Source organism: Ochotona princeps, chromosome 4 (assembly GCF_030435755.1).
Source record: "Ochotona princeps isolate mOchPri1 chromosome 4, mOchPri1.hap1, whole genome shotgun sequence".
Classification (NCBI taxonomy): domain Eukaryota; kingdom Metazoa; phylum Chordata; class Mammalia; order Lagomorpha; family Ochotonidae; genus Ochotona; species Ochotona princeps.
Window position 1 is genome coordinate 75,893,525 of NC_080835.1, and position 70,853 is coordinate 75,964,377.

The 70,853-nt window shown below is 49.8% G+C and overlaps 1 protein-coding gene across 2 annotated transcripts; it reads left to right on the plus strand.

The window, feature by feature from the left end:
* The first annotated feature begins 2,832 nt into the window (after nt 1-2,832).
* DRD2 (dopamine receptor D2) lies at nt 2,833-57,147 on the plus strand. 2 transcript variants are annotated; one of them, XM_058662521.1, is made up of 8 exons: nt 2,833-3,137; nt 46,092-46,407; nt 48,529-48,638; nt 49,618-49,754; nt 50,787-50,977; nt 51,910-51,996; nt 53,646-53,973; nt 56,021-57,147. In XM_058662521.1, exons 2-8 carry the CDS (start codon nt 46,123-46,125, stop codon nt 56,212-56,214), a joined length of 1,332 nt encoding a protein of 443 aa, XP_058518504.1. In that variant the 5' UTR covers nt 2,833-3,137; nt 46,092-46,122; the 3' UTR covers nt 56,215-57,147. The 2 variants fall into 2 exon arrangements, with proteins under 2 accessions (XP_058518504.1, XP_058518505.1); XM_058662522.1 differs by lacking the exon at nt 51,910-51,996.
* The last annotated feature ends 13,706 nt before the right edge of the window (nt 57,148-70,853 follow it).

Sequence of the window (70,853 nt, forward strand, 5' to 3'; positions counted from 1 at the left end):
CAAATATCTATCTCACATCAAGGTGGATAAGCCCATTTGAGTTCACTGGTAAGCAAATTACATACATAGATACAAAAACTTTTGGATAACTTTCTGCTGCCCCGCATTGGTAATGGATGGTCCCTTCCTCTCCACTTCCATGCTTCCCTGCGGATTCCTAGCCTAACCCTCCCTCTGTCTCCTCACTAGCTTTTCCCAGTGGATCTCTCAGCATCAGTAGGCAGACATTCTGCACATTCCTAATGCTCTATGGCGTGTGAGACAGAATGAAGCACAAACTAGTTCACTTTTCTTTTTGCTCCCCACTGCCTCTGACCCAAATGGACTGCCTGTCACCTTGGTATTCCCAGAACATGCCAATAATCAGGAATCTGTTTGCAAACAGACCAAAAACAACAACACAGGACGGAGAAAAATGACAAAAGAAGAGTTCCCAGAGGTCGAAAACAGGATCTCAGGTTTTTGAAGACTAAGCAATGTGGAGTGGGGACGTGTGCATGTCCTCCGGTTCTTCTCTGGTTGGAGCTCTGTATGTGTTAGGTGGGGGTAACACACTGAGCACCAGAACACATCACTTGCATTCCCATTTCTATTTTTGCAGTATCACTGTCTGTGGATCTCCCAGTCTCTTCACTTTCTGTGGGTCTCTCTTCCCAGTGTTTCTGGACCTCAGAGACAGCACTGCCCCGGAAGTGGAGTCTGGAACATGGTCAAAGTTCCAACTGAGGTTAATATTGCTGTGGAGTGTTCTCTGCCTCCTGATCCCACCGATGAGCACATTTGCTTTAGTTTCTCTGGAATGATTTTCAGAAGGGCTGGGACAACCGTGTGCCACGGTAGGTTCCTGCTGTCCCAGCCCCAGCCAGCTCTCCTTCTTTACCTTGAGAGGCAGTGCTTGGAGCACAGGAGAAAGTTCAGATTCCCTAGTTCTCTATTGTCCCAGTCCTTTGTTCCCCATTACCATGATCCAGCAAACCTCCCACTTGGCTTTACCCCATCATTCACTACACCTGCTATGGTTTGGTGGTTTGTGTACATCCCAAATCCATATGCGGAAGTCCTTACCTCCTCAGTGGATGATATGAGGAAGAGGAGTTCATTCTAAGTCCCCATGAATGAGATTGGTGTCCCTAAGAAAGAGGCCATATGGGAGTTCATTTGTCCTGACAACCACTTGAAGACACACAGAGAGTGCCATCCACAAGCCAGGAAGCAGGCCCTTTCCAGATATTGAATCTGCCCGTGCCCTGCCCTTGAACTTTCCTGTTTGCAACTGTGAGATAAACATCTCTGTCCTTTATAAGCTGCCTAGTTAATGGTACTTTGTTACAGCGATCCAAATGGCCCAGAACGGCCCCTCATCTCCACTGCTATCCGCTCCTCTTGCCCTTTACAACAAGGAAAATGGCAGACATAAAGATGTAGGTAGCACATCAGGAAATTACTTCCTGACTCTCAGATTCCTGAACATGCAAAGAAGCAATCCAAGGAGGCTGCTGTGACCCACTTCCCAGAGCAGCCACTAGGAGAAAGGATGACCTGGCCCCATCCAGCTTCCTTGGATACAGCACAGTTCTGCCTGGAGGCAGGGGAGGCACCCAATGACCTCCAGAGGCCCGGACAGCCGGGAGCCAGGGAGCCTCTGGTGCAGCCACGGAACGGCGGCAGATGTTGCCTGTCATCTATCACGCAGTGCATCTGTTGGCTTGTTTAAAGAGCGAGGCGTTTTGCTAATTGAAAACTAAAAGATCCATCCGTCTCACTCACTGCCAGCATTAAATTCACTCAGTCATGCAAGATCGAGGTTAAAAAAAAGGACAGCGCAGAACTACCGTGTCCCTAGGCTGGGTTTTCCCGTGGAAGGTGTCCTGCTTTGTGTCCATCTCCTAACAGTGAAGCTGGCCTTCTTAGTTCCTGGAGAGTGGGGGCTGGGCTGTGGTGGAGTCTGTCCTTATTCCAGTTTGTCTAAGACATCCTCAATTAATTCTGAGACACGGGTATGATTAGCCCCAAAGACATGGAAACTGAGGTTCGGGGAGATTCAAGGATCGAAGCAGGTGACACAAACGTAAGATGTTGCACAGTAGATGAGGCCAATAGCAGTTGACAGAGGCAGGACACCAACCTTGGTGCCAGCTCAGGTTGTACCAGGCTGACCTTGGCTTGAACTTCAGTAAAGGGGCTGAGTTGGAAGTCACTGAGACCCTGCGACAGGTACTTGATGTGTTATTGGATATTTCCCGGCGTCTCCACTCTGAACTGACAGCATGTGGAAACAGGATCCTGGCTTTATTCTTGCCTGTGGCCCCCGCATCTGATAGACTGTGTGGTCAAGGCAGAACAGACTGGAACTAACTGCTGAAGAAGGAATGAGGGAGAGGAGAGAGGATGTCAGGAGAGCAGGAGGCTCCCACGGACAGGGACAGCCGCGGAGCAGTGTTCACTACCACCTGCTTCTCCTCCCTACACTCCCCACCAGGCTCTCCTCAGTTTGGAGTCAAAGGTGAGCTGGAATCCCCAAAGCAGCCTTTCGCATTCCCGTCTCGGTCCATTCCAAACAGGCTTTCCCTCTGGCAGTGTCTAGCAACCGAATTGACCACACAGATCGTAAGACCCCAGACAGACTGCTGACTCTCCTGGTGATATTTACGTGACCCAGCACGAACGCAACCGGCGAGCCGAGACGTGGAGGGCGGAAACCTCCAGGCTTCCCGCGGGCTCTGGGGCGCAGAGCCGGCTCTCCCGCGCGGCGGGGCGGGGCCCCAGGCGCCTCGTGCCCGGCCGGCCCCGCCTCCTCCCTCGGCGCTCGCGGCGCTCCGGCGGTCCAGCCTCAGTGTCGGAACCGGCCGCCCCCTGCGCGCCGAGCGGCCTCCGCGCCCGGTCCCCGCGCCGCCCCGCCGCCCCGCCGGCCGCCCGCGCCCCACCCCGCCCCGCCCCGCCGCGGCCCGTCCACTGCTCCTCGCGGGCCCGAGCCGCGAGGCTCTGCACGGCGCGGCGGGGCCGGGACCAGCCATCCGCCAAGGAGAGCGGCGGCCCGGGACGGCTATCGGAGGGGCGGCCGCACGTGGATGCAGTGGGCGCCGGAAGGTTTGCGCAGCCGGTGCTGTCTTTGCCCCCGGGCGCCCTATGGCTTGAAGGTAAGCACCGATCGGATACGACGCCGGGTCCCACAGGTCCGGAATGAAGGAGTAGGGGTTGACGACAGCCGCGTGGATGGGACAGAAGTTTGCCGGCCGCTGGGCTTGGGCTCCCCTTGCGCCCTCAGTCGGGCCTCTGGCTTGGGAAGTTCCCTCCCTCCCACCCTCCCTCCTATGTACCTCTCCCACCGCCCAAACAGGAATCTCGGTCGCGAAAACCTCCCGGCCAGCCCCGAGAGGGAGCCCTGGGGACTACAGCTTCAGAAGGCGGCCAGTTCCGACCTTCCATGAGAGCGCGCACCGGAGTTTCCTAGCGCTGAGGAACGGGAAGGGTTGATGCGGGCGGCTCTGTCCAGGGGCAATCAGTGACTTTTTGATTTGAAAGGGCAGAAGCCCCTGATCGGTGGAGCTAGGGTCTTGGCTGGGCGCACCCACACCTTGTCTTGCGCTGTCCTTGGTGCTGAACGCGCGAGTGCGGGAGTCGCCCTCACCTCTGTGGACCTGGGTGTCCGGGTGACGGTGGGCGCAGAGGCAGGGGTAATTGCCCATTTCTGATTTTGACCTGAAGCCCCGCCAGGGTGCCGTGAGGAGACGAGAGGCATCCTTAAGCAGCAGACAGCACGTATCTGCATCGCTGTCTGTGGCAGGCAGTCTGCGAGGCCAGAGGTAAGAGGGTGCGTGTGCGTCTACACAACAGGCTTTGCCATGGACACAGCGCGGCAGCTCCGTGGGGACAGGCCCTGCTCTCAGCCGCAGGGAAGCTGCCCGAGCTAGGCACGCTTGCCCGTGAGGCACTGCACTTGAGGTGCTTGAGGGCTTGGATGAGGCGTCACACACTTGTGGACGCTTTTTGCAAATCCAGTAATTTCTAGGTGTCCGCCAGACTGGGAAACTTTTACCATAGTCTTTGCTTTTCCTCAGGCAACCGTGTATTCAGTGCCCCTCCTCTGCCTACTCTGTACAAATCCTTATACTTACCCCTGATTCATCCTACGTCATTAAGACCACATGAAAAAAAGAATGTGTTGTTTTCTTATTCCCCTCTGGGCTGCTGTTGAACGAGAGAGTGGGTGGAGAGCATGTGGTGAATGTGGGCAATTTCCAGAGAGTCAGAGCTGGTTTCCTGGGCCCCAAAGTCCTGCCTGAGACTTCGCTGCTTAGTACTTATAATCCCTGACATTTCTAGGGGTTTTAAGGCTTGCTTTGAACTCAAGGCATGGGGCAGAGAAGAGGTTGGAGGAGTTAAACCTGTATGCAACTGCAAGTCATGATGGTCCCAGCTGTGGCCTCTTAAAAAGGGGTTCTGAGTTCCTTCTGCCTTCCTCTGGCAGCCTGAACATGAATGGTGCTGGACATAGGGCAGATTCAGATCCACTGTACGGGTCTCTTCCATTTGTTTGTTTAGTTTTGTTTTAATGAACTCCCTGTGTCAGAATCAGTTCAGGAGATGGTTAAAAATGTGTGCTTTTGCTTCTTTCCTAAAACTGAATGAGAATTTCTAATGCAGACTCAGGAATCTATATTTTAAAAACATTTCTGGATGATTCACAGGTACCGTGGATAAGGAAATCAGCTCTTATGGCAATGTATACTCCTCAGAGAGTGTTTGAATTTTCGGTTTATAAAAAGCAAGGTCTTGAGTTTATTCCCCACCTTCTGGGTTGTCCATGAGACTCCTCAAGTGTGTGATTCACGGTGGAAGGATCGTCCCTGATCTAATCCCACTGCTGCCATGATTGGTGGAAAGCAACTGTGTGTCCCTCAGACTTCTCCTGGGATTTTCTTTCTAAAATAGGGTGTCACCCTCTGTGGATTCAGGTTGACTTATGTGAAGTGTTAACTGTCCCTCTCCGAGGGCCAACCTGCTATGTTCCTTCTACCCTCCCCATCTGCCTGAGTTTTTCGTTATGTATGTGCTGTGATCTGCTAACCCAACTGCTCCTGAAATGCCAGGGAGTGAATAGGTCAAGCCAGTAGCTCATCATGCTCCCCAAGGCTGGTTGCCATTTGTGCCCTGACATATTGATTGCATTGAGCTGGTTCCTATGCTCCATCAGTCCCAGGGATGAGTTGCCCAGTAATATTGCTTCTATGATAGTAAGTCTTCTACCTGTGTCTATGAGGTTGGGTTACTTCTATTCCAAACACATGACCTTGAAAATGATGCAGGAAAACCTAAAATGGGGAGAAACCCTCCTGCTTCTGATTCCATGGGAAGTAGAGGGGAGCTCAGAGTCAAGGCAGCAGTGTAGCCTCACATGCTTGTGGGATTGACCTGCAGAAGCCAGACTGCCAGAGGTCACCCTTCTCTAAGTAAAGAAGCGGAAGGAGTAAGCCATGTGGAATCTGCAAGGTATCTCTGTTGCCCTGAAAGTGAAAGTCATAATTGATGTTGAGAGGTATAGTACATTGTGTTTGTATGTGTGGGTGTGTATCATGCCAAGGATGCCAAGCTTCAGTCTCCCTGAGAATCAGGTTGTGTATTGGCAAATCAAGGTTTGCGTCTTGAAGTTAGAACTGTCTAGTTGTTTACATTTCGACACTGTAAGCAGAATCTCAGAACCTGGCAGAGGTCATCCTGGATGCCCTTGGTCTCACCTAACAGGACAGCTATTCCATCAGTCCCGCATGCTATTGTTATTAAAATTATGCCCAAAATGAGTGGTGGGAGCCTTGTAGTTCCTGGACCCTGATATCAGACCCAGCAAGCAAAGCTGTAGTGCAGCAGGAGTTCTGCCCAGCAGGGCAGCATCCTGCCTATGAAAGATGTGTGGAAACCACAGGCAGCAGTAGCAGAAAGAGTATAGTTCAGCTCAGCCCAACTTTTTCGCTGGTACCCTTTGTTTATAGCCGCTTCCTGAGCTGAACCCTAGCATCATTTTCCCTTCCCACATGCCCAAAAGAAGGCATTGTGTGGACGTAGGAGGACTCAAAACTTGGTCTTGGGATTATGTATAAGCTCACTAGCTCTCCAGGTTATGAAATGATGCCTCTAGGAGTATGCAAGTTGCTTATTTACTAGTTCTGGGTGGTAGACTCATATTATCTCCAGTGTTTTTAATTTCTTTAATAGTGCTGGAATTCAATGTTAATATGCCCCTGCCTCTCACCTGTCCCATCACTTGTGTAATTGAGTATTTATTTTCTTTAACAACAGAATGATATTATTTAAATGCATAGGCTTGGGAAACAGCTTGATGATAGTGTTAGTGCGTGGTGAAGTGTGACAAAGCTGTGAGACTTAGCCTCTCAATTTGCTTTTGTTTGGGTCCAGAGAAAGGGGCAAAACTTTTCCTTTGGACTGGACATTTTCCTTCCTGTGCTTTTCGCTCCCATCTGACACATGGGTTGAATCACACTCTCAGTAGCTGGGATGTCCCTGGGAGTGCTCACTCTCTGCTTAGGAGACCTGGAGATGTTTCTCAATGGAGGAGCCAAGGATGTGAACAGGGAGGAGCCAGGGATGATACACAGGGGCCTGGCGACTCTCCTCCCCTGGATGGGAGAGGCTGGATTGTTGCAGTATCCCAGGATCAGACACCTAGAAGCTGTCAGGGGCATTTGAAAAGGATGGGGCAGCATATGCACAAATACGTGGATTCTCATGGGACTCAGAAGAGGTTGGTGTGAAATATGCATTGAGTACAGGCATGAACTCTGTGTGCAGTTTAGGCAATTTTGTTTTTATTAGCTGGTACCTGTGAGGGTTTTCACCTTTTCCAGGAGGAGAGGAGGGCATTCTTTTATGCTTTCAGTGATGGCGAGCAGAAGAAGAGGGGACCCCAACGCACTCTTACCTCCACATGTTCCCAAACAGATCATGGCAAGCAAAGTCAGGCATCTCAGCCCCCAAGGACCACTCAGCATAGAACTGCAGCTGCAGCTCCAAGACACTCCCCTGCATATGTCTGGGGGCCCAAGTGTGCCCTGTGAGCTGTTCCTTCATTACTAGGCTCCTTCACAACATGACTGTTCTTCTGGATTCTACCCCCACCTTGTTGTTATTGTTTGGGTTCTAAGTATCCCAGCAGGGGAGGGGCATTAGAAAAAAAGATTATTTTTGCTGCATACTGCATAATTGTCTCCTTCCTGGGGTAGCAGGTAGCAGCATTTCTAGCAGCTCTGTGGTCACCCTTGGTCTGGGTAACTGGCTTACTCACTGGCTTCCTTCGAAGGAAGGCTTTGGACAAGTGGTCTTGCTTACCAGCGTCTATCATTGGCCTCATTGTCTAAGCAGGCATCGTGCTCAATACTTGACAGGTGTTTTTCATCTCAACTCCTGATGTTGCAACAAATGTACAAAACGAGCACTCTTGTTTTCTCCATTTTGCAGAGGAAAATGCATGGGCTTAGGGAAATAATTGGCTTGCACAAGGTCACACGGCTAACATGTGGGGAGGAGATTCAGAGCTAGACTATCTGCTGTCAAAACAATAGCTCTGTCTGTCTGACTTATGTAAGTGGCATACCAGCTAGGAAAAGGAGGGAGAATGGGGCAAGAAGGTACTTCCTTACAAAACTGAAATGACAATGAGCCTTGCTTATGGTACCAGGAAAGTGAGGAGGGAGACAGCAGAGGGAGAGGGTGGCTGGAGTAACGTCTCAGGACTTATAAATTTACAAATTTGATGACCAACTAGGGAGTGTTCTGTTTTTGGATGGCATGCACTAGGGAGCCAGTGTCAACTCTGCCTTCGACTGAGGAAGAAGAGGAGAAGGGGAGATGAAGTACGGATGATTCCTTGGTCAAGCCAGTCTGGAGGTCTGATAAAGTCACTTGTTTCTCATGTCTCTTCAGGTACACTGACTTGTCCAAAGGCTGAAAACCAGATTTCTGCCAATCTTCTGGCCTTTGCTGTAGGTTTCTACAGATGAAAACTTGTCACAGCTCAAGCTCACACATCTTGACTTGATCGAGATATGAGAGTGGAGTGGCCCAGGATCCCAAACAGGTGCAGAATGACTCATGAGCTCTGGGCTTAAAGGCTAGCTACTCAGTGCTTTTCTGGCAGGAATAGGCTTAGGTATCCTAGGGAAGAGAACGTACCTGTGCATCCATTTCTTCAGGTACAAAACAAGGAAGCTGCCTATCTTCTGCCATAAGTGGGAATCCCTGGGATTCAACAGCACTGAAGGCTAAAACCACTGCACAGTGATGTTCACCTGGCAGTAAAGCAGAAAAGCTTCTAAGCTATTGTTGAAACTCATTGTGAGTTTAATGAGTGAATGACATGAACTAGTAATTGGTTCTGAATTTAAGCCCTTGAAAGCAGTTTGTCAACGCAGTTCAGCCTGTGAACTCTGGAACGGTACTCCCAGAATTTGCAACTATGACTCTAAGCTAGCTATGTGGCCAGGAGCAGTTTGATTAACCTTTATCACCTTGGATCTCCAATCTGTGAGTTGATGTTAATTCCAACCTCATTTGGCTATGATGATTAACTCATGTAATAGATATAGGACATTTGAAAGAGTCCTTGGCAAAGTAAGCAAACCGTAATTGATAGCTCTAGTGATTGTTCTTAGGGAGAAACTTAAGGGAAGCATTTTTAGCTGTTGTCTTTTTGTACTGACCCACAATATGACTTTGCATTTCTAGAATTATGTCTCCAGAACCTACATTAAATCCAAGCTTGCCACTCTTCCTTATGCCTTCTGCTTACTGCACCAAAGTTCTTGGCTGTCACTTGGAGTAAGCTCCTACTTGTTCCAAGTGTAAGTGGCTCTGGTGGCTGTCATCCTTTTGAATTAGGAGCCGCAGAGTTTCTGTCCCAGCCCACACCAGCCAGGAAGAGGCATTGGTCTGTCTGCTGATGGCATCTCATGGGTTCATTTTTCTTCCTGGGCGCTTCATCTGCTAACACATGGTTGGAGCCTTTCTGATCGCTAGTGTCGTAGGGCATGGTACACTCTGGCATAGGCCATCTTTTGTTTCAAATAAAAAAATAAGGGGAATGGATCTGTGTACAAGGACAGGGAGGCTTTTCTTCTGTTTCTCTGACTGAGTCAAAAAACTAACTATACCGAGCAGATCCCCTAGGCTGGCAGGTGCATGCTCTCTGTCCTGTGGAACAAAGGCACCAACATTTCCAGAGAAAGTGAGTTCTTGCCTAAGGAAGGCAGATGTAGTACATTAGCTATTGCCATGTTCCTTTCCATTCCAAAAAACTACTGCCTCTCCATGACTTCTTCCTTTATCTGAATCCTTCCTTGGGGAGCACTTGGTTTGCAATTGATGGCATCTTCTTCTGACTCATTGTAAATATTTGCTGCGTAGCAATAGCAGCTTTCAGAGGGCATGGCAGAGATTCTGTTCTTAGGTCATTGTCCTCAAGTCACCCCTGTTTTGGACTCTAACTTCTCTCAGCCCTTTCATTCATGTGTGACAGGGTCAACAAGAGAAGCATATTGACAAGCAGAAACCAGCATCCAGGGTTCTGAGCAGTGGATGCTAGGGCTCCCAGAGTGGATCCATATTTCCATACACACTTTTCTTTGAGTAGTTGAAGGTCTGTGGTTGCTCTGGATGACCAATGCCATGGAGACTGGCCAATCTTCTTGGAGGAGTAGGAAGGGAGCATTGGCAGGTGGTGAGAGGTGCTGATTTTCTCAGTACATCCATGCGACCATCCAGATATTCCGGATGCTTCCTTAGCTGTGTTCTGTATTTACTGGCCTCATATCCCAAGCCTTCTGGCATTTGTGTTACATGGAAACTTGTCCTATATTAAACAGAACACACCTGTACACCGGTGGGAAAAATGCCCAAATAACAGAGAGTGGCTTCTGAGGCTATGTTCTAAAAGATATGCTTTCTACTTTTTCTCTCTTGGATCACTCGTTCTGGGGAGAGCCAGATGCCACATCATGAGGACACTCGTGCAGCTCTTTGAAAAGGTCTGCTGGTGATGAAGGGAGGCCTCCCACTGGTAGCTGTGTGAGCAAACTGCCTTGGAAGCATATCTTCCCTCTCCAAAGACGCACAACCAACGTCTCAGCTAGAACCTCCCAAATCATCTGTCCGAATTCCTGACCCACAAAAATGATGGGATAATGCTTTTTCTTGTGTTAAGATACTGAGGTTTGAGGTAGTTTATTTATATGACAGTAGGAAAGTAATGCACACTATGAAACAGATTATGAAACCAATACACACTATTTTGCATGAAGCTATCCCAACTTGTGTTCTGAAATGACATTACGATGGAGTCCTACCATTGAGCCAAAATCACCTCTTGAGAGCTTCATGGATATGCAGCAGGTGATGAATTCAGCTCGTGGGTTTCCCAAGCGATGGCCATGGGCCCCCTCAGCTGCCACCTCTGCAAGCAGCTGCTCTGTTCTGTGTTCTACCTTCCTAAGCTCACCTTTCTCTGAGTGCCTCTTGGTGTGGCAGCTTTTCAACAGAGCATTTCATTCTTCATTCCTTCATCAAACTCTTACTGAGCATCTGCTATGTCCCAGGCTCCTGTCTTGGTTATAAATATGCCTACGAGCAAAACCAAACATCTCTACCCTCTTGGAAATAGTATGTTAGTGGATAGCAAAAGAAGGATAAATATTAAATATAAAAATGTGAGTAACTGAGGATGGTAGAAGGCAACATCTACTTAGGAAAGGAAAAATAAAGGGTTTTACAATGCTGAGGGGCTGGAAACAGAGAGTTGGCACTCTTAAATAGAAGGCCAGGGTGGGCCTCATGGAGACAGTTACATCTTAGAAGACTTATGGGGTAGCAGGAATGAGCTATGCAGACAGAGAGGGAAGGAAAGCCAGGCTGGGGAATTGTCCAGTCTGAATAATGATCTTACTTCCTGTAGAACAGCAGTAAGAGTATTCTGCATTTGGCACTCCTTGCTGATTTTCAGAATTCATCAAAGCTCTTTGATTTGCAACTTTCACACACACAGATGCTATCACACTGATCCTCACAACAGCCCAATTAAGTGCCTGTGAGAATCCCATTGTGCAGGAGGGGGCATTGAGGCTCAGAGAGGCTGAGTGGAACTTACATGTTGTCACAAAGCTAGGGAGAACCGAAGCTGCTCCCGCCTTCTCACATGTCTTGTACTCCTTCCTCATCCTACCAGCTTGGTGCTTACTGCCTACGTTGCAACTGTATGTGTTCCTGTCTGAGATCCTTGAAACAGAGACTGTAGCTAACACTTCTGTCAAACTGGTACAACTCAAGTGACGCCAAGTACTTGGTAGTCACTGCTGGGTGAGTGATGGCTTCCTTCCCCTCTTTACTTGAAGTACAGTAAGTGTGCCTGGCTATGTGTTAGGTTTCCCTCACATCTTTTTCCAAACGTGTGCTTATTTGAAAGCCAAAAGTAGAGAGATCCACTGGTTCACTCCCCAAGAGGCTGCAACAGCTGGGGATTTTCCAAGCTGAAGCAAAGAGCTTCATCTGGGTGACAGGGGCCCAAGCACTTGGATGAGCTTCTGCTTTTCCCAGATGGATTAACAAGGGGTTGGATTGAAAGTGCAGCAGCTGTCTGGGATATATCCAAATGAAGTGACATCTACATTCAAGAAATGAAACTTGCATTCAAAAGAGTAACCTGCAACCCTATGTTCATAGCAGCAAAATTTGCAATAGTGAAAATGTGGAAACAACTCGAATAACCATCAACAGATGATTGAATAAAGAAACTGTGGAACATCTACTCTATGGAATACTACTCAACTGTTAAAAAGAATGAAATCTTACTATTTGTAACAAAATCTTTCCATCTGGAAACGATAATGCTTAGTGAAGTAAGCTAATCCCAAAAGGACAAAAATCATACATTCTTTCTGATAGAAGACAGCCAATATGCGAAGAACACATATGAGATATGCAAGGGAGACTAGCAGACCAGGAAGTAAAAGTGCTATGCAGCATGAGCCTCTATTCCCAAATAAGAGTAAGACTCCCAATGAAATTTATCAATATATGTGTACATTATGCTACTAGGTTTTCTACCTTTGCCTGTAGTTACCACGTCCTGGTACATTTAAATATCAGAAAGCTAAATTTGTAACTTGTATTATGGGGCTAAACTATTGTGATAACATGAGAATAAATGGGGGAAGGGGAAAATGGGTGGGGATGAAAGGGAGAGGGAAGGAGGAACCCCCCGTAACTACAAGAATGTGTCATGGAAAACAATTAAAATTTTCTTAATGGAGCGCCAGGACTGGCACCCATATGGAAATTCCTTGGTTGAAGGTGGTGGTTTTATTCACTGGGCAGTGCCCACAGTTGAGTCTGGTCAGGAGTGGCTGCTGCTGCCATTCAGTACACACCTCATTTCTAGATCTTACCACACTGCTTCTTCCTTCTGCTCCATCACTAGCCACACTCTTCCCCTCTGTATAGACAGAGGATGGAGAAAGCATAGAAGAAGGCAGAAAAGAGAAGACCTGTGGGTATGAAGGTGTGGGTGACAGATGATAAGGAGGAAAGAGACAGGAAAGAGGAGAGAAAAATGAACTGTTGACATTTGCTCAGTCTCTCCACTCAGTGAGAGTACCTAACCTTTATCATGATGTTTTCTCAGCCCGAATGCTCTAGCCTTTAATCTTCAAGTCTCTCTCCTACTCATCATTTTAGATTGAGCTCACCTGCTCCAAGGAACCTTCTCTGATTTTCTTCTGAAATGGACAGTTTTGCTAGTGTAGTATAGGATTTTGTATGCTGCTGCTGTATTGGGTTTGGCTATGGACTGGTCTTTTTTCCCACAACATGGCTCTGGAGGTTGGAGCTCAGGTGCCACCTCCCCCCCACCACCTTCCCAGGTGGGAATCACAGCCAGTGCAGCCTGGGGCAGAGACCAGGGTCTCTGTGAACCAAGGATGCTCTCCTTCTCAGTCCTCCAATGTCCAGACTCCCCCAGGCTATGGCAGTTCACATGCTTGGCTGTACACTGGTGAGGACAGTGCGGCTGGTGGGCTGGGCCTCGGTGCTAATGGGAAGAGTGAAGGGGCAGGGGGAGGGGAGTCTGACAGGCTGCTTCAGCCTTGGGAGTGGCTGGACCCTGGGAGCTTCTATAGCGGCCCAAGCAAACACTGTGTCTGAAGACAGGATTTCATAGTGTCTCTAGTCATAGCCCCAAGGTGCAGAGATTCAAGCGGACCTAACAGAATGACAGGAAAGCAGAGAAGTAGAGCTAGAACATGCACAGCTCTGTAGTTGGGGGCTCACTGTCCAGTGTCCTATGGATTTGGCGATCTGCTTGTTAGGTGGGCCCTACTCAGCTGGGCTCTTATCTGGGCTCCTGCAGGCAGGAGTCTTGGGGGCAATAGTTGCACTTCGGCCCCCCAAGCAGCTGCCTTGCTGTGCTTCCCTCTTCCTGTCCTCTGATGACTTGGTTGCTAAAATGTTGAGATTGCCTTGGGTGGGGTCTCCTCCAATGTTATCAAACCATGGCCACCAGCCGTCACTCCTTCTCTGCATCCCTCCACCCAGAGCTGCCCCTGAGGGTTATGGGCTCTGCTTTAAAGCACATCCTTGTAGCATATTAATATTATAATCACATGCTTTCTTGCTTACTATTTAATCTCCCATGTGAAAGGTATCTACCATATAAAAATACTGACTGTGCTGTCTGCCTTCTGCACCCCATCTTTAATTCTTAACAGAAAGGATTATTGTTCCCATTTTACAGAGAAACCAAGACCTGGAGATATTAAGTGAATGTACTCAGGGCCCCCAGGTGCTAAGAGCTAAAGCTGATATCTGACTCCAGATTAATGTCTTTGTACTTCTCCCAGGTTGTCTGAGTCACATTAAGTTCCATCACCTGCTAGGTTGGTCTCTGTCATCAGAGTATGCCACCATGTACTGCAATGACCTACTCTTCTTCCCCTAGCCTTATCACTGTCTCTGGCATGTGAAGTCAGAAAGGGCACTTCCTAGTCCTTGGTACTGAGTGTATGCTCATGCTGACCATCCATAGAATGAGTATGTAGAGAAATGATGAAGAATGCATGCACTCCTCCATTTGGGGCAGAGGACGGAGATGGAGCCTGCCTTTAGATGTGAGAAGAGTCAAGTGCTGTGCACAATGGTGACCATTTAATTCTGCTAATTCATATGCATGCACACACACACACACACACATGGTCAGCACTGTTGGAAGTAATAACTCATTGCCTAACTTGTGGTAGACCAGCAAGTTTTGTTTTTCTTTTTTTTTTTTTCCTGGAACACAGATGACATGTATCCTTTCAAATAAATGAGCGCTTTAATCTCGGCTGATGCATCAGCTGATGCATTTGGAGGAAGCATTAAATCCACGGGCCTGTGCAAAGGTGATTCCCGTGGCTTCTTTGTCAAAACCCATTGAGGGCTGTGTCTGCCCAGCAGCAAACAGCAAAAGGCAGTAAACACAACCTTTCTCCTGGTTTGTCTCTGGTGATATTTGTAGACCCACACTGGGCAGTCCCCATCACCCACGTGGGCCAGAAATTGTACCCCCAGTCAGAGGAATCATCTGAAGACAGGAGGGAGTTGAAGATAGCAGTTGTTGAGAGGTGAAGCCCACACCATCACTTGGTAATTAACTCCCACCTCCCCCCAAACTCTGTGTGTGTTACAAGGATATGTGTGTGTCTGTGGATAAAGATTTCTAACTGCCTGAGGTGGACACCAATGGACGAGCTGTGCTGTGGAGGTTGTTTTCCTAATTGCAGGTCTTGGTGGTGTCACTAGCCAGCTGGGAGCCCGAGGGAAGCTGAATCTTCTGCCCTTTTAATCCGTTTGTGGCAGTCTGGCCTCTCTGCTGCCCAAGAGGGTGCAAGTTCTTGGTAATCCTCCTTCCACCTCCCCCCAGACAGGCTGGTCTGGCTGCCCTGCTTCCTTGACCCCTCCCAGACCAGCCTTGGAAACCCGAGGCTGTTGGGAGGGTCTTCTCCAAAGTGGGGAGTCGTTGGCTCCTGACTCTGATGAGCCTGTCATGGACTGGAACTGTGGCCTTAGCAGGGGCTAGGATGGGCACACTGCCATCAGAATGGCCCATAATTTCCAGATTAAACACTTTGGAGGCTGGTCTGTGCCATGTGCAAGCACAGCTCAGAGGTGGCTCTGGCAGAAGCTGGGAAAGCAAACAGAAACCTTCCCCCTCAGTGATTGTGCTTGGGTTCTATAGCCCTTCCACCTGTCTTTCCCTGCTTTCTCATTTAGATGCCAATAGAGCTCTGCAGGAGAATGTATGTGTTTCCTGGCCCTGGAGGTGGTGGTCCATGGGTGATGATGGGTCTTAGGGATCCAGTGACTGTGTCTGGAGGAGCAGCAGGAGATGCTGGAGCCACTAAGACTAGGGCTAATTGAGGGCTAGGTCTACTCCCCTCATACCACTTGGTGAAAGCAGTTCTATAAGTTATATATCCATCCTCAGTTTTCCTGCCTGGAAACAGGACTGAATAGGCCATGAAGAAGCAGTGTGTAAGAGAATAACATCACTGCTTCTTGCTGCCAAGAGTTGCCCTTCTCTCTGTTTACTTGTAGTTTTCTGTAATCAAATGAATGAATATTCACTGGAGAAAGTGACACTTTATAAGCATGTATCCTGATTGTCCAGAGCCATGGAGGGAAGGGCTGCACCTCATGCAAGTTTATTAACTTGTCCTAGCAAGTGCTACACCAGGATTCAAATGCAGCTGAGTCTTGCCAGCAGCCACCAAGTACTCATCTGCTTTCCCACTGACGTGCTAACTTTGAGGAAGGAAGACTGTATTATCTTTCTTTCATCCCAGGGCCTAGCAAATAGGTGTAGATGCCTAACTGTTAAATAAAATGAATGCGTGCATTTTCAGAACTCCCCTCCTGAGCCGGTTGGGCCATCTGAAGTCAGTATCCCCCACCCACGGCTGCTGTGCTGGCTGGCAGCTGCCTCCCACTGGATGCACAGGAGATCCAGTGCTGCACTCACCATGCTGGCAGGAGATCAGGTGGGCTGGGAATGCCATTTGGGACCATAATTTCTTTTCCTTTCTGTTTTTAAGCAACATAAAATTTACTGTTTTAACTGTTTTTAGTGTGCAGTTCAATATATACATTCAAGTTGTTATATAACTGATTTCTAAAACTTGGCATCTTGTGCCACTGAAACTCTCCATTAAACTTTAGTTATCCACTTTCTCCACCCTCCAGCCCTTGGTAAGCACCCTTCTCCCGTCTGTCTCAATGTTATTCAAATATCTTCCTGAGATATGTTCAGATACCTCATAGAAGTAGAATCAGTTTTTGTCTTTTTGTGCTCAGCTTATTTCACTTAGCATAATGTCCTCAAGATTTATTCCTATTGAAGCATGAATGAGATTTCATACTTTGCTAGGGCTAACTTTTATTTCCCTGTATATGTGTGAGCGTACTATAATTTCTTTAGCCACTCATTTGTAATGGACACTAGGATGGCCACCTCCTCTAGCTATCCTGAATGACACTGCTGGAACAATGCTGTGTAAATCTCTCTTTGAGATCCTGCTTTCAATTCTTTGGAGGGTTTATCCAGAGGTTGAATTGCTAAATTTGCTGAATCAGGTGGTGATTCTATGGAATTGCTGGATCCCATGGTGATCCTGTAGAATTACTGAATCCTATGGCAATTCTATGGATTTGATGAATCGGGTGGTGATTTTATAGAATTATGAATCCTATGGTGCTTCTACTTGTGACTTTTTGAGGAATGCCCATAGTGTTTTCCTCAGTGGCTGTACCTTTGGACATCTCCACTGACAGGGTACAAGGGTGAACATTTCACCACCTCCTTACCAACACTTGCTTCCCATCTTGCTTTTTGTTGAAATAATGACAATCCTAGCAGCACGAGCTGCTGTCTTCCTGTGATCTTGGTTGACATTTCTGTGATATTTAGTCATGTGGAGCATGTTTTCACAGGGCATCCATTTTTGGCAGGGTTGAACAAGGAGCTCCAAAGCGAATAACACATTAGGCAGGTATCACGGCCTGCGTCTGAGCAGGCCTGGTTTTTACACAAAGACTAAGTGGAAGGCAAAACCTTTCCATTCTCCGCTTCAGCCAGGACGAGGCACAGAGGAGGTGCTACTCTGCTCACGATCAAGTACATGGGAAGCTAAGCGGTGGGAGAGCACACATTAGAGGCAAACCCAGGGCTTGGGGGCAGGAAGCACTCAGATCCTAAGTCGGCCTTCTCTGGCCGTGTGTCATGGAGCAAATGATTTAATTTCCCTGAACCCTCGTTTCTCACCTATGAAATGGCCGATTGTGAGTGATCTACATCATTGCACATTGGCAAATGTCTTAACAGACAGCTCTAAAAAAATAATTACACTCTTACTTGCAGAATTTGCTGATTTCATTGTGTGAATGCTCGAACTGTGACCAAGTGCAAGCTTCCAAGCTTCCAAGCTTCCAAGCTTCCAGCCAGGTCCTGGGTACCACGGGCTGTCAGATGCATTTTTCAGCCTCTGGGGTGGGTTAGGTCCTCTCTTCAAAAGCATTCCTTTCCTCTCCTCCCCCCACCAAAGGGACTCTGGGTAACTTAAATAATAGGATCTCTTCAGTTGTCCATGTTTATCCAGCAAATGCACACTGACCTTGTGGTACATACGCAACCCTCTCCTAGGAGCAGAGTATCAAGGTGGGGTGGAACTGGGAAGGGACTTTGGCAAAGTCATGTGACGTAGCCCTGGTCTGGAGATGGCAGCATGTTCACACCCTCCCGTGTGCTGGCACCTCTGCCACGTACCATGTCAGTCACCTGTGAACTTGGCTCTATCATGTGCTGTGCTAATTGTTTGTGGACTTGGTTCTCCCACTAAGCTGTGATCTTCCTGAAGACAATGACCTGTCTTCTTTATTTTGGTGTTCACGTTGCTTAGTGTTTTAAAAGGATTCAATCAATAGTTCCTAAATAATTTTGTAAGCTTGAAAACTACCTAAGGAGGCAAATGAGCACATCTGAGACAGCTGTAGAATAATGCAAGAAAAATGGGCAATCATTTTATCATCTTTGATAAAAATCCCACCCCTTTAGAATATCTTCACTTATAGTAGTTAACACTGTGTGCTTGTGGTATGTCAGTATCAATATAATGAAACTACATTGCACTGTGTCCCATGTAATCATTGTAGCAATCCGATCTTTACAGCTATTCCTATGGGAGAGCTATAATTTTCATCACCATCCTCATTTCATGTATGAGTAAAGTAGAAAACAGCAATTGGAAGATGTTTTCAAATATTCTCCACTGATGGTGAATTGTCAGGATGTGAACCTAAAGCTGAATGCTTCTTGTCTAAGGTGTGGAGAAAGCAGCTGTTCTCATTAAAAATTTACTATTATTTTGAAGTCAATTCCTAATTTGAGAGACAGAATTCCCACCCACTGGGGGCTGGGCTGAAACTGAAGGCTGGAGCTAGGAACTCAGTGGTGGCAGGCACCTGCTGCTTGGGCCATCATCTGCTGTCCCCAGGTTCTGCATCAGCAGGAAGGAAGAGGCAGGAGCCAGAGCTGGGTTGTGGAACCCAGGTAGTCCAGTGTGGGACATGGGTGTTCCAGCCAGCATCTTAACTACCAGGCCAGACACCGCTCCAGGTGTTATGCTCATTTAAGACCTAGAGGGTGGTGGGAGTACAGGCAGAGGTATTAAGTGGCTTATCCAAAATCACACAAGCTGTAGAGCCAGAATGAAGACCAAGCCTTTGAATACCCAACAAAATTACTAAGATCAGCTAAAGGCTGGTGTGGGTACTGCAAACAACCAGGTTTAGTTCTGTGATGGCATGTGATCAGAAAGCCTTCCAGAAGAAGTATGACTTGAGTTGGACTCTGGGTCAACAGCTGTCACCCCCTGTCCCCTAACAGGTATTCACACACACACACACACACCAATGACCCCGCTCCCTGTCCCTCAACTTGTAAGCAAGGAATACACTTTGTATGAATTCACCCCATCTTATGGAAATCACAGAATACTTGACAGCTGCTGCCCTTGCTGGGTGTTTTTTTCTACAGTTATTTACACAAAGGATATGCTGGCTCTGTCCAGGCAACAACAGGTTTCCTGTGATCTAAATCTCTCCCTCTTGCAGAGTTTGTCATTAATTCCAGCAGCCTGGTGAGTATCTGCATGTCCTATGTAGTTGTGAGTCCACCTCCTCTTGCTTTGCTGGCAATCCTGCAACCACTGCAGGCTGGCTTGAAGCCATGCATCACACCATCAGAGGATGAAGTATGTAGTTAATTCCATAGCTTTTCAGGTGGCTAACTGACAACCTTGCAGAGAGGGAGTCCAGTGCATTAGACTGGAGTGGGCCAGATGAGGGGAGAAGAAGAAAAGGGATAGAAGAAGAAAAAGTTCACTTTGTCAATGCATTTATCCCTAGCTGTGGGTGTTTATTTTTTGAGCTATATAAGCTGTTGAAGTAATACCTTCCAAAAAGGTTGAAGTCTGTTTCTCAAGCAACTCTGTCAGATTTATTAAAGGTCTTAGTGAGGGAATCAGTGCAGTGACAAAAGTAGGTTCAGAAGAGGACATGAGAAATATATATATATGTCAGTGGGAGAAAGCTAGAATCAAATTCCCAAATAAGGCGCATGACTTCTTAATATTTTATAGGGTAATAGTATCGTAAAGTTTGGATCTGTTTTCTCTACTGGATGGAAACCCTCTACATATTATCAAGTCCTCTATCTGTGAACCCAGGCACCTCCAGGGTGGTGAACGGTAAGCAAAGTGTTCTCCCCAGAATGTCAGGTGATCTATAGGTGGGCCTGCAACCTGAGTTCCAAGTACTGGCTGCATCTGCTTAACTGTTCCGAGGGATCTGGCTGGTCCTGTGCCACAGGAGATACTGCAAGCTGCTGAATGGGTCAATCCAGTGATGCATCTGGAACTGTGGAAGGGAGCACAGGAGGGGTTCTGAGACCCACCAGACCCACTGTGAGTTAGACCTGAGCTGGAACTCCATGGATCCCAACCTCTGCAAGCCCCTTGTGATAGGAGACCACAGTGACATTTTGGCTCTCCTGTGATTAGTGTCTCTTAAGACCTGTTCAGGGCCCATGCCCAATAATCCCATAGAAATTCAGTTTTTCTCCCTTTTCTCCGTGCAAGTCACTGTAATCAAAGGCCAGCAGTGTGTTTGGGGCAGCCTGGGAGAAAGATCAAAGGTGGACATTTGGGGTGATATAATGAGGCTCTTGCTGCAGAGGACTCAGGCTTCTCTTTGTTCATGGGGTTCTGCATGTGTGTAAACTGGGGATTGGTGGAAGGCATTTGTTACCATTTTGGTGATTTCAGTTAGGCTTCTGTTTACTTGCTCCAGATCTCTTCCACTTAGAGAGATGAAGTAAGAATTTCATAGTTGATTGCCCATCTGCTTCTTGGCTAAGGACATCATGATCAGCCAACTCCTCCGGTCTCAGGCTCTGCCATGCATGGAGGCCTGGAGACAGCATGGATTTGGAGAAAGAGCTTGCAAGAGCCAGTGTTGGGATGTGAGTTCTAATTCTACCTTTGCAATGAATTAGCTGAGTGGCTTGGGCAAATTTAAAAAGCCCTCTGGGCCAGCTTCCTCAGCTTTCCAAGAAGTAATAATGACCTTACCCTCCTGGTGTGATGGGGAAGCCTCTGAAACGTACAGTGGACTCTGAACTGCAACAATGTACTGTTTTGGTGGGTTTGGTGCTGTGAGTAGCAGATGCAGACTATATCTTGCCCATGGCCGTGCTTTGGCTCAAACCATGTAATGAGTTAGTTGCCAGCATCTAAAAATTAGAGGAGTACAAATGAATCTCTGTGTTTCTAACTTGTGTTGGGATACTAGCAGTTCTGTTACAGTCTCTTATGGCAGAGCAGTAGCTTGGAGGGCATATACACTGCCCTTTACCAGTGCCCTCCTGCCGATTCACCCATGGACATGCCTTCATTGGAGGCCCCCAAGTATCAGGTGCATGCTGGATGCTGCAGATAATGTGTGAGATTATATTAACTGTGCAGTGGGAGAAGCAGCAGGTAGGGATGGGGATCATGGGGGAGGGAGCCGGGAAGCAGGCAGTCCTGTTTGGTGCAGGGATGAGCTTTAGCTTCCTTAACATCAGCCCTGGATTCCTCCTTGCCGCCAAGCCGTCTCACCCTGGCTTTGCGATGATTTTTCATGTCTCTGCTAGTCTTCATAGCCCCAGCTCTAGAAGCCTCATCCAGCCTCTGGACTTTAGAATGTGGCAGCTGTTATTCCAATGTAAACTCTTGGCTGGACTCCTCTACAGTACTTCTACAGCAGGCCCGTGTTTGTGGGAGTCATGTCCACCTGTCACTGTGCTAGCATGGTATTGATTCCCTCAGCAGGTTGTTCAGAGCACCTGTGTGATTGTGTGTTTCCTGGGAGGAAGCACTGAGTTTTTCCAAAGCTTGACCTTGGCGCAGGTAATCTGTTCTTCTTGAAAGAACACTTGCAGTCCACAGCTTATTTGCATAGCACAGGTGCTTGACCTGCCTAAACTTAATGAATACCAGGGCCTTCCTGTCTCACCTGCCCAATGCCCCATGGCATCTCAGGTTCCCTTCTCTCCCAGGGCTCTAGGAAGTTCCTCAGCATTTTAGGGTCACCTTCCTGAACTGCCTGTGTTAGACCCCATGGGAGGGAAGAGGCCCCAGTGAGGTCAGGTGATTGGGGGGGACTGGGGACAGCCTCTTCTGAGAGATGGGCTTTGTCCCTTGAAGGGGGTAAGTGGGATTTGGGTGGCTTGGAAAAGGGCAGATGGAGAAGGGGCAGAACTCCAAGACAGGGGTGTGAGGAGGATGAGGCAAAGTAGTGAGTGAGGGAAAGCCAGGGGAGGTCATATCCCATGTGAGCCCATCATTGCCACCAGCGAGGCAGCTGGCTTTATTCAGGAGGGGAAAGGTAAAGAGCTAGAGTTTGGGCCTTCACTGAAGGTACTTTGAGCAAGGCGATGACCATGAGCCCATGGCCTCGAGAGGTGAACCTGGTGGGCAAGTGCATGTTGCGAGGGGAGGCTGAGACAGGAGGGAAAGGAGTGCCACTCATGTTACAGCATTGTTCCCACTGCTCACATCAGGCCAAGTCAGGCACAGCACAGTAGAGGTGTCCCCAGGCACATCTTCCCACCTCAGGAGACCCTGGACGATGCTTTACCCCTGGCCTTGGCCTCCTTGGTTCAAACTTCTTCCAATTCCTTCTCTCAGCTGAGGCTGTGTTTGTGTCAGAAAGACATGATTAATGCTGCTGCCAGAAAGGCACCAAGGTGCCACTTTTGAAGCTCCCTCTCCTTCCAAGGGGGAAAATATTGTGGCAGGGACTCCTGGGCTTATTAGAGTGATAGGGAGCCAGAAGTAGCTGTGTTCCAAGAATAGCCAGGGAACTCCCCCACAGCTTGGGCTGCGGTTTCCAACTATGGCTCACATAGGTCCAGCTCTGGGGAGCACAGTGGCTGGCTGATTGTTGGCAAAGCTGGACTGCCTTGGAATGAGTCTTGACCCCCCCTGGCATGGTGTTCTGAGCTACTCTCTGGGCTTGGGTGCTGTGCTGGCCTGGGGACCAGAGCCTTGAGCAAGGGGAATCCAGGGCAACTCTATCTGTCTGCTTCCGAGCTCATCATCCTGGTGACTCACTGCTCACTCTTGGCTTCTTGCCTCCACTCATGGAGCGAGGAGGACTTCCTCTGATTTTCTCCTCTATTGCAGGCTCACCACAGAAGCCCTGCGGAATTTTTCCTGGAGCCTCACACTAATAGTGGCCACAGACACCTGTGTTTCCTATCCTTCAGGTGGGCAGGGCTGGAGGACACATCATAGCAGGATTGCATCTTTAATACCGAAGGCATGAGGTCTTGTAGCCACATACACAAGGGGGATTCAGAAGGGTTGCGGGAAATGGAAGTAAAAGAAAGGGGTCTGGTGTGATGGTTCAGTTGGCTAATCTTCCCCTTGCAAACACTAGGATCACATATGGGCACTGGCTCGTGTCCTAGCTGCTCCACTTCCCATTCAGCTCCCTGTTTGTGGCCTAGGAAAGTAGAAGAGAATGGCTCAAATCCTTGGGACTCTGCACCCATGTGGGAGACTCAGAAAAAGCTCCTGGCTCCTAGCTTTGAATCGGTTCAGCTCTGTCCATTTCAGCCATCTGGGGAGTGAACCAGCATATGGAAGATCTTTCTATCTCTCCTTCGCTCTATAAGTGTCTTTCTAATAAAAATGAATAAATGTTAAAAAGAGAGAAGTTTATTCTGATGCCCAAAAAAGGAAAAACGTTTTGAAACCCATGCATATGGAGGTCTTCAGAAAGCTCATGGAAAATGTACTGTCTAGAAAACTGTCCTGAATTTCAAGTTTTTGCACTGAAAAAAGTGAGCTTTCAATTCCATTTTCCTACAAATATTTTGAAATACCCTGTTAGGTGAGGAAACTGGGAACAAAGAGAAAAAATGACTTGTTTGTCTTTACACAGTTGGAAATGGGGTGTGGTAACAGGGTAGGGACACAGCTGCTGCCTGCTGACCTAGGGCTCTTCTCCACACTCCTGCCCCCACCTCTGTGTGTCCTGTGCCAGGCCCTGCTCACACACAGTAACTCTGCCTGCTTTCTCATTGTCGGCTGAGCTTCTACGGGCTGTTTGTCTTCTAGCTAAGTAGGGAGGTTACAGTGGGGTGGCTCCATCCTCGGTGGGTTCTGGGACAGATAACATCTCTTTTTGCTTTCTTCCTGCCTTTCAACAAAGATGATGGTGCAAAGTTTAGAGCGTGGCAAAAGTTTCTTCTGGTTCTTGTGGCTGCTTTCATTCACTCATAGCCAACATTCTGGGCAGCTGGAGTGTTCTAGAATCTGCACATTCAAACCTAAGAGGGCAGGCCCAGGAGGATGCTTGAGGGCTAGAGCAACCTATGACTTATGAGATAGCATTGCAGAACTGTGCAGAAGTGGCCAGGGGGGCACAGTGAAGCAGAATGTGGCTGTGTGGTGTCCTGGGTACCCCCAAACTCATCCCATACCTCTCTCAGGTCAGGCCACATGTGTGGGAGCTGCTCTCTTTGGGGGCTAGAGCAGAAGTATGGCAGGTCTAGACTTTCAAGAGCTGCAGGACTCATGCCCCAGTGCCCCAAGGGCTTCCACAAAAATCTGTATCTGCTTAGTGCCTATGCGACCCTCTTTGTAGCTCATGCTAGTCTATCTTAGAGACAAGGCTACAGACGAGGCCTGTGGTGGCCAGCTAGGGATTCTGCACTCCAGCCTGTGAGTGCATATGGCAGGCAAGCAACTGGAGATGTGTACATGGTTTCTTGCAAGCCCTTACCACCCTGGGAAAAAGAATACAACTAATTGTTAGTGACAGCATTATCTTTGCTGGCCACAGAATCTTAGCTCTTAATAGGAATGAAGGTTCATGAGAAGGCTTTGTACTGCTTCTCCAAATCTTTCTAAATTGGAAATTATCTTAACTGAAAAACAGGTGTCCTTATCAGGTGGAGCACTAGCTGTCGGGCAGAGGTGTTGCTGATACACAGTGCTTGTGCAGGACACTGGGTCACAGCACCCCTGCACTGCCCAGGCCTTCTTGTGGCATCTGTCCCTTCTCTCACCTGCAGGCAAGGTGGCAGGAACTCCTCCTAGGCAAGGGAAGGCTCTCTTGCTCAGGCATCTGCAGATCATTTTCAATTTAGAAAGATTTGGAGAAGCAGTACAGAGCCTTCTCATGAACTTTCACCCAGCTTCCCCTAACATCTTACATAACCATGCTGCAAAACCAAATCAGGAAAGCAAAACTGATTCGTATTAGTAACCTAACAACAGTTTATGAGCCAGTGTTTCCAATCCAGGAGCAATTTCAGGATATCACATCTCCTTTAGTTGTCCTGTTTCCTTGGCCTGCTGCAGTCTGGGAAAGGTCCTCAATCTTTCCCTCTTCTTTTTTTTTTCCCCATGGCTGTGATACTTCTTAAAAAGTTTAGTTGAGGGCCCGGCGGCGTGGCCTAGTGGCTAAAGTCCTCGCCTTGAAAGCCCCGGGATCCCATATGGGCGCCGGTTCTAATCCCGGCAGCTCCACTTCCTATCCAGCTCCCTGCTTGTGGCCTGGGAAAGCAGTTGAGGACGGCCCAGTGCATTGGGACACTGCACCCACGTGGGAGACCCGGAAGAGGTTCCAGGTTCCCGGCTTCGGATCGGCGCGTATCGGCCCATTGCGGCTCACTTGGGGAGTGAATCATCGGACGGAAGATCTTCCTCTCTGTCTCTCCTCCTCTGTGTATATCTGGCTGTAATAAAAATGAATAAATCTTTAAAAAAAAAAAAAAGTTTAGTTGAGAGGGAGAGAGAGAGAGAGAGAGAGAGAGATCTGCCATTTGTTGCTTCACTCCCCAAACGCACACAATGGCCCAAGTTGGGAGCCAGGAACTCAATCAAGGTCTCCCATGTGGGTGGCAGAAACCCAGTCACTCAGGTCATCATCACTGCTGCCTTGGAGAGTCTGTACTCACAGCTGAAATCAGGAACTGGAGCCAGAAATTGAATCCAGACACTTCAAACTAAGACACAGGCACCTTGGCTGCTGGATCCTACACCCCAGTCTCGAGACATTGAAAGAATACTGGTCAGTCATTTGCAGCATGAGAGACAGTTGTTTTGAACTTTTGTGATGATCTTGGCAACCCACGTTTTGTAATCTTAACTACTTTTTAAATAGTTTTAATACTTTCCCATGGCCATTGTGTTCTCTAGATTCCCAGAGCTTTTGCTTTTGCCCCAGACCTGTGCTGCACAATGAAGGATCCTTGGCAGCTATGAAGGTGGCAGCCAGGTTATCTATTCCACAGGCTGCATGTGTGAGGTTGCCTCCTTTGTGTGAAATGTGGGTCCTCTTTCACGCCAAGCCTGCAGGTGCAAACAGTCACTCTCAGTGAGGAGCTCCCTGGGATAAGGGGCCTTGCCTGTCTTACTCAGTGTTCCTTCTGTTATTCCTAATCAGTGCTGCACACAAAGGGGTTCAATGACAAGAGCTGCATAAAAGCGTGGTCATCACCCTCATTAGCCACCATTTAGATGATGGAAGAATTAGAGCAGGGGGGTAAATCATGATCATAGCTTATAGATGTGTAAGGCTCCTAATTTCCCACAGGGAGCCCACAAGCAGGCAGAAATGGCCTCATATGGCTGCACAATAGCTTACAGACTTTCTTTTCCTGTATGACCAGTATTTCCCAGTATAAGTATGAAGTTTGACAATGTTGTAAACAATAATAGCGGTCATTTAGTCCATCCCTAAAGAATTGACAGTATCAGGGATTTTTTAAATCTTATTTTTACTCACAGGCTTATTTTATTTTTATTTATTTGAAAGACACAGTTACAGAGAGAAGGAAACACACACAGAGAGATCTTCCATCTGCTGGTTCACCTCCCAAATGTCCACAATGGCTGAGACTGGGCCAGGCAGAAGCCAGGAGCCAGAAGCTTTGTTCAGATCTCCCAAGCACCTAGGCAGTCTCCCTCTGATTTCCAAAATAGGAAACATGCAGCTGAACTGGAAGTGGAACAGCTGATGCTTGAACCGGCACCTGTAGGGATGCTAAAATTGTAGGCAGTAGTTTAATCACTGTGCCACAAGGCCAGCTCCCCCACACTCACCTTTTTATTACTTTTTTAACATTGTTAACTGATGAAAATGTCTGCTTTGTAAGATTAATTTTAAGTTTGGGAAACTAAAAGAAGTTAGAAGGAGCCAAATCAGGAATGCAGGGTGGATGCCTGATGATTTCCCACTGAAACTCCCACTCTTGTTTGAGCAGTGAAGAAGGGGTATTGTCAAGGTGCAAAGGGGCCCCTGGTCTACCTTTCCTGGGTGTGTCTCTGCTCAAGCTCCGGCTGACTTTCCAAGGCACCTTCCTAGCAAGCAGATGTGATCATCCTTTACCCTTCTGAAAAGTCAATGACCAGAATGCCTTGGGTATGGCCCCAAATGTTGTGCAGACCTTTGCTCTTGACTGGTTCCACCTCTTGATGGCCACTGTGTTGGTTGTGCTAGGTCCTCTGGATTGCCCTAGTAAAATTGTGTTTCATCTCTTGTTCCAGACCTCCGAAGAAATCCTTCTACATCCTGGCCCCACTTGGTTAAAATTTCGCTAGAGAACTCTGCTCTTGTGTGCAGCTCATCTGGGCCCGGCAGTTTGGACACCCACCCAATTGAGAGTTTACTCCTCTTTAATATTTCAGTGAGGCTTGTGCCAGCGAAACCAGCTGAGGCTGCCATGGAGTTGGCTGTCGCTTTTGCTGTTAATTGTCAGTTCTCTTCACCTGCTGGTGTGGGCTTCATTTCAGCTTCATTCTTCCCTTTTAAAATTTGTGTTTTTAAGTTAGTGAGAGAGAAAGAGAGGGGAGAGAGAGAGGGCGGGGTGGGGGGAGAGATTCCATCTACAAGTTCACTCTCCAAATGCTTGCAATGGCAAAAACTGGGCCTGTTCCAGCTGGGAACTCCATTCACATCTTCCACATGAGTAGCAGGGGCATGGTCACCTGGTACCTCCCCAGTTGCAAAGTAACAGGAAGCTGGAGTCAGGAGCAGAGCCAGAACCCCAACCCAGGTGCCTTTCCCTCATCCTTTCTTTGTTTTCTCATCCTTGTTTTTCTTAAAGCATTTTTATTTTGTTAAGGATTTATTTATTTGTATTTGAAAGACAGACTCTATATAGAGAGAAGGAGAGACACATGACCAGAGCTGAGTTGATCGAAAGTCAGGCGCCAAGAGCTTCTTCGAGGTCTCCCATGTGGGTGTAAAGGCCCTAAGACTTGAGACAACCTCTGTTACTTCCTTAAGTCTTAAGCAGAGAGTTGAATTGAAAGTGGAACAGCCAAGACATGAACCAGCACTCATGGGGGATGCTGGCACCACAGGGTGGATTGGTCTGATGTACCATCCTGTTGGCACCCCCCATCCCATCTTAAAACTGCTGCTTAGAAACTGCTGGTTTCTTCAGGGGCATATATACTGTAAAGCATCAATGATGTCACCACACATCTGATGTTTGTTCTTGCTTTCATGTTAGCAGAATTCATGTTGCCCTGCTACAAGTTCTTTGCGAACAGATGTCTTACCTTCACAGTGGATCAAACTATAGTCTGTGTAGACTTAACAAGTTAGCGTAGGTTTGTTTATTTCGGTGCAAAAAAAAAATTGAAATCTGTATGCATGCATAGTTTTACCTAAAATGCATTTTCTGTGATGGTTGTGAGGCTATTCTTGTACCTTAAGCCTTTCCCTTGCATAAGGGGTCCACACTGGCATTTGGCTTCATCTTGTTTGCACTAGTGTATCCATTATATTTTTCATACAGCTTGTGATTTCTTAGCTTTATTTGTAAAAGTCAGAACAAAGACGTAAGTTGATTTAGAAAGTATAGATTCTTAGATTTCCAGAATTCTTAAAGTCATTTCATTCACATATAGCTCTCCTGTTTTTAGCAAATTTCCTTTATCAAAATCTGCTTCACACAAACTGAATTACACTTAGTGTTCTGGGATTGCTAGCTGGCTTCGGTATCCATGTTTCATTATTTTTGAGATAGTGACTCAAACTAATGATGATAGGAACACCTATCATGTACAGGCTTGGGAGCAGATCTGACTGCCCCATGAGCTCACAGGACTCCTGGTGTCCCAAGCCCAGGTGCTTCTCACGGGGCATGTGTCTGGTGCCCAGAACATCAGTCAGCCACCTTTCTCATGACAAGGATTGTAGAGCTATGGTTAATCTGATGCACCAACAACAGAGGCCACCCGAGGACTTCAAATGTGTGTGATAATTCACTCCTTATGAGTGTCCTACCGGGGTTTCTGGTCCATGCTAGCGTGTACTCATTGCTGGGGAAGCAAAGGATGAGTTAAGACACAAACTTCCTCATTAGCAAGCACAGGAAATGGACGAGACACACTCTGGATTTTGGCAGCACAAGGGCCAAGAAGAAGAAAAACATCACATACTGTGAAAATTGAAGAAGGATGACTAATTTCTCCCCCTCTCCCCCACCCCCCCCCCGGGAGAGATCATCAAAGGCTTCTTGAAGGAGGTGACCTCAACTGGGCCCGAGAGACCATAGTGAGAAGAGAATTTCAAAGGAATGAATACCACCTGGCATTACCTTCTCTAACAACCCAAGCACACAGACAAATCTGTTCAAGATGTTGGTGTTCTCTGAAGTGGAAGTGGCAGGTGGCTCCACGTTTAGGATCACCAGTGTGTGGCTTGGAGGGAACAAGATCGCTGACATATTTGTTAGAATAACTAACTAACTAACTAACTAACTAACTAAATAAATAAAATTCACTTATTTGGGAGTAAGGAAGGAGGGCAGGGCTAACAGGTCCAGTCTGCCCCTGGGAGCTCCACATGGCCCAAATAAAGGGAGGCAACGAAGATAGGTGGCAAGGCCCCTCTTCAGGCCATCGGCCGTGCTGCAACCTGCGTGCTAAGAGGGTGGACTGTTTTGTTTCAACCTGCGGTGCATACCCCAGTGTCCAAGAACATCTCTGCTTCCAGGGTCACGGATGTGATTAGTGGATCAATCATCAGGAGTGTGAAGCAACTGCAGCCTGTGGGGAGGGAGGTTTGTTGTGACTGTGGAGCTCTGAGTACCAGCAGGGAGGGAAGGCGGCCTGTGGGAGCTGGTGCTTTAGAAACAGCAGGGCAAGGGCCTCTGGAGAGAGGTGTGTGCTGTGCGCAGGGAGGGCCGGGAGCTGCTGTGCCCCTAAGGCACCAGAATGGCCTCGAGTCACCCTCGCTTCATCCTTCTGCTGCCAGTGCTCGGTGGGGGTGGACCTCTGACTTTCAGCAGCAGAATTACAGCCCAGTTATTCCCCAAGTCTACTAGGAGACAGAAGACACACACGCCAGTGTGTTCTGGAACCAGGCAGTCAATGCAAACTAATTGACGTTAACTGGGGCCAAAGCTTTAGGGATTGGTGGAGACTATGGACATATGGAGAGCTTGCGTCCCAGCTAGCTGGAACTCCGCGAGTAGCGGTGTGTGTGTATGTGTGTGTCAGCAGGTACTTCTGCCTTGACCTCTGCTCTAACCTTGGGGTGCTGCCCCTTCTGAGCTAGGGCAATGAGGCTGTGTGGGAATGGGGAACAAGAGCAGAGATATAGCCCCGTTTCCTCTTCTTCCTTCTTCATTGGGGTGCAGACAGGACTCCTTCCTGCTGAGCCAGGCTCCCCTTTGCCTTTTTCAGTGGGCATGTGTCTTGTGTAAAGGGAGCTGGCTCTTGGGCCCGGCGGCGTGGCCTAGCAGCTAAAGTCCTCGCCTTGAAAACCCCGGGATCCCATATGGGCGCCGGTTCTAATCCCGGCAGCTCCACTTCCCATCCAGCTCCCTGCTTGTGGCCTGGGAAAGCAGTTGAGGACGGCCCAATGCATTGGGACACTGCACCCGCGTGGGAGACCTGGAAGAGGTCCCAGGTTCCCGGCATCGGATCGGCGCGCATTGGCCCGTTGTGGCTCACTTGGGGAGTGAATCATCGGACGGAAGATCTTCCTCTCTGTCTCTCCTCCTCTGTGTATATCTGGCTGTAATAAAATGAATAAATCTTTAAAAAAAAAAAAGGGAGCTGGCTCTATTAAAGTACTGTCATGCAAGGATGACCCAGTGTTTTAAAACTTAGGATTCTTCCTATAAAAGCTAGAGATTTGTATCAATGTAAATTCCCAATTTCTAAATTTTTCTAAAAGAATATATTTATTTTAAAGGCAGAATTATACACACACACAGAGAAAGAGAGAGATCTTTCACCCACTGGTTCACTCCCCAGATGGCCACAGTGACTTTGGTTGGGTGAGGCTGAAGTTCGGGGCCTGGTACTCCATTAGGGTCTCCCATGTGGGTGCAAGAGCCCATACACTTGTGTTATCTTCCACTGCTTTTCCCAGGCAGTTAGAAGGGAGCTATATCAGAATTGGAGCAAACAGGACTCAAACAGGCACCTGAATGAGACACCAGTGTTGCCAGTGACAGATTAACCAGATACACCACAATGCTGTCCTCTGTGGTCTCCAAATTCTAAATTTTGGCAATCAATTCCCATTTTCTAATGATGCTATGTGAGCCCAAAGAATTGGATCTGTGAGCTAATTATGGCTTCTAGGCTGCAGGTTTGCAGGCCCAGGTATGGAAGGGGTTGCGAAACAGTGCTGTCCCCATTGCCAGGCTGGTTGAGCCTTACCAACAGGAAGGACTCACCAGCCTCTGGTTCCCATGGAACAAGATGGACTGATTGTGCATTAAGGTCTTCCCATGACTGTTACTGGTTTGGGACTCACATGCATGACTCAGAGTAGGAAGACAACAAACTGTTTCCTGGGCATGCGAAGACTTAAACTTCCTGGCTGGTGACTTTGGTGTGCAGGTGGACACCACGGTGTGTCAGCATCACACATACGGCAGCCTGAACCTGAGAACAGCTTCCCCTCCCTCCTACCACAGCTATCAAAGCTCCCTGTCAGCCTATGCCGCGGGAGCTGTCACAGCCTCATTACTGCTAATTCATCTTCACTTAATGCATCAAAAGCCTGCTTTATAAAACTGGGTGGGCGCACAGGAAGTTTGATTAGTAACATTATGTTGTTTGCCACGATATGGGCTTGGGAAACAGCTCTTCTGGGTCCCAGGAACTCTGAGCTAGGAAGTGTGCTGGCTCCAGCCTGGGTGAGGTGGGAGACACCGTCTCTTTTTCTCTGCCTCCCTGTGCCCCAGAAGCATGTCCCTGGAGCTGAGTGTACAGGGTCACTGGTCCCACACCATTGTCTCTGCTCCCCAGAATTCCCTTCTTATTCCCCTTCCTTCTGCGCTGTGGATTATCGTCTCCATCATTGCCTGCATCAGGCTGCTGGGCAATAAATCCAAAGGTTAAGCTCTGTTCCCAGGCTCCTGAGTGAGAATGGCACAGAGAACCTCTCAGAGAAATTATTTCTAAAAGCAGCTTTTCCCAAGGGCCAATAGAGAATTACTGCAGGCAAGATGGGCATGTTCAAAGGCTGGGTGGGTTGGGATTGAATGTAGGAATGATGTTCACTTGTAGAAGTGTCAGATTTCTCCTCCTGCTCACCTGAGATCTTTGAATGCACAGATGATGATGTAAATGCAAGAGACCAACTGCACTTGCTGGCCAAGAGTCAGGAGCTTGAGATTTTGTCTGTTACTGGGTATGGTTTGCCTCAACCTTGTTGTGAGGGGGTCCTGCTGGGGCCTTGAGGATGTCAAACTGATCTATCTGCCGTACTGGTCCCTTGGAGTCCTCGAGAAACCTTTGAAGCCACTATTTGCAGAAAGTGAGGGCACCTGTCCTTGTACATGCACATTGGATTTGGAACCTACCCGGCCATAGTCCCTTCCACCCTGGATCCAGATTCAACTTCTGGGGAAAAACAAAGCCTGAGTCCTGGGGCAGGTGGACCAGGCCACTGGTGTGAACCTGAGCAGACCCCATGCCTGCTTCATCTGCAACGTGGGGATTGGTCTGGATTTCCCAAAGCTTCACACTGTGCCTGGCATGCAAGGGAGACCGGTGGCTGCCATCGTTTGTGGTTCAGTTGGGCTTTGCCCTCACCTCCTGTCCCTACCCAGGACCCATCAGGCCAAGAAGACCCACAGTCTTGGAGGAAGGCGTCCCAGACCATTGAGAGCATGACCAGGGCTCTTCCTCTCACTGGTCTGAGTGTCCTCACTGCCCTGCCTGTTCTGAACAGAGCCAGTGGAGTGACCTGAGGAACAGAGGGAGGGATGGTTAGGCTAGGCTGGTGGGAAAAGAAGCTAACTTTGAAGATAAGGGAGTGACATCAGGAAGAGAACTTGAATCGTGTTTGCATCTGTAATTTTTTAGAGGATTAAAGAATGCATCAGTTTTGGTCAATGTTTAGCTGTGGAAAATGTCAAACACAAGTAGAATGAACGAGATCATGTGTGTCAGTTTATTCCCTTCCCAGCTTCCACCACAGTCACAGCCAGCCTGGGATCATCTGCACCTCCATCCCCAGATGACCACAGTGGCCAAGACTAGGCCAGGTTGAAGCCAGGAAGAGTTTCTTACAGGTCTCTCAAATGAATGGCAGGGTCTAAACATTTGGGCTATCTCCAACTGTTTTTTCTCAGGCACATCAGTAGATTAGAAATGGATCAGCCAGGAATGGTACCATCACCCATATGGGATACTGGCATTGCAGGCTGTGGCTTTACCCTCTGCGTCACAGTGTGGACCCCCCCGCCATGTGGTTTTTCAATAAAGGGCAGCGTACAGTATTTCAGTGCATATCTCTAAAAGATGAGGACTTGGGCCTGGCACAATGACTTAATTGGTTAATCCACCCCTTTAACGGCCGGGATCCCATATAGGCACCGGTTCATGTCCCAGCTACTCTAATTTCCATCCAGCTTCCAGTTTGTGGCCTGGGAAAGCAGAAAAGGACGGCCCAAAGCCTTGGGACCCTGCACCCACGTGGGAGATCCAGAAGAAGTTCCTGGCTCCTGGCTTCAGATCAGCTCAGCTCTGGCCATTGTGGCCACTTGGGGAGTGAACCAGCAGAGAGATGATTGTTCTGTCTCTCCTACTGTCTGTAGATCTGCCTTTCCAATAGACAATAAATAAATCTTAAAACAAACAAAAAAAAGAGGACTTAAAAAAAACTGGTGGACTGTTGTTGCCATACCTAAAAAAATGCCCCCAGCCATTCCTGATCTCATCCAAGATCTACTGCTTGGTTTCTCAATCGTTTCGTAAATATCAAGGACTTTGACTAAACATCCAAACCAGGCCCACATATTGCAATCGGTTAGTGTGGCTTTCAAGTGTCTTTGTTGCAGAGGCACCTCCTCCGTCTGCTTTCTATTCTTTGCAATTTATTTTCGGAAGATAGTGGAGCACTTGTCCTGCAGCGTCTTCCACACTCCGGATTTTTCACATTTCACTGTCATGGTGGAATTTCACCTTCCACTTGTCTTTGAGCTTTTGACACCAACCGAATAGGTGTTGGCAGGGGCGTTCTGACGTTCAGCCCCCACCTGCCCACCTTCTCTGTATCTTCTGTTCCTGGAACCGAGGGCTGGAGGCCAAGGGCAGAAGCTGTGAGCCGCCCAGCAACACAACTGTGGACAGTGCATTCTTTGGCCTGGATCCAGTCCCCGCATTTATGAACAAGGACGTCTTTGCATAACACAGTGTGGTTTTCTGCCAGATAACCGAGGTTGTCTTTTCTCTTTCCAGAGCAATAAGGTTCGGGATTTGTTTCCCTCATGACTTTCAGGAGCGTGTTTTCTCAATGCTTTCCTGAAATTAAAGCAAAGGTCAGCCCGGCTGGGCTGAGTCTCAGCCCTCCTCCTCCTTTGGTGGAAGACAGGTCAGCTGTCAAGTACACTGCTGCCTCCCTGTGCCCTGTGACCTGCCCAGCTCTCAGGGCATGCCAAGCTCCACTTCCCAATTCTTATTCTTTTTTGGGGGAGGACTGAGGGGAGGCTGGGGGAGGCATCTGGGAGGGAGGGAAAGTGGAGGGGAAGGGGTGGGGGAAAGAAAACTGCGCCAGCCCCTGGGCTGTGCTCTGAATTTAGATCCGAACAATTTCTACAGTCTTCGTTTGTTCTTTCCACTTCTCAGGGAGGGGACCCCGGCCCCCACCTCAGCTGCTTCCCACCTGCCGCACACGTGCCCCAACAATCGACCTCTTCCTTTTTTCGCATGGTACAGGGCTGGAGCATTCATCAGAAGGCAGAACAGGCAGTGAACAGCCCTGCCACCACCCTGCTTAACATTGTGGGAGCCGCTCTCCCCTCTGCCACCACCACCATCACCACCTCCTTTCCCACACTGAGTCACTCCAGCTAACAGTTAATTAATTTGTGACACTTTGACAGTTGGTGAGGAGACATTTTTACAAAGCCGTCACCAAGCATACATGGGGACAGGGCTGACGGGCAGGTACCCATTCCTGTCTTGATTGCATCTGCATTCCACTTTAGGCCCCAGAGCCCTGGTGTCTGCTGGATGGGCCTCTCAGAGCGCTTCACACACGCAGGGACCCCTTGTGCAGGCCCCTGGGTCACCTCGCCACTTGGTACAGAGGCAGAAGAATGAGGGAGCTAGCTGTCTGAGATGCAAGCCCTGAACACTTAGCTCGCGCGTTCCCTGCCCTTGCAGACACTGGCCCGGGGCTGCCTTTCCACAGCTGGATGAGGAACTGTAAGTGCATCCCAGGTTCTCCCTGAGGACCTGCACCCCAGGTCCATGCCCTGAAGATGAACCGAGTGTCCCTTGAATATGCGCGGCTGCAACTGGTGAATGCTGATGTGAGAAAACTGGCTTCCAGATGCCCTGGCCTGTGGGCACTTCACTCCTGTATAGGGGGCGCTAATCTAGGCAGGCTGGAGCTTCAGGGCTCCCAGGAGTCTGGAAAACACGCCAGCAACTTTTCTACCTGCTATTTGTGCCCTGCTGCACCTGCGTGCACCCTCCCACATGTCATTCTTTTTGCTTTTGGGTCACACCGTAGGTGGAGACCAGCCAGCTGAACCTCTAACCCTAGCTGCTACTATGCCTGGGGCTCAAAAAGCCCTAGGCAATCTCAGAGGAGTCCCCTGTGGAGAAGGATTCAGGGAGGGAAATGACTGCAGTATAGAAAGAGACCAAGCGATGGGCTCTTTCGCAGGCGGAGCTGAGTGAGACTTTGGCTTCAGTTGCTGCCCTGGGAGAAGAGAGATCACTGGAGATACCTGAGATCTGGATGAGGGGTGAGCTCATAGTTTGGGAAGAAACACTCCACAAATCATTAGACCAATGACTTGATTATACCTGTGATCAATGTCACCAAGGAGTTGCAGAGGTTGGGTAAATGTCTGGAGTAAATTCCCTTGGGTAAATTCCCTGGAGAAGTAACTGGAAGGAGGCTGGCCCTGCAACATGTGGTCCTAGAGGAAGAGGAAGGGGAGGCGGAAACCTGCCAGGACCCTGTGACCCTGAGCCACGGGAGGAGGGCTGGACCTGGTGAGGAACTGGGACACTGGAGGTTCAAGGAGATAGCAGCTGCTGCTCAGGTTACTGAGGACAGGAAGCAGGGTGGGCATGCAAAGACAACTCTGACGTTTGCAGAAAGGGAGGAGCCAGGTGGGGACCCTGGAGTCAGGTTTCATTCCAGAGGCAGGCTCTGAGTCAGGGCCCGACCTGCCCAAACTGTCCATCTGCAATGGGGCACAGAGGGCCCTTGAGACTGGGTCAATCCTCCTGGCTGCAGCTGGACAGGACCAGAGCAAAGCGGTACAGATGTGTTCAATATCCTGCCACCTTAGTGCTCTCGGCTTGGCAAGGGACACTAGTAATGAGGGGCTGGAGGAAGGCCAGGCTCCTGGAGACCCAGGTCTCTAAGTAGTCCAGACGTGGTTCCCATTAGAGAGTGCCTCAGGGTGAATGGGAGGGATGCGTCTGGGTTTCTCCCTTGGCGGTAATTGCTGGTGCCTGGGCCAGTGCCTTCAACTCATTCATGCATGCACTTGGGCCTTGTGTACTGGGAAAGGACTTCTGGCTGAGATTCAGCCCTGGGGTTAATTGCCTCACCCCTGCTCACTCTCCCAAGGCCAGGCTTTTCTTTCCCCACCCATCCCTTCCTCTTCTTACCTAGAGACCCAAACAGTAGGCTCCGAAGCCCCTCTAGAGATGAGGTTAGTTTCCTCTGCCCCTGCTGAGTGACCCCCACAACTCCCTGCTCCCTACTTCAAGGTTTTATTTTTTTACTCTGCTTCCTTTCAGGAAGAGTAGGAAAGAATGAGAGCCACTCCTTCCCCCACCTATATTTCCACCCTACCTCTCTCTAGTAGCCAGGGGTTCTGGGAGGCCCAGCCCTGAATCACAACCAGCTTTAGGACCTACGAGATGGGGGTGGGGGTGGGAGTGGTCGACCCTCCCCTCCTTCTCTCCCCCTTCCTCCCCCTCCCCCCCCCCCCCCGTTCCGAACTAGTTCCACTCCCTCCTACCCGTTGCTTTTGACATGCAAATGTAAGCTGCCTTTTCCCCACCCCACCCTACCCCTCCTCTACTTCTTCATTGAAATGCTTCAAGCCTCTGAAAAGAGGGAAAAAATGATGTGTTTAAGACAGCAGTGTCTCACCCGCCATCGAGCCTGATAAGGGATTGTTAGATTTTAATTAGACAATTAGATTCTTTCAAATGCCAAACTTGCAGGGAGGCGGTTCCAAGACTGAAGCCAACTTGAGGCAATGAGAATCCAGTTGCCTAGGTTTGCGCAGCCCAACTTCCTGGGGTCAGACTGGGGAAGGAACCAGGGTGGAGGTGGGCGGAGCCAGAGAGACCCCGATATAGAGAAAGGGGTGAGAGGTAGAGGGACAGAAATGGAGGTTGGGAGGGCAGGGGAGTTGCAGAGAGAGGGAGAGAGCCAGAGAAAGTACATTCAGAGTGGCCAGAGTGGTACAGTTAGACAGGCAAAGGCAGAGACTGAGATGTAAAGGCAAAGAAGAGACAGAGAACAGGAAAGGCAAAGAAACATCGTGATTGGAGACAGGCAGAGAGACAAGGCAGACAGACAGACACAGAATGGCTGAGACAGAAAGAGGGGTATGGATAGAAAGATAGGGAAAAAGAGAAGTGTTCCCTCTTCTCCTTCTTGGACCAGCCAGCTTTCCCCAGGACCTCAGCTGCTAGTTGACTGACCAACGTGCCACTACCCCACCCACCAGGGGACCTGGGGTGGCTACATCCTCCAGGCTATGCCTAAGAGCAGGTGTCCAACATATCATCAGCAACAGTCCAGGTATGATGAGGCTGGTGCAGAGTCCACTGATTGACATAGTCCATCTCAGGGTTTCCCCTTGTCCAGTTTTCCGCTGCAAGCATAGAGCTGAGGTGGTTGATTCATCTACTCCATTTTCCATCTTTTTTTTGATTAATGCTTTGATTCCTCCATTTTGTTCAGGGGAATCCCCCTAAAAAAAACTTTGAGGCATTCCCAGTCCAGTGATGGGATAATTGTTGAGCATATTGTAATTTCCTTGTTACTGCCTTCACTTAAAAACAGAGGATTTGGCCCAGTGCTGTGGTATAGCAGATAAAGCCACTGCCTACAGGCACTGATTCAAGTCCTGCGCCGATCCGAGCTCCACTTGCAATCCAGCTCTCTAATGTGCTTGGGAAATCAGCGGACGACAGTCCAAATACTTGGGTCCCTGCACCTACGTGAGAAACCTTGAGGAAGCTCCTAGTTCCTGGCTTCAGACTGCCCAGCTCCAGTCATTTGCAGCCATCTAGGGAGTGAACCAGAGGATAGAAGAGCTTTCTGTCTCTCCTCTCTGTCTCTCTCTGTAACTCTTTCAAATAAATAAAATATGCTCAATAGAGAGAAAAAAAAAAAAAAGAGCAGGTGTCCATCTCCACCTGCTGAGCCTGCCAATTACTGTTTCTACCAACAGAAGGCTGAGAAGTCTTTATCACAGGATACAGAGTGCTTCAGGCCCTGTTGTGGGAGAGGGAGAACAACCACTCCTTCCCTCTCCCCTGCCCTGCCTATTGGGTGCAGCTTAGCCCCAGCCCACCCAATTGGAGAGTCAGCCATAATTTTTGAATTATGTGGTACAATTTCTTATAGACTGGAATTCCCCCCCCCCAACTCCAACCCCGACAGACTTTCCCCATTTTACTACAATGGTATAGTCCTTCATAAGGAGTCATGATTCCATCAGTCTCTGATTTAAGTGTACCCCGACATTGCTGGTGCAGACAATGTCAGACAGCCCAGCATCCCATTGTCTACACATGTCCAAAAGTTTCATTAGAAATCTATCCTTCACCTGGAAGCAAGGATGGATGTTGCACTATACCCCCACATCTGGATATGGTAGACCCCAGTACTCCATCTTTATACATTTCCATAATTGAGAAGCCATGATACAAGGTCAACAAATGGTATGAGTTAGAACAACAGCCTCAACAACAATAACAAATTACAGCACCATGGAAAAACGTGCCACTGAGTAACCAACTTTTCAAATCAGGGCCCACACCAAAAGCAGTTGAGTATCTAAGGTGCAGTGGGGTGAGGGACTGCTAGGTACGAACTGCCCTCTGCCCATTCCTCAGGGCCTGGGAAGTTCCACGCTTGACTTATCCTGGACCCCTGGGGGGGGGGCTCTGTTTTGCACTCTGAAGAGAGCCCCTGGCACACAGCAGGCTGGACTTGGGCTGATGAACGCAGTAGGGAGATGTTCTCAGTACCAGCATGCAGGGCTCTGCAAGAGCATGAAGTGGGCCTTGGCTCTTCAGAGCTAGAGCAGAACGGTGGATACCAGAGACAGCTAAGGGCAGAGTGTTAGGTTTGAAATGCACTTAAAGTTCCTAAAGTTCTTACGATGTTATGTGCAACTAATTCCCATAATTCCGGCAGCCAAGTCCTCTTTTCAGGATTAGCTTACCACAAGCCAAAAACCCAGACGCATCAAGGTGCTTACTAAGTCTTTTATTCCCAGCAGGGTAGAAACGGGAGCAGGGGTGGAGGGGGAGAAAACTGGAAAGGACACACCTCCTGCCATGGTGGCAGGTTGGGGGCTGCCAGGGCAAGGGAAAGGAGCAAGATGGAGGGCACAGGGTGGGGGGGGAGAGTCAGGAGAAGGGAAGGGAAGAGAAGAGGGGAAAGGAGAAGCGAGAGACTGTGTGGGCTGTGGGCCGTGTGCTGACTCCTGGGACTGGTGAGTGAAATTATCTGAGCCACAGGTAGGTGGGCGGAGACTAGGGGTAGGGGCCGGAGAGATTGGGGCATGGGAGTCTCAGGTAAGGCACAAGGTTACTTCTGATTGGTGGATAACCGGGATGGCGCCCATTTCTGGAGCTGTGGGGGAAGGGGAAGCAGGAAATGGCACAGGATCCAAGATGAGATGTTCAAATCACTTCTCACAAAGAGGATCTCAGGCACATTAATGGCGTGGGGCTGGAGGTAGCCTGCCCCCCACCATCTTCCTCTTGCTCCTGGCAACCCCCCGCCCGGGGGAGCTGACACAGACAAGCCTGGGAGAGCCCCGTCCATGAAACTTGTCTGTGAGCTGCTGTGTGTGGGGTGTGGAGCAGCCATGGCCACAGCCGTCGCTGCACGTGTGGATGAGGAGGTGTCCTGGGGCTGAGACAGCGGTTGCCTGAGCAGTGATAGGTACCTGTGAGTACTGAGAAATGGCAGTGACCGCGCAGAGCCCTGTTGGGGCTCACTAAATGCTTATGGCGTAGGGACTATGATTTGAAGCTTTTCTAAGCTTTTATGCAGGAGGCACGAACCACCTGGGAGGAAGGCGGAGGTGGCATTTGGAGGGCGGTGAGCCGATTTTCATAACCCTAAATCAAAATGCTTTTTTTGACAACAGATTTTTTTTTAAATAATAATTTGTGCTCTTATTTATCTGAGATACATTTTGGCTGTGAGAATAATTCACTTTGGGCTATGCATTTAGCCAGTCTCCCTTTCAGCAAAGAGTTCTGTGTATTTTAAAAAAGAGTTAAAAGCAGAGATTTGAATGTTTGCACCAGAAAGCAATGCTGAATATTTGAGAAGACAAATATGCTCACTCTGATTTGCAGATTTGCACGTTCTACAACATATATTGGAACAGTACTAGGGAGCCTGTGAATATGTACATTTTTCTGTTGTCAACATAAAGCAATGTGGGGAGAATCCAAGTACCTATGAAACTGTGTTACATAATACAATGTAATTAATGAATTAAAAATAAAAAAAACATAAAGCAATGTATTTACAAAACTTTAAAATCCTATCATCGCTGTAGGAGATCTGTAAACCATAACAGACCTAGCTGAGTCACTTGAGTATAAAATCCACCATTAATTTGTCCCAGCAAATCCTGGCTGCTGGCTTCTGGGTGACTTGGCTTTCCGCTACACGTGCCCTAGGTGGACATTCAGCAAACCTCTTGCATCAGACCCTCTTGCCTGGAAGAGCCCTGAGCTGTGGTACTCAGCACCTTCCCTCCGTTCTACCCCCAGACATAAGCTCTGGCCAAGATAGGATGCCGAAGGGGCAGGGCCGGAGCAGGGATCTGAAGGGTCCTCCAGCCTGGCTCTTCCCTTATGCCCTGTGGCGCTGCTCCGCTTGGAGCCCAGCCACCCGTGCAGCTGGAGGCATTCAGCAAAGAGGAAGGGATAGGCTGGAGCTGGAGCTGGAGCAGGTGGCGCCTGGGTTGGGTCGGTTTGCTTAGGAATCCTGCAAAAAGGTCAGCAGAGCAATGCCAGCAAGTCACTGAATTCCATTTCCATTCCAGGTGCACATCCTGTTCTCCCTACCCCATCTATTTTCTGTCTCTTTAAGCAGAATGTATTTTATAATGGGTGTCTTAAGGCTGAATCAAAGGGTGGCAGCAGTCTTCTTTCCTAGTGCTACATAAATTGTGGTGCAGTGTGCACTTGCTTTTTTCTTAGAGCCTGTGAAATATGGGTAGTATTGTACTTCTGGTCTATGACAAGGAGAGATGGTAGCCTCTTCCAGGCCAGCAGCCACCCAATCCTTAGGATCATGTAAATCAGTCCTTTGTCCAGGGCCCAGGGCCAGACATTGCCTTTTCTCTCTTTGGTTGGTTGCTGTCTCTTGGAGCCCTTCTTATCCCTGCAACCCCTACTGCTCCAGCACGGGCCATAGGAGACCATGTGTGTAATAGGTATCTGGACAAACCTGATCTTAGTGAACTGCACATACTCAGACTGTGCTACTCACTTCGTCTTTCTGAAATGGCCCATTTCATTTCATTCTTTCATTTGTTTTGATTGTCATTTATAAAACTTTTAAATTATTTTTATGTATTTAAAAGTCAGAAAGGAAAAGACAGAGACAGATATTCTACCTGCCTGTTTACTACCCCACTTTTTGCAAAAGCCATGGCTGAAAAAGGCCAAAATGAGATGCCCATTATGGTAGTAGGTACCCAAATGCTTCCCATTAAGATACACATTAGAAGGAAGCCAGATCAGGAGCTGAGTAGCTGAGACTTGAACCAAATACTCTGATATGGGATGTGGCATCCCAGGCCGCTATGCCAAACTTCAATAAGAAGGCTTGGCCAGCAATATGTCCTACTACAACTATATGCATCCCTGTTATGTAGATAGGAAAATGGAAGCTCTAGAAAACTAAATAGTCTGGCCCAGGCCCCAAAGCTAGCAAGAGTCAGAGTTAGGACTTGAACTGAGGATTTCTGATCTGCCCCTGTGCTGTGCTGGTGCCCCTTTTGTCCTGAGAGGTGGGTATGCTGATGTCTGGTTCATCACAGTTCTATATTGCTTGTCAAAATGTCAGCCCCTTGTAGGAAGGGTGCTGAGGACATGGCCGGGACCAGGACTGCCCCCTCATGGTTAGAAGACAGCCCCACACTACAATGCTGATAGAATTCACAGAAATTTAAGCATTCCCATGATTTTCCCATTTTTCCATCATTTCCATGTACTCTTTTTGGATCTGTAAAAGTCAATGAGTGTCAGCAAGAATCAATAGAAAAATAGGACACTCAATGCCCATGGCCTTTCCCAGCAGCCTTAGATGCAGAGACTCACCCTTGGCCTTCAGAGAAAGCAGCACTCACTCACAGCCAAGCCCATGCTGAGCTGCCCTGCTCACATTCTCCCTCTGGATTGTGCTCACTGTTTTAAGTGCCAGTCCTCACTGAGCACCCCAGCCATGCACACATGCATAGCCTTTCTCTGCTTGCTGAACATGGACAGTAGGGATGCCCCAGAGCACTTATGCCACTCAATCTCCACCCCCGGGAACCATGCAATGCATAGCAGTTTCCATTGCTGAAGAGATACAGAAATGTACTCGAGGTCACAGCATGTCCCTGGCTCAGCCTCAGGATCTCAGGTAAATGAGAGCAGTTAGCAGGGGAGTTAAGGCCTGAACCTGATGCTTTAATTCAGGCCTTTGGGGGAGCTGCAGGGCAGGCACCCTGCATTTGTCCTGGAAGCATTCCCCAACTCCCTGCATGCCCATTGCCTTCTGGGCATCTGCTTCCAGGGCATGTGCCGATCTGCACAGTTCCATTAACCAAATAGCACAGACTGTGGCAGAAGACATTTATTTCTCCCAGGCTGCAAGTCCAAGATCAAACGCAGTAGAGTTGATTCCTCTTGAGAATTCATTTGTTGGTTTACAGATGGCTGGCTGCCCTTTTGTGTCCTCACAGGGTCTTTCCTCTGTGCATGCTGCCCTGGCATGCATGTGTGTGTGTGTGTGTGTGTGTGTGTGTGTCCCCAATTCTTTTCAAGAAGACATTGGTCAGGTTGGACCTGGGCCTACCCAATGGGATCATTTCAGCTTATGTACCTGTTTAATCAAAAGTCTGTCATAAAAAATATAGTCATGTTCTAAGGCACTGGCATTAGAAATTGAACATTATGAGATTTGTAGGTTGAAGGAAGCAGCTTATATGGGACCAACATGCAGCACTCATAACACCCGTGATGTGCTTGAGCTGCATAACTTTCTTGTCACTTGTTCATCCTGTGTTAGCAGGTGCATTTCTGGTCTGGAAAGGTTTTCTTTTCCATTGGATGGATGCAGCCTTTGATTCAGTTCAGCTAATGTCTGTTGAACACTTACTACCCACAGACCACAGAGCCTGAAAAAGATGAGGGGTGAGCAAGACACCTAACACTCTCAAAGCTTCCATCTCAGTGAAAATAGTGGGCACGCAAATGGGTGTGTTTCGGGGAGAGCCACGAGATGTGCTGTGCAGGTCTGAGGAGAGTGGGAGAGGCTCCAGTCAGAAGGCTTCTGAGCAAAGTCTGCTCTGAAGGATGTAGGGGCCTGGGTGAGCAGAGAGGGAGAGTTTTCTAGACACTTCCCTCATTTGTAGAGTATGGATAGTAACAACAAGCTTCAGAAAATCATCAAGGTGGTGTACTCACAAAGCCTTGCTGAGCTAACAGACTCTGCCAGGATCCAATGCTGTCACCACAGGCGGGCTTTGAGTCCTGCTGCTCAAACAGAAATCTGGTGGTAAGGTGTAGAACAAGTTGGGGGTGGGCAGACAGGGAGTTGAGGGTCCTGACAGATGCTCTGGCCAGACCAGGAGAGGGATGGTCAGAAGCAGGTGGAGCAGTGGGCAGCCCAGGTCCCCAGCAGAGCATTGCCTTCTGCTTTATTCCTAGCCAATTCAATAATGTCTGATTGAGTAAATGAATGTCAGGCAGTCCCAGCTGCCCGAGGCATCAATACACACATATAGGGCTCCTGCTGTGTGCTCCCAGTGGGAGGAGGGGCACGTTGGATCTGTGGAACACAGCATCGATATGACACAGTGCTTCACAAGCTGACAGCACAGGGCTTGCTGCACACTGATGTTCTACCTCACTGCACCTGAAATGAGGTGTTTTATCAGGGGCGAGATGGGGAGAAATGGGCAGAACCCTGGGCCCCCTGCACCCTGTGCCCTGCTCCTTGACTTGGATGTGGCCACATGTTGAAAGTGTATTCAGAGACTAGATTTCCTGGGTGTCATCATGTTTTGTGCAGGGGGCCTCGGGGTGCTGAAGAATTGGGTTCTGTTATACAGAACATGGATAGGAGACCTGGCTATCTAAGTGTCAACAGGCATCATGCTTCTGTCTTCACCAGACAGACTTACAGGTGCCAGATGCCCCTCAGGTCTCCTCCTCAGGTGCCGCTCTTGCCCCTCTACCCCTGTCCCTGTGAGCATCACCACCACCAGCCTCCTGGAGTTCAAGGCAGAGATCTCAGGCTTCCTTCACCCAATCCTTTCTCACACTCCCACCTCAGGCCCACCCCATCCCGGCAGCCTTCAATGAGTAAGTTCTGTGCCATCAACTCTTTGGTTGTCTCTGTATACATCTCTCCACCTCCTTTCCCGCTGCCTCCATTTGGAGACTGTTGTCCCTGACCTCAAGTGTAGCCACAACCTCACGCTCTTCTGAGGTCTGCTCTGCAGCACAGCAGCCAGTGGCCTTTCTAGAACACCCATCCATTGGTCTTGCCAAGCCAGCAAGACCCAGTCTGCCCTATGACTGTCCTTCCAGATTAATTTTCCCAGCCTCACTGTGAGGCCCAAAGTTTTCAGTCCAGCACAATTATTTGTGTTGGGGAACTGGGTTGTATTCTTTCAGTCACTTGGTGAATTTCTCTGTGTCACCAAGAGACACAGACACCTCCTGCAGGAAACACCCCTACCCCCACCACTCTCTGCACTGCAGCCAGATTTGTGTCTTTCAAAGGGAGACCTGGTCATGGGGTTCATGGCTGCCCTGATTATCAAGTCTGACTCCTGGCATGACTGCTAAGGCCCTACGTGACCTTGACTATTACACCCTTCTGGAATCACTGCCTGATAAGCCCTTCAGTGTTTTAGCTGTCCTGAATCTCTTTCAAGCCCCTCACTCCAAAACCTGCTCTCTGTGTTAGCTGCTTCCTATGTCTAGACCCTGTCTCTCAGAGCTTTATCTGGCTGATTCCTACACATCCTTTAGGTGTCCGTTGAGCATCACTTTCTCCAGGAAGCCTTCCTTAAATGCCTAAAGTAGATTATACATCTCTCCACCCACTTTCAACCATAGATTTAGCAGATAAATTGGTTATTGCTCTTCCATAACACATAAAGTCTCTAGAACTATCGTATGATGTTGCTTAACAGATATGTACAGAATCGAGATTGAACACATGAACTAAGTGTCTGTTCTACCCCCAGAAGCTCGAAGTGCTAGTTAACTTAAGCACGTGGTGTCCTGAGTAGTGTGTCCAACAAATGAATCAGCTTTTCTAAGCTCCTTTGTTTCACCGTACTTGCTCCTATAGGTTAGAAGAAAGGCAACTAGTCAGACAGTTGTTGGATGTAAACCTTGGAAATCCCAAGGTTGGAGAGTTCTCTCTGCTGCCAGCAAGGGGTTAGTTTTAGCACCAGGGCACACTCACATCGCATGTCCATTTCTCCTGGCCAGAGCCTTGTCACCCAGTGGCCCCACTGCCCCGATGGATCCCCTCAATCTGTCCTGGTATGACGATGACCTGGAGAGGCAGAACTGGAGCCGATCCTTCAATGGATCGGAGGGAAAGTGGGACAGGCCCCACTACAACTACTACGCCATGCTGCTTACGCTGCTTATCTTCATCATCGTCTTCGGCAACGTGCTGGTGTGCATGGCTGTGTCCCGCGAGAAGGCACTGCAGACCACCACCAACTACCTGATCGTCAGCCTCGCTGTGGCTGACCTCCTCGTCGCCACACTCGTCATGCCCTGGGTGGTCTACCTGGAGGTAAGTCCGGGCCCCCACCATGCTGTTCTATGAGAGTTTTTTGAGAGTAATGGGTGTTAAGTTCTTTGCAGACAACATTTTCTTAGGCCATGTGCAGAGCAGATCTGAGCAGCTGGCGTTGTCATTGCTATATTACAGCTGATGAACCAAGTGGTTAGAGGAGTTAGGTGACTCCTCTCACACCACACAAAGACTACAGGACCTATATAGGCCTGGAGCTGGTCTTGAGGTCACCCCGGAAATGGGAGTGGCTGGGGAGGATCCCCAAGGGGAGGGCATGTCTGTGGCTCAGGCCTGACACCTTCATTTCTCCTCCCTCTCCTCCATTATGCAGAAACGGGAGTGCCGCTCTGTGTCCCACTAATCATCTTCCCCTCCTACAGCTTAGTCTGGTGTTCAAGTCCAGGGCTGCAGGGTGCCGGCTGCTGTGGACTGTGCTGTAGCCCTCTCTGCCTGGGCTCATTCTGAAATGTTTCTGGGCTCAGACTTGGACTGGCTACTGGGGAGCAGACAGCTGCTGCTCTGACTGGCACTGTACCAGGAGTGTCGCTGCATGGGCCCAGCCACATGGTAGTCCTGGGATTCTGCTTCTGGCCTCACTTTTCAGAGCAGCACACAGGGACTCTGGGGAGCTGCCTTGTTCCCTCAGACCACACAGCAAAGGGAGAAGCTGCTGACAGAGAGGTCCCCACATGGGACTGCTTACAAAGAGCCTTGGCTGGCTGTCTTGAGGGATTTCAGTGGCCTGCAGCCTGGGGCCTCTCTCAGTCCCTGCTTAGATTCAGAGGGGGCCCTGTACAGGGCTGGCACCAACCTGGAAATCTGAGTGTCTAGCAATCAGAAGCAAGCAGACACTCAGGTCCCTCTTGACACCACTGCCTTGCCCATGCTGCAGAGACAGGGCCCTGCCAAAGAAGGCATGGCATGCTGCGTTCAGGGAAAATATAAAATCTTTATAGCTATAAGCAGAGGAGATGCTGGTGTGAAATAAGCAGCTCCCGAGGGAGGGAAGACTAGCTGCTTGAAAGCAGGGCTCCCCTGTGCCCAGACCCTCAAAGAAACTCATGTGCTCTCTGAGATCACTGCTACAAGGGCCCAAGGGGACCTCACTCCATCAACCCCTTGGTTTTCTCAGGTGCAGACTACTCTTGCTAAATGACCTGTCTGAATGTTAAGGAGGAGCCCAAAGCAAATGCAGAAAATACAAAGGTACATGAAAGCACACAGGGACGCAGGCCAGGGGTCAAAGTGTATGAAGGTCCCTTGGCTCTGCCCACATCCTGGTGAGGGTCACTCACTAAGGAATCCTAGGGCTTGACCCTTCCTTAAGAGAAGGTTCCAGGCTGTAGGTTGCCAGGGGAAAACTACAGAGCAAGCAGCTTCTCCATGCCTCAGTCTTGTCATCTATAAAATGGGAGTAAAACTAGCTCCTACCTCACAGTGGTATTTGGGTCTTGCCTGGTTTATTATGTGAAAAGCACCTAGGCTTGTCCCTGGCACACAGGAGCATTGGGCAGCTGTGCACTGGTGGTGAGTGTGCCAGTGATGACAGCCAGGCTGCATCCCTCAAGCAGAGAGGGCTCTCACCTTCCTTGCCTCTTCCAGGCCCAGGTAAGGAGGCAGTCTCTCCCCAGAGTGAGTAGGATCTGTCCCGTGCTCACAGCATGGATGATATTGGCTTCCCAGCACCTTGTTACTACTCAGAAACCTGGATAGGGATCACACTGTACATGGGGTGCCTACAGACTTTAAAAAAAAAGACTTATTTATTTGAGAAAGAGTTACAGAGAGGGAGAGATGAAGAGACAGAGACAAGAGAGATTGTTCATCTGCTGATTTACTCCCCAAGTGACCACGACAGCCAGGGATAGGCCACCCTAATACCAGGAGCTAGGAGATGCAACTGGGTCTCCCATGTGGGTGCACAGTCCCAAACACAAGGACCATCCTCTGATGCTTTTCTCAAGTGCCTTAGCAGGGAGCTGGATTGGAAGTGCAGAAGAGAGAGAGTGGCTCTCACAACCACCCCTGGAGCCTGTGACCTGACCAGGAGGATCTAGTTATAGGACTTTAGTTACTGCCCCCTTCTTGCTGTCACCCACTTTGTTGCTTTGTTCCCAGGTGGTGGGTGAGTGGAAATTCAGCAGGGTTCACTGTGACATCTTCGTCACTCTGGATGTCATGATGTGCACAGCTAGCATCCTGAATCTGTGTGCCATCAGCATTGACAGGTGAGCCCAGCCAAGGGGAAGAGGTGACCCTGGCCTTTTGGCGTTCTGGTTGCCCTGTTTAACCTTAGAGTTGGCCTCTGCCTGTGCCAACTCTGGCTGTATGTGTGTACAGGCAAACGTGAGTGTGCTTTTGATTACCTAAAGGGAAGTCTTTTGTGGACAGTGAGGCTACTGAGAATACCCAGACAATACCCTGGGTATTATGGCCTCCTACTTATGTGACCTTGGGCAGACTGTGAGTGGTCTCAGAGTTCTGTTCTGTGCTCCAGAAGCTGCTGTAGTGACTGCTGCTGTCGGGCTGTAGCACTGGGTTATGTTCACTCTTGGGTGCTTGGCCTTGTCCACCTGGCTAAGCCAAACCCTTGGAACCATTAGCTGATTTGTACAGGTCTACCATGTGGGCTCCCAGCATTCTTTTATTATTATTATTATTTATTACATTGCATTATGTGACACAGTTTTATAAGCACTGGGATTTCCCCCACCCCTCCCCAAACCCTCCCCCTATGGTGGATTCCTCCACCTTGTTGCTGTATTGCAATTCAAATTCAGTTGAGAGGCTCCCAGCATTCTTAGATGATGAAATCACGTGATGACTGAGAATAGCTGTCATGTTCAATGGGACTTAACTCTTGTCCTTACAGACCTGGCTGCCAACCCATTAATAACCACTTTTACCTTGCATGAACCCAGTTCATGTTCTCAGATTCAGCCCGGACCCCCTTAAAAAAGTTTAACTACAAAATGACAGAATTAGAATAATCAGCATGGCCCAGAAGTACACAGAAGTTGGCCAGTTACTAAGTGCTTCATTGGACATCACCAACTGTTGTTGGTGCCCGAGTTTGAGAGCAAGAGGGCCAGGCAGACTCCATGGAGGTGGGTATTGGTTCAACTCTAAGCAGGGGCATCTCTGGCACACACTTTGGAGTGAGGGATCCCTGACCCTGCACTGGACTTAGGGCTGCTACCTTTGCAGGTACACAGCTGTGGCCATGCCTATGTTGTACAATACGCGCTATAGCTCCAAGCGCCGAGTCACCGTCATGATCGCCATTGTCTGGGTCCTGTCCCTCACCATCTCCTGCCCACTGCTGTTCGGCCTCAACAAAACAGGTGAGTCCTGCTTTTGTCTGCCCAGGATTGGCTCTCCTCAACCCCCAGGTCCTTGCCTCTGTGCCAAAGCCAGAGAGGCCTGAGTCCCTGGCACAGATATAGATGAAGGCCAGGCTGGGTCTCCTGGGCCAAGACCATCTCAGAGTTGTTCCAGGTTGGGCCTGAGAGAAGCCAATGGCCTGGGTTACAGTGGAGTTGGCTGAGGAGTGAGGATAATTGCTCAAGGAGGTTGCCAAACCATTCTCAAGTTTGCTTATTCAATTGAAACAAGGTGGGTGCACACACACACACAGACACACACACACACACACACAGTCACACACACTCACATAGCTGAGCCACCAGAACCATTGGAAAGAAGTAGGTGAAATACCCACAGGCTCATTCCAATGGGAGGTGCAGCCAGAGCACCCCAGACAGAAGAGACCCAAGGCAGCACCTGTCACAGTGGAAATTCCTCTTTGTTAGGGACATAATGGCTACATAGGTGTACCTCTGGGGACACTGAAGGACATTGTGCCTTGACAATGAATGGCAGGGATCCCAGGAAATGGGAATAAGGCTGAATATGCTTAGGTGGACCTAGAAAGGCTCTCACAGAGAATAAACATTGGGCAGCCCTGAATGGCACAGGACAACATGAAGAATACAGAAACACACATGAGTTTGGCAAACAGGACTAAGTCCTAGAATTGAGAGGTGGCAGGCCTCTACCCCACAGATCAGAAGGCCTACAGTAAGAGCTGTCTCTCTCAGAAGTTTCCTTCTGTCACTGCTTCTGAACATGCTGGTTCCACATGTGTGCCCAGGAGCCGTCAGAACTAATGGCTGAGTCGCCAGGAACAGTCCTGGACACACTTGGAAGCCACCACCTGCCCGCCAGCTCAGCTCCTGGGCCACGGCTGTCTGTATTCCGCGTGGTACTGCCAGATGCCCTGATATTTGAGTCATGTCTCTTGGCGCTGGGCTGGCACTGTGTGTAGCCCCTCCCACTGACGCCCACTCTGCCCCGCTGGGCTCTCCTCCCCACAGACCAGAACGAGTGCATCATCGCCAACCCCGCCTTTGTGGTCTACTCCTCCATCGTCTCCTTCTACGTGCCCTTCATCGTCACCCTGCTCGTCTACATCAAGATCTACATAGTCCTGCGCAAGCGCCGCAAGAGGGTCAACACGAAGCGCAGCAGCCGAGCCTTCAGGGCCAACCTGAGAGCACCGCTCAAGGTCCCGCAGCCCCTCCCCGCCTCTAACTCCCCCACCTGCCCACCACCTAAGGCGCATGCCCCATACACAGGTGTGGGTCTGGGACCCACAGTAAGGGTGAGGTGAAGCTGGGGTGGCTGAGTGAGGCTGGGGCCCAGTGTGTCCAGAGAGTCCCTCGTGGGCGCTGCCTCTAGAAGCAGTCTTGACTTGGAGGTCGTTGTGGCTGAAAGCAGCAGCTCTTGCTCTGCCCTCTGTCCTCCTCACCTCCCTCATCCCTCACCCTGTCGCAGTTTCTCTCTCTTCTCTGTGTCTGGCCTCTCTTTTCCTTGCTTCCAGCCTCTAGGCCTCCCTTTCCCTGTTTCCCTCAGTCAGCCCATTTCCTTTGCCTGGCATGCTTTCTGTCTGCCTCTCCACATAACCTTCTTCTGCATCCACTCTTTCCCACTTCTCATTTCTGCTCTTCTATTAGCTCCTTACTTCCTCCTCTAATATTTTGTGACTTCTCCCCTCCACTCCCCCTTCTCTGAGGACGACAGCATGTGAGTATAAGAAGGGTTAGATATGCCAGGTTCAAATTCTGCTACTGCCTTTTTTTTTTTTTAAATACTGAGTGACCTTGGGCAAGTTGCTCAACTTCTCTGAGCCTCCGCTTCTGCCTCTGTTCCTGGAGAATTGTTAATGCTGATCTTCCAGGGTGATTTTGAGAATTCGATGTGAGCATGCCTGGCTAGGCTTGTGGCCAGTCCCTGAGCAGGTGCACCAGCAAAATCCCAGCCTCTTGTTGCCTGTTTGCCCCCTTTGTCTTGTTGCATAGCCAGCCTTCCCACCCTGGCTCCACCCCTTCTGTCTCTGGCCCCTGCTCTGCAGCCTGAGTTCTCCATGGACTGCCCCCACCCCTCATAGCCCTGCCCATTCCCCACCTTGTGTGACCCGTGTGCTGGCTCACTCCACAGGGCAACTGTACCCACCCCGAGGACATGGCACTTGGCACGGTTATTATGAAGTCTAATGGGAGTTTCCCAGTGAACAGGCGGCGAGTGGTAAGTGTGCAGGCTAGGGATCCAGAGCCAGCACTTTCTCCAGCCAGGGCAAGGGCTCAGCAGCAGAGGAAGAGGGAGTGCTCCACCCACCTTCTCTCCTCTGTCTTAGTCAAGGGCAGACTGACCAGACACACCTCTGGACAGATGTACTACAGGCCCTGCCCTCCTGTAAGATGAAATGGGTGCCCTGAGCCCAAGTAAATGGTTGGGAGAGGGGATTTGGCCATAACAATCTTTACAAAAATGTTAAAATAGCTCTTCCCATTCCTCTGACACCTGCCGTGTCCCTGTCATCAAATGCTCACCAAGGCCCTGGGAGGCACATCTCATTGAGCCCCTCAATCTTCTGTGCACATGCAGACGTGGCAGCCGAGGCTCAGAGAGGAGCAGTAGCTGGCCCAAGCCTGCAGTTAGTGACAGAGCCCATGCGTGCTTGATCCCAGACCTGCATGATCCCCCAAACCTGCCTGTGATCCTTCCCCCTAGCATTTATTGCCTTACAAGCAAACAGGTTCTGGGGCTGGAAGCTGGGAACCCAGTAAGGCTGGACTGGGACAGACATGGGGGCAGGCTAAAAGGCACACCCTGGAAGTGGTACCCAGAGATGCAGGATGACACAATGTGGCTGATTCCTGGTAGCTCCTCCCTGCATTCCCCCCACCAAGGCCCAAGCTGCAGGTGTCTAATCTCCGTTTCTCCCAGGGGTCATTTGAATATTTATATCATCATTCATGGGCACACCGTGTTACCAACTTGAAAATGAGCCTGCTATAGACTTACTGAATTGTGATACCTACCTGTGATTGCCTTGACAGGATCAGACTGAATGACTGAATGGATCTTTTATGACCCACAAGCTAGACATTCCCTACCCCTACAGCCTAGGTAGACAGGAAGCTCCTATATCCAGGCCAGATATTCTTGGGTAGTAAGGTCCTCACTTATACTGCAAGGGGAGTGGAGTCTAAGGAGCAGATGCCAGGAGCAGGGGTGGGGCAGCAGTCCAGGTAAACCACTGGGCAGGGAACCAGGCTGTATATCCAAACTCAGGCTTAGATCTCCACAGTAGCAGACAGGAGAGCCTTTGGGAGAAGCTGGAGGGGTGGGAGTAAGACATGCCAGGGACCTCCAAGACAGCTTGGCAAGGAAGACACAGGGTCCCCTGGGGTCAGCACGTCATCCCCTGGCACCTGGTTTGGTATAACCAGGCAAATACAGAAGCAGGTGCATCTGCTGGTATAGGTGCCTGCCCAGCAGGAGCGCTGTGTCTCTGGTTTAGCAAGGCAGAGAGAGGCAGGGTAGCATGGGCATCCTTCTCTGCTGTTAGAACACGTCAGTTGTTTGCCCTTGGCAGTCAGCTTGGTACCATGAACTAAGCTGACACTCAGGAAGTATTGTTCAGGTAAGGAAAGAGGCATGCTTGGGTACTGAGACCACCTGGATTGCTGGCAGGGGTTGAAGCTGCATGGAAGCTGCTCTGAGAAGGTGCAGGGACTGCCCTGTGGGCAGAGGCTGCTGTGGGGCCTGTACTGAGGCAGTCCCTGCTTTCCAGTGCTCAGCTATTTTGCTAGAAGTCCACAGGGGGAGAGGACAATGGGAGGACTGAGGGCCTGCTTGGCTTTACTTATAGCTGTCTGTCCCTGATGCAGGACGCTGCCCGCCGAGCCCAGGAGCTGGAGATGGATATGCTCTCCAGCACCAGCCCACCCGAGAGGACCCGTTACAGTCCCATCCCGCCCAGCCACCACCAACTGACCCTCCCCGACCCGTCCCACCATGCCCTCCACAGCACCCCCGACAGCCCCGCCAAACCAGAGAAGAACGGGCATGCCAAAGACCACCCCAAGATTGCCAAGATCTTTGAGATCCAGACCATGCCCAACGGCAAAACTCGCACCTCGCTCAAGACCATGAGCCGCAGGAAGCTATCCCAGCAGAAGGAGAAGAAAGCCACCCAGATGCTTGCCATCGTCCTCGGTGAGTCAGCTCTGGCTGCCCTGGCTGGGTCAAGAGTCCACAGGTACAGGACCCACTTCCTCCCTGCCCTGCCCTGCCCTGCCCTGGCTAACCGTGACTGGGAGGTTGAGGCACAGGTCAAACCCATTGATGAACAAGCAGACGAGTCAGGGAGATTCTGTAATCATGCTCATGTTACAGATAGGCAAACCAAGGTTTACAGTTGTCATAGAATTTAACCCTGCAGGTCCCCAGGATTTGAACTCAGGCAGTCTGAACAACTCTGCCCACACATCTTAAGAGCCTCGTGTCCCCTCGCGGGTTACCTTCTCTTGCTGTCTCTCCACCTGTAGGGCCAATCACTTTTTTTTTTTAAAGATTTATTTTATTTTTATTACAAAGTCAGATATACTGAGAGGAGGAGAGATAGAGAGGAAGTGGAGCTGCCGGGATTAGAACCAGCAGCCATATGGGATCAAGGCAAGGACCTTAGCCACTAGGCCACGCTGCCGAGCCCATTCAATCACTTTTTTTTTTAAAGATTTATTTATTTTTATTGGAAAGTCAGATTTACAGAGAGAAGGGGAGACAGAGAGGGAAGATCTTCCAACCACTGATTCACTCCCCAAGTGGCCACAGTTGCTGGGTCTGAGCTGATCCAAAGCCAGGAACCAGGAGCTTCTTCCAGGTCTCCCATGCGGGTATAAGGTCCCAAGGCTTTGGGCCGTCCTTTTCTGCTTTCCCAGGCCACAAGCAGGGAGCTGGAAGGGAAGGGAAGTGGAGCAGCTGGGATACAAACCAGTGCCCATATGAGATCCCAGCGCGTGCAAGGTGAGAACTTTAGCCACTAGGCTACTGCACCAGGGCCAGGGTCATTCACTTCTCAGGGTTGTTATGTCATCAGGTGATTGGTGAAAGTATTTTATCAACTACAGAGCAATGTTTTCATGATGGCTTTTGTTACTATGGAACATTTTGGGGAATTAGGAAGTTCAGTCCATCTGCATTCAGTCAAGACACTGGGAGAAGAGAAGTGGTGCCTGATCTAAATGAGAGTGCAGCCGTGTCTACCTGAAAAACTGTATAATGAAGGCGGAACTCAAGGGGCAGGCTGATGAGCATGCCTGGCTAAGGAAGGAGGGACCAGTGTGACTCTGCCTTCCACACAGCGCCCAGGACCCTGTAGGAGCCCCCAGCCATCCACACATGAGGGAGGGCAGGTGTCCTGTTCTCACTTTGTGTCTGAGGCCCGTGGTCCCAGCAGGTGAAGCAGCTGCCATGACTGTGTGGCTGGGACATGGTAGAGCAGGATTAGAGCCAGCTTGCTGCTGCAGCTCCCAGGGGCTCTGCCTTGTGGGCTTGCCTCTCTCAAGCTGGCCTTCACAGGTGCCTTCCATGCCTGCCTCTAAGCCACAAGACGCACCCAAGCAGGAAACCTCAAGAAGAGAAAGCATACCTGAGTCAGGCAGGCAGAGTGGGAGAGAGGTCCAAGACACACCTTAGGTGAGGAGGCGTGGCCCTGCGGCAGGCGCATGTCCACTGGGACTGGAGGAAATGGAGCACAAGCTGAACCGTTTGGAGATCTAGATGGACTGGAATTCTTCATTGCCAAAGGACAGGGCCAGCTTGGGTGTACAGCAGCGCTATAGGCAGCCTCAGTTTCCTGAGGATGCTGTGGGAACCAGGCAATAGGGCTATTTGGTGCTCCCTTTGCCCAGAAGTGTGTGCTGTGCTGGCCAGAGACATAGGTGTTTTATTTCTAGCTTGGGAGGCAGCCAGGACATAGAGCAGATGTACTATGTTTCTGACTCGGTTGAGAGTGGGCACCTGTTCAAACTGCTGATGCCCCTCCCGCCTCCTCAGAGGTGGGTCTCATCTGCATTTGACAACCAGGGGAAATAAAACTGATGAAGGTGAAAGGCCCCCAGCCTTTCAAACAAGATGAAGCCAAACGCCAGTGTGGATCCCTTTATAGTAGGACCCCTGCTATACAGCTGCAGCCCTGGTGCCCTGTCGAGGGTCTTGGGGGATGACTCAGCCTGACCTTGCCCTCCTCTGCACCCCCCAGGTGTGTTCATCATCTGCTGGCTGCCCTTCTTCATCACCCACATCCTGAACATACACTGTGACTGCAACATCCCGCCTGTGCTGTACAGCGCCTTCACATGGCTGGGATACGTCAACAGCGCCGTGAACCCCATCATCTACACGACCTTCAACATTGAGTTCCGCAAGGCCTTCCTGAAGATCCTACACTGCTGACTCTGTGCCCGCCTGCCCAGCAGCCTGCTCTCTGCCTCCCTGTCCAGGCTGCAGGGCTTCTTCGCTTTGAGCCAGTAGGCAGCTAGGCCAGGGTGGGGGCGGTGGTTATGGTATGGAAATGGGGAGTTGGCTGGGCCTTATCCCCACCTTGACAGCCCCTGCAGTGTTACTCCATGCTCACATGCCCTCATCCTGCCAGGGTAGGGCGAGGGAGCCGGGCACAGTCCCAGCCTCAAGGCTGGACCCTCTGGCTCAGGGGCTGCTCATAGCTCCTTCACAGCCCCCTCCCCTCGGCACCAAAGATGAAGCCGCCTTCCTTGATCTTACTCCGGGCTCTTGGGGCCACTGGGACCAGAGTCAAGGCTCTGGGGACAAAGCTCTGGGGGCAGAGTTTTGCGTGGTCTGCATAGGGTTTATGCTGAAGCAGGCAGTTGGGAAGACGTGAACAGCTCATGTCCCCAGAAGGGAAGCAAAGAACTCTTGCCAAGGCTTCAGGCTGTTTCCATCCTGGGGAACCCACATAACTACTAGGCTGCAGCATGGACCCCAGGGAAGCCAAGCCAGAAATCTTGGGTCCCTCCTCCACCTCCAGACAGCTGCCCATGCAAAGGAAGCCTCATCTTGAGGGGTCCCACAAGGGTCTGTGGGGAGGAGCTCCTGCATCCTCCACTACCTGCTGATGGCTCTCAGGCACTCTCCACTCCCATAGCAAATGCAGGCCAGCCAGCGGCAGGCAGAGGAGTCAGCCTGGGTCCCACGAGTGGGTCCAGGTTGGGGGGTATGAGGGTCTCGAGGCTCCTCCTGTCACATCCACTCTCCTCTATGGTTCTTTCTGGCCCTTCTTCCTCTTTCCTTTCCCTTCTCTTCCACTGCCTCTGCCTTAGAGGAGCCCACATCTGAGAGACTGCTGACCACATTTGGCCTGGTCTAGCCCTGCCCTGCGAGAGGAGGAGGGGAAGCTGCAGCTTGGGGTGCGGCAGCGGGTTTGCTCTGAGCCCCGAGACTCTGTAACATCACTATACATGCACCAAATGAATAAAACTTTGACAAGAGCCGCTGTTGAGGAGCCTTGGGTGGAGAGGGGATGGTGCTACCACATCCTCAGCATTCACGTGTGTGACAGGGCCCATCTGGAGGGAAGTCAGGTGTACCCCACATTGCCAGGTCCCCATGCCTCTGAAGGGCCTATCTGTCCCACCAGGCAGAGAAGGAAAAATTAGCCAAACAGGTGCTGGCTCTGCTCTCCCTCTGTTCTGCCTCTGTCCCTTTCTCCTGTCCCATGCCTTTTGTCTGGAGCAAGCCAGAGAAGATCAGGTCAGTCTGGGCACTGTGGCCTCGGCCTGGCTTTTCCACCTCTTGGCATCCTGGCCAGTCCGCAACTCCCAGCCTTCTGGGCTATGACTTGAAAGCGCCTGGACGGCGAGCCTTCAGCTTTGTGAAGGCAAACCATCCGTCCACCTGGCGAAGCAGCCGGGTTCTTGCCACCTTGAGAACAGTGGTGACAAACAAGGCGGCGGCCCCCACAGGCTCGGGCTCCCGGGAACTGTCAGGGCATAATTTGCATGCTAAATACAGTATTTTTAGCACTGAAGTTTGCAGCACTTAACTTGCCCTGAACATTTAATTATGGACTTTGATCTTCCCTCTGAACCCGCCCGAGTGTAGCTCAGAGCTTGGGGAGGTGCTTCTGACCCCAGACGCACCCTGGTTCCAGAACATGGGCAAAACAGGGCCCTGGTCTAGCTAAGGCGGTGAGAGGAAAAGGAGGCAGGACCACCTCGTGGGGAGAGCCTCAGACCCCAGGGGTGCCAGAACTCCCAATTGATGATAGCCACCTTAGAGCCAACACGTGTATACACACACAGAGTCTATGGGAGAGCTTGACCTGGATTGGGGCTTAAAAGCTCATCTCGTCATTAGGAATCTGATCAGGGCATGGGGTTTATCAGCTGTGAGACTCACAAGAGATGACAAAGGGCGGGAGAGACAGAGGGAGGGAATGAGGGAGGGAGGCCGACTTTGAAGCAGAGCGAGACGCGCCCTGACAGAAAGAGAGGGGAAGAGGGCAGGGCAGGGGCGGGAGGCGGGGCAGGGGAAAGTTGCCCACAGTTGTCATGAGGCTTCAAGTCTTTTCTGCCAGACAGCAGATTGACAGATAAGTGGGCAGGGGGAGGGCTGGGCCCCGCCCCCTCCCCCCTCAGCATTCCGGGGGCAAAGGATTGGGAGCAGAGGGCCCCTGGAACACAGAGGTGGAGGGGGTGGCCCAGGTACGGGCTGTCTGCTGAGGTCCTGATCCTGAAGCCTTTCTCTGGCCAGTGAGGGTGGTAAGGATGCTCTCGCAGGGTCCACCTCTGGGTTCCCATCAGGAGCAGGCCGTGGGCATGATGCCAGTCTTCCCGATGTCAAGAGGAGCCCCTGATGTAAAGGAGGCCCAGGTGGCATTGGTGGGGAGAGAGGCTTGGGTATGAGAAGGCAGATGGCAAAGCGGGCTGGATCCTGGCCTCATGTCCTCTACCCATCACTCCAGGGTCTCACTCAGAGAATGCTGATTGAAGAACAGCTGCTTTCCAGGGCCTGGGTGAGATGCCAAGAGCAAGACATGGAAGAAGGGGAGTCCTGATGCCTGTGTTCGTGGGGTCAAAGGCACAGACTCACTACTGGCAGAGTCATGCCAGCCTCTGCTTCCCCGCTCCCCATCCCACTCCTGAGACTTGGAGCTAGGCCTGGGGACAACAGCCACAGCCTAGCAAGGGCCACAAGGTGCAGGCTTGCTCTGCACAGCTCCCCGCATTGATTACCTGTGTGACATGGGATGCAGCAGCCTTGGCCTGCCTTGACCTCAACTAAGCAGGTGAGGAGGCATCAAGGCTGATGTCCCACTGACAGTATGAGGAGCTTCCTGCAAGGACAGGGCAAGAGACCTCTGAACGAAGCAGCTGCGGACCCTGCCTCCCAGTTAGCCTAGCAACAGTAACGGTCGTCAGCCTGCCGGGAGGAGCATTGCAGACTGGTCTCCCTTGGGGCATTTCTGGGGTCCCACTTGGCTAGGGTCCTCTTCCAAACCATCCCTCTCCCTTGGGACTGCATAGCTGCCTTCCTCTGCTGGCCCAGCCCCTTCCTGTGCCCCACCCCTCACCCCACTCCCTGCCTTCCCCAGTTCAGGACCAAGGCAGGGATGCAGTCTGATCTGTCTGACTTCTCCCAGCCCAGGGTATGGAGGGAAGAGCCACTGGTCCCTTCTGCGCTTCTGGAAGAGCCTTGCTTCCAGGGAGCATGATATTGTCTGGGGCCCAAGATGACCTTGACTCCACGTCTTATATCACTCAGTCCAGCCCAGCCTCTTGACCAGGCTTGACCGTAATTGGAAGAGGCTGGTGTAGTCTGAATATTTTTTTAAAAAAATTTTTAATTTTATTTGAAAGGCAGAATTAAGAGATAGAGATACAGACTGAGGGGGATCATCCATCTATTGGTTCACTCCCCAAATGACTCCAATGGGCAGGGCTGGGCCAGGTTGAAGGCAGGAGCCAGAAGCCTCTTTCAGGTCTCCCACGTGGGTACAGGAGCCCAAGCACTTGGGTCATCTGCTGCTTTCCCAGGCACATTAGCAGGAAGTTGGAATGGAAGTGGAGCAGCTGGTAACTGAAGGCGAGTTCAATGGTTACCACCTCATTTGTGTGCTAACTCATGCGGGATTCCGGTGTCATAGGTGCTGGATTAACCCTCATGATCACAGTGCTGGTCCTTGGTCTGAAAGCAGTTTGAAAAGAGAGGGATGAGACCTAGGGATTGCATGCCATCAGTGATTGCTGCTCAAGTGCAGCATGATAGGGAAACAGAACAGGGACACAATGGGGCTTCAGGAATCTGCCAACAGATTGCTTCTCCTGGCAACTGGAGTCCCTGCTCCAATACAGGTTGTGGGGCCCTGGATGAAACAGGAAGCAGGGGGTGGTAAGAGGGCAGATCACCTTTGGAGTGAGGAGACCCATTCTGAAGAGCCAAGAGGAGACAGAAAGGGGTGTCTGGCAAAAGCACTTTGCCCCCCTCTCCCGCATGCAAGTCCTGGTACTTGGCAAATGCAAGGCTGCACCATGGTGCTTACATTATGTGGCCACAAAGGCCCCTGGCTGTCTAGACCTCAACTTAGCAGGCATGGATAGAGCACTGTCTGAGCCCCGCATGGAGAGGGGACTGGGTAGAATGTGGCTACTGGCAGGGCATGAAGATGCAGTGGACACAGAACCAGCAAGGCAGAGCAGATGGCAGCCAACACAGCTTTTCCATGTGAAAATAAAAACATCTTAAAAAAAGAAAAAAGAACAGGGACTGAGCTGAGTAGGCTTGGGCAGGGGGAAGAGAATTTCAACTGGGGACATATTTTAAATATTTATTTGAGAGTCAGAGAGACACAGAAGATGGGCAGACAGAGAGTCTTCCCTTTTGCTGGTTCACTCCCACTAAATAACTCAACAGTTGGAGCCAAAATCAAAGCCAGGAACCTGGAACTCAATCCAGGTCTCTAGTGTGGATGGCAGGGACCCAAGTATCGAAGCCATTCATTACCCGTGTGTCCAACAGTGTGCATTAGCAGGAAAATGGACTAGGAAACGAAGCCAGGATTTGAACCCAGATGCTCTGAGATGTGAGTCTCCAAAGTGGAGTCTTGCAATCTACGCCACATGCCCACCCCATTTGGGGACATTATAAAGGTAAGGGGTCCGTAGGACCTCCAAGTGGAAATGCTCAGTAAGAAGTTGGGGGCTTCTAGCCTCCTTCACTGCCAGTCTTCCTTAGAAGGGGCTCAAAATTCAACCTCAGAGTCCTTCTAAAATCCAATTTTAAGCATCCCCAGGAGACCCAAGGAAGATGACAGTGTTAAAATGGCTCTGGAAGTGTATAACATGTGCTTGGCTGGGGTTGTTTGGGAATGGAGAAGGGGAATTAGTAGATAATGAAGCAATCCCTTTGCCCACAGCTGGCCCAATGGCACCACTTCTGCTCTCCTTTGGGAGAGGGAAGCAGGAGAAGCAATAGTGAACCTAACTTGGGTCGTAAGAGCTGAGATGATTCTCGGGGGCTATCCTGGATATGTCACCAAAAGACGCCTCCATTCACTAGACAGTAAGCACCAAAGGATCAACTGCCTTTTCCAACACATTTCTTCAAAGCTCTTCCCAACAGTGTGAGAGCTCAGAGCTGACCACTGTCTTGCTGATTGGTCTCAGCTCACGACTGGGAATGAACAGCCCCAAATGTTTCATTTCTGCCTCACGTGAAATCTGAGACTTGAAGCTAGACTCAGCTTAGGAAAAGCAAACAGGCCCCTGTCCCCTCCTCTTCCTTCCTCCTGCTTGCACCCATTCTTGAAAACACAAGTCCTAAGGATTATATTTCTGATTACAAGTTCTGCCCAAGGCTCAGTCTTCAAAACAGAGATTGGGTTAAGCAGCTTAGCATGGGGTGAGAGTGGACCAGTCTCTGAGGGCCTTTAGCCTCAGGTACTCAGGAGCTCTTAGCTACCCAACCTGGAGAGGTAAAGCCACACAACCACCACCACCACCCTCAAAACAGCTGGGCTGCTGGCCAGGGACTATCCCCACTGCTGAGCGAAGGAAGGGCATAGAGAAACTAAGACGCCTCCTGCTGGTGGTTCTCGGCCCTGCATGCCCTTCAGAAGTGCATGGGAAGCACTATGAATGACTCCAGGAATCACATGCTGGAGATTCCTGAATGATTGGTGGAGGTGGCCAACATTAGTACACTTCAAAAGCCCTCCATCTGGGAAAATCTAGTGTGCAGCTCAACCTGCAAATGCTAGCTTAAGACACAATCTAGCCCATGCTGTGTCCCTGCTTGGTCCTGCCTTCCCACGGTGGCTGTAGGCTGTGAAAAGGTAGGGTAAATGTCCAGGGACCAACAGTCTGGAGCCATAGCCCAGAGGCCACATGATGGAGGATGCAATGCTGCTGGTCTGTTAAAAAGGACTCATGCACTGAGCAGGAATGTATGTGGGCCAAGAAGTCTTATCTGCCAAACTTCTGTCACCCTGAGCTGATGCCAGGCTGCAAGCTGTGGCTCCTGCCTGGCTGGTCCTGAAAGCCACACATAGAGGTGGACCTGCCAGCTAATGGTGAGTCAGAGCTGCGGGCAGGTGAGGCCTCTCTGACCATCATTGGATTGGAGGGGCAGCTCTTATCACACTGTGTAGCAGTGTGGATGGACAGAAGGGCTCAGACCAGCACCCTAGGGCACCTGGGATGAAACCTAGAAGCAAAATGTGCACCCGGAAGAGGGTGAGACTGGGGGCCAGGAATCTCATATCCCATTTGTGGTCATATATCCACAGCAGGACACACCTTGGCTTTATTCTCGGAAGTCATGTTGGGAGGACAGGCGGGGAGATAGGAGACAATCACTGTGGCAGCCGTGGCTGCCTCAGGTGCTCCCAGAGTGAGCACAGTTGTCAGAGCGCTAAGCCTCCAGAGCAAAGCACATAAAGCTCAAAGCACTCAAATGCCTTTGTCTTTCTTGCCCCATCTTGAGGCATGGAGCCAAGAGGTCAGGTCTGGGAGAAGGGCACTTCCCTCACCTCTGTACCTCCTTTGGTCTTATGGAAGAGGCCCATAGGATTCAAAAATCCTTGTGAACTTAAGCAAAAGGTGGCAGGAACCTGGGGCAGGAAAGGGAGGTCACTGTGGGAAGTTGAGTCCATGCAAAGAAGAAGGATCTGAAGATGCAAAAGATCTAAGTACCATCTCAGTAATTCCTCTCCTTGCTCTTCCATCACCCAAGTCTCCAAGTCCTATTCCCTCAAGACCAAGGGCAAGAGCCAGAGTGGATGGGGAAGGACCCCTCCCCAGGAAGAAGATCTCAGGTTATCTAGATTTCCATGGACTACCAGCTCAGCATCACCTGGAATGGCCAGTGAGGATCCCTTGTTCTCCAGGAAAGTCACAATGCTCTGCCTTTAGCTTCAGAGAGCAAGCTGCAAGGATGCCCTCCATGCTGCATGTCTAGCTCAGGGTTGGTGTTGGTAAGCACTCTGAGGAGAGCTGTGTTGCCCTTGGAGGCAACCCACTGGGCAGGGTTCTAGTGCACCTTGTGGCAGACAACCTGTGCAATGCTCCAGGTTGATGAAGGTTCCCCTCAGGACCACTGGGTGGAGTGATGTGCAGCTAGCCTCCTCAGCAATACTGGCATCAGCCCTCCACTGCAGCAGTGCAGCCACCACCTCCTCTTCCTCACGGCAGGTGGCCAGGTGAAGGCTGTCCAGTTCAACCTTCAAGAGCACCCAAGTCCATGTGGCTCTCATTCAGGAAGTGAGTGGTCTCCAGGGGGCCCTGGTAGGCTGTTAGATGCACAAACATTAAGTCCTGCTGGGTGAGCAGCTTGAGGCTGGCCTCATACCTGAGGTGCATCTTGTAGAGAAGTGGCAGCTGCAGTGTGCAATGGGCTATAGCCACTACAATCAAGAGGACAGGACAGGGATGCCCTGTGTTCCCGAGGGGTGGGCAATAGGGTCATCCTCATTCTGGGCAGCAGAGTGCAATGGAGCCTAGCTTTCATCCTACAGATCAGTGTCAGGATGCCACGAGGCCAGGAGCAGGTACAGAGTTCAGGCTGACAGACCTGGGTCACGATGAGGAGGGTATATATGTAGCTGGAGGCTGTGTGGTACTGACCAAAGAGGACTAGCAACAGCTCCTCCTGCTTCATGCTGCCCTGGGCCACCAAGGCATGGAAGGGAGTGAGCTTGCTCTGGTAAACACTCCAGGACCTGCTTCAAGTTGCTTCCAGGGCCTGTGGCCTATGCAGAGGTCACTGTGGACACTCCTCTCCTGCCATCCCCCATAGAAAAGGTGCCTTTCCTGCATCACAGATCCCAGCACATGTGTTGCTGCCATGCCACAGAGCACAGCCTCCATGGTCTTAGAGAACTGTGCATGCAAAGCTCTTGCACTGCCAAGGTGGGAGCAACCATGGACTCCAGAGGCCTGGGTACAAGTGCTGGCTCCTGACCTCAGCCAGTGCTCAGTCTTATGTCCCTGCAGGTGCAGGTCCATGGAGAGGAGGCGACGAATGCCCGCATGATGGCAGATCATGTAGGAGAGAACTGCAGAGGAGGGACTGGGATGCAGGTTGGAAATGAAATCTGACTGGAACTCACGGAGCTGAACCTTCCCTAAGGGCTGAAGAGCCCAGTGCTTCTGGCTGTATCCAGTAGGTATCAGAATGGAACTCAAAGTCAACAGTCACTGCCCCAGCCTACCCTACAGATTCTAATTTAATTAGCCTGGAGGTGGGGGGTAGAGGCAAGCATCACTGTTTTGCCTTAAATTTCATAGGTTATTCCAACTTGAATCCAGTTTGAGAACCAATGTTCCATCTCTCAATCTGATCTCACAGGGATTTTGTCCAGAGAGGAAACAGAGGCAGCCTTACTTATCCCCTACAAAGGGACCCTGTGACAGGTCTGAGGTCTGAGGGAGGAAGGGAGCTGGGGAGGGCAGGGAAAGGGTACCTTTCAATTCTACCTCTCCCTGATAGTCTCCTAGGAGTCTCCGTGGCCCTGTGAGGCCACATGTGGCAAGTCACAGATTCTCTGCGGATCTTTCGTTTGTGCAGGTCTAGGTGAGGGCAGGACTAGGTGAGCCTGAGATGCTCACACTTCCATGCACATGTGCGTTTTCTACAGTCCCAAAAAGACTGCCTAACATCTCCATCCCCTCCAGACATGTGTCTGGGGACATTTTACCAAGGAAGACATTGTGACTCAGAAAGAATTCAGGGTAGATGGAGCTGGGCTCAGATGCAGTGGCTTCTGCATGGAGGGTTTCCTACCTCCTCTCAGGTGCACATATTATATTAACATGCAGACCAGACCCTATCCTCAGCTGCCCTCATGCCCAGGGCATCCTCCCACCCTTGCCACGCAGCTGATGCCGCCAAAAGTTGCTCCAGACTTGGTGCCACAGCTGTGTCTACATGGCTTGAAGACTGAGGAGGAAGTTCACAGCTAAGGCGGTCTTGTAGAGGACGGGGAGCCTGAGCTGCCAGCTGAGGCTGTGTGCAAAAAGCCCATCACTATGACTAGGGGCTGTTTGGGTATCCTCCAGGTGGGTAGGACACCATGAAACTTGACCTCTGTGTTGGGTGCTGCTGCTTCTATGAGTCAATTCATCTCAGAACCCTGGAGAACAGAGGGCAGGAGATGGAAGAGAGTGACCCCTCGTTAAAGAGAAACTTGCATGATGCCAGGCTGTGGGGACCCTGCTTTCAGGAGGAGCCATGGGAGTTTGCAAGGCAGGGGAGGAGGCAGGGGACAGCAAACGAGGCCCAGCAGGCTGTGCAGAGTATGCTGGGGGCAAGGAGGGAAGTGATGGAGTTTGCAGGTTCAGGAGCCGGTTTGTTCTGCAGAAGTGGCCATCAAAATCACTAACTCCAGCCTGCTGTTTATTCTGCTAGTTTTTTTCATGTTGATCTCCCTCAGGAGACTTCAAGCCCATGAAGGAGTAATATTATGTCTCCTGCTTCAGTTTTCAAATACTGACAATTGCCACTTTGATTATGAAAATAATCCATACGCTAGGAGAAGATCTAGGGAATACACAGAGCTCCAAACAAGAAAATTAAATCAACAGTAATCCCAATTTACTAAGTTTGATCTCTGTTCATATCTTTGGGTATTCTTTGATGATATACTTTCAGGTCTCTCTCCTTTCTCTTCTTCATTCTTCTGACCCCACAGTATGTGGAGTCTACATGTAGGTTCCCACACAGTTACTCTCCTAAAGGCATGGTTGCTAATGACACGCTGTCCCATCTCATGGAGGAACCATGATTTTCATCCGTGTATTCCCCATAGTACATTGTTGAGACTTATCTTAAGGAAGAGCTTCACAAAATAAGCATTTGCAAGCCTGCCTTTCACTGTAGGAGACACACAACAGTAAATATACAAATTGTTATAGGTTGTTTTGTGATCGCAGAGACAAGGATTAAGGGAGAAATGGCCATTTAGAAAATATTGCATTTTCAATGCGATTGGTGCTGCAGTTGGAAGCTGTTGGAAATGTGCCAGCAGTAGCTCTCCAGCCAGCCAGCTGGAGCGCTTCAATTCCGCAAAGTCAGCCGCTGCCCATTGCAATCAGAGAGCCAGGCTGACCCAGGTTTCTGACCCAAGTTTCTCTTGCTCTTGTTTTTACTTCTCAATAAGTATCAGGGTCGGGCCCGGCGGTGTGGCCTAGCGGCTAAAGTTCCCGCCTTGAATGCCCCGGGATCCCATATGGGTGCCAGTTCTAATCCCAGCAGCTCCACTTCCCATCCAGTTCCCTGCTTGTGGCCTGGGAAAGCAGTCGAGGACGGCCCAAAGCTTTGGGACCCTGCACCCACATGGGAGACCTGGAAGAGGTTCCTGGCTCCTGGCTTCGGATCAGCACAGCACTGGCCATTGCGGCTCACTTGGGGAGTGAATCATCGGACGGAAGATCTTCCTCTCTGTCTCTCCTCTCTGTATATCTGACTTTGTAATAAAAATAAAAATAAATCTTAAAAAAAAAAAAGTATCAGGGTCGCACTGCCCTGGCTTCAGATCCCATCTTCATCACTTACTATGTGCATGGCAAGTGAATCCTTGGTCTTCGTTTTCTCTAGTTGCAATGTGGAAACGATAGTAATCACCTTGCCCAGTTCACTTCACACCCAGATTTGCTGAAAACACTGGCTACTTTCTCCTTTTGCTTGGCACCCAGCACCCCTTTCTGTCCCTCACTCAATAACTGTTGCTAAGGTCACCAGCCACCTTCAGATTGCTCCATCCAATGACTAATTTCCAATTTCTGGTTTATTTATGGTTCAGATTCTCTCTCTTCTCTCTCTCTCTCTCTCTCTCTCTCTCTCTCTCTCTCTAAGTACTCTCTTGCTTTAGCCATGGCTCAACATTCTAGTTCTCTCCTGCTGTGGTCATTTCCTCATTGTGTCTTTTCAGGTTCATATTCTTCTCTTGGGTCCCAGGGCTGGATCCGAAGCCGGCCTCTTCACTTTACGTTCTTGTCCTAGTTGATGTCAACAGCTCCATTGGGATAATCAATATTTGACATATCTAAAGGTAAACTACCAACTCTCCCTTAAACTTGCTCTTCCACCAGTTTCCCTTGGCCACAGAAGGGAACCCCAGCCCTGTTCGTAAGCAAACACATTGGGATCATCTTTCACTTCTTTATTCTCTCACCCTCTTAACCAGGCTCGTGGTAAATCCCATCAGCTCTACTTTCAGAAACACAGTAATAATGTGACTACTTCTCACTTCCTCTACCCATTTGCTTCTTAGCGTATGGCTCCATGTTGGCCTCCCATCTTCTTCCTTTGAGATTATTCTCAACCCAGAAACTAGGGCCAGAGGTGTAAGATGTAAGTAGCAGCAATGCTCCTGCCAGATCAGGCCTCTCTGGAGGCTTTCTGCTGTTCTACAGAAAAGTCAGAGTTCTTACAGTGACCCCCCAAAGCCCTATGTTCACCTGCCGACTCCTCCTGTGCTGTGTGGGTCTCTTGCTGCTCTGTCATCAAGTCCAGCACATTTCCACCCAGAATTTTTGCACTGGTAGTCCTCTCTGCCTGCAACGTTGTTCCCTAATAGAGCTAGGTGATTTGCTCCTTCATTTGCTTCAAGTCTCCACTCATATGATACCTAACTAGTAGAGTTTTCACAAGCCCACATCAAACAGCAACTTCAGCTCTAGCAACCCCTAAGGATAGGGATTGCACAGATGGCTCCAAACTTAAGAGGACCAGACTACTCAGCTCTCCCGAGGGGATTTTAATCAAGAAAGTGTCAGGTGGCCTACAGTCAGTGCTCTAAGTAAACACGTCAAACACTGCTGAATACAGTCCTTTCCCTCTGTCTCCACCACAGAACTACAGTCTAGGTTCCAATCATCTCTCGTCTGAATGAGGACAGCAGTCTCATCTGGTCCAGCACCCATTCCGCCCCCTTCCAATCCGTTCAGCTGTGATTGATTCTTCCCCACTGCTGCCATCATCCAGGGCCTCTGCACTGTTTCTTTCCTCTCTTAACTCTAGCCATGGCGACGTTTTGTCTATCCTTGTACTCATCATGCCCTCTCCTGCCATAGGCCTTTTGTATATCCTGTTGTCTGTTCCTGGAGAACTCTTTCCTGTTTGCTTACTTAACTCACACTGAAATGTGATTCTTCACATTTAAGCTCTAATACAATCACTCGGGAAGGCCACCTCTGTCTCAAACTCTCTGTTAATAAGGTCTTATAGAACCAGAAGTCTCTCCCTTTCTTACACTTCTCACCGGAGTGCGTTACACTCATCAAGCTCTAGGAGGACAGCATCTGTTATTTCCTTCATCACACACAGTAAGAGAGCCATAGGCATTCATCAAGGGATGAATAAATGAACAGATAGAAGGAGGACCCAGTTAAGTCATTCATCTGAAGCTTTCAGTCTAGCCCTCCACACACAGCAGGCACTGGTCAACATGAATTCTGCTTTTTCCATTCAGAGAGTTCTCAGAACTCGGGAAGGGAAAATGGCAGGTGTTACAATCAGTACCTACCAGTGGGATCTTGTCAATGCCATCTGTTTCTTTTTGCTCTTGGTTCTGAAGGCTATTCATTCTACACTAATCCGACTTAATTTCAGAGCCAACAGGCAGATGTTGAAGGAGGAAGGTGGGAGAGCTATGGACTGTACCTGGACTGTACCACTTTCTTCCCTCTTCTTGAAGTTGGTGAGAGTCCAGGTTCAGACAGAATGTGTGGGACTGTCTTGAATGTATTCATGATGAGCAGGGAGCTTATGTCAAGTGGATCCAAGCAGGACAACAGGGATGTTTCCTCCCTAGAGTATCTACGTAATGTCCCAGGGGTCTTGATAGGAGGACCTGGCTATCCTGGTTCTTGTACTTAACCTCCCAAGTGCCTACAAAGGGAGGACTAGGCCAGAGCCAGGACATGCAAGTCTTACAGGAATGAGACTGGAGACTGATCCCAGTGGGAAGAGAGCAATGAGTGGAAACAGAACTCAGAGGGAGAACAGAGACCTATCAAAGCACAGCAGAGTGTGGTCACCGTGCAGATAGTGACAGTCACAGCCAGGGACAAAAACAGAGATCATAGTCCTCAGACCTCACCTTCCAGCAAGTCACTATGTGCCTGTACCTGCTTGTATGACATTCATTGTCATGTGGAATCCTGCAAGAGGAAGTCTGAGCTGCACAGATGCTGGGAGGAAAGGGCAGAAGGGCTTAGTAAAAGTCTGGGGCTTTGAGGGTCCCAAAAAGTAGTGGTCCAGTTGTTAAAGGGGATCCACACCTTAGCTGTGGCTGACAGTGTCAGTGGGTCTGCGCTAGTATCCTGTGTACACACCTCACCAGCCTCACACACATGCCTCACAGCATCATGAGCCTGACTTGCAAAACCAGCATATGTGGTGAGTGGATTGCAAGTTCTCTTGCTCCTGGGACAGTTACACTTAGTGACCTTGCTTACAGAAGAGTTAATGTTGCAACAAAGCCATAATAAATGTTCACATCCAGAAAGAGAACCTCAAGACATAGCATGCTTTTGTCTTGGAGGATTCAGGAAACAAAGCTGTATGCTGCCATCACTGAAGGCCCCAAAAGTTCCTGTCCTGTGATGGGTCCTGCGCTAAGTATAACCAAGATCCTGGAGCCAAGGTGAACCCCTGAGCAGTAAGAAAAAGGACAATGTAGATGCTGTAAGCCAACTTGATGTTACCTGGTTATTTAGAATGACTGCTTCCATCTAATCCGCCTCTCTTGGGCTCTAGATGTGATATATTACAAACTACAGCTTTCACATTGATGGCATTTGCCTTACTTGTGGAGACATCACGGTATACATTTGTTCAAATAACAACAAAAAGGGAAAATTTGAAAACCATCTTCATGGCCTGTTGGCTATTTTAGTTTTGTAAAGATTCATTTCTTTAAATTTAAAATAATGATATTTTCATAGAGTTGTATCTTGAGGTTGATGTATTAATTTATTCTCAAAATCATGCATATGCATAGTGTACTTAGAAGTTTTCCTTTTCATGTTGTTTTCATATTACTGACACCTTTTCATCTTACTTAGTTAAGCTAGAGAGTAAATAGGGTATGATTAAGCTGCAAAAACTTTTAAAAAAATAAATATTTTTATTATTTGAAGTATTTCAGAGATAGAAGGAGGGTGGGAGAGACACAGAGAGTGACATCAGCAGAAGAGTGACAAAAGAAGTCCATTACTTCTGTCTGCTGGTTCACTCCCCAAAGGATGCAACCACCATGGCTGGGCTAGAGCCAGGATCCAGGAGCTTCCTCTGGGTCTCCCTTGGGGGTGTGGGGACCCAGGGACTTGGACAATCTTATCTGCTTTTCCCAGATGCATTAGCAGGGAGCTGGATAAAAAGATGGAGCAGCCAAGACTAGAACTTGCACCCATTGGGAATGCCAACAATTCAGGCAGCAGCTTTATCTGCCATGCCACAAGGCCAACCCCTTGAACTTAATATAATCTAGAAAAAGTCTATTATGACCCTGCTGTTCTTCTTAGCAGCAATAATGACAGTTAGAAGATACAGCTTGTGTGCCTTCAGCCAACAAA

What these genes read in the sequence shown, in the direction of transcription:
- DRD2 (XM_058662521.1), top strand. Translation starts at nt 46,123, where the DNA reads ATGGATCCCCTCAATCTGTCCTGGTATGACGATGACCTGGAGAGGCAG. An exon ending in CCTGGGTGGTCTACCTGGAG is followed by an intron (nt 46,408 to 48,528) that starts GTAAGTCCGGGC and finishes CTTTGTTCCCAG; the next exon opens with GTGGTGGGTGAGTGGAAATT. An exon ending in TGTGCCATCAGCATTGACAG is followed by an intron (nt 48,639 to 49,617) that starts GTGAGCCCAGCC and finishes CTACCTTTGCAG; the next exon opens with GTACACAGCTGTGGCCATGC.